This window comes from Moschus berezovskii, chromosome 5 (genome assembly GCF_049115385.1).
Source record: "Moschus berezovskii isolate FMDL1 chromosome 5, NW_MosBer_1.0, whole genome shotgun sequence".
Classification (NCBI taxonomy): domain Eukaryota; kingdom Metazoa; phylum Chordata; class Mammalia; order Artiodactyla; family Moschidae; genus Moschus; species Moschus berezovskii.
The window spans coordinates 79,140,214-79,212,133 of record NC_142464.1 but is presented as its reverse complement, the minus strand read 5'-3'; the positions used below and the strand labels follow the sequence as shown (position 1 = coordinate 79,212,133).

Here is a 71,920-nt window from a genome sequence, read left to right as displayed (position 1 = left end):
ATCTGACAGGGAAATGCAGCTTTTTGGTTTACCCTCTCTGCATACTGGACCATCTAAGTCAGTGTTCTAACTAATCCCTGATGGTCTCTGAGCTACTGTTCTACCAGACTCAGTAGTTACGTGCTTCAGGAATTTTTCGGTAGAATTGGTCCTATTAGGAGACTCTTGGTGTCACCTTTGTTATCTTAAAAGCTGGTCCCTTCGCTGAGGTTCTTAATTTTTTGAAAACTTGATGCTATTTCAGCTGAAAAAAATTGGCAAGACTTTTAAAAATTGAGGGAAGCCATTTAAGAAATTGAAAAGTAATCGCAAACAACATTGGGTAGTTGTGACTTTCAGTTCTGTATCAGTTGAATTTTTGTGCTCTTTTCCCTGTGTACGTGGTGGTTCTATTTTTCTCCAATAAAACTTTTTATTTAAAAAAAATAAATAAATAAATAAAATAAATCTCGTGTATGGTATTTAAATAGAGAATAAAAGCATACTGCTTTTATTTATATAATAAAATGATTTGTACATAAAAAAAAACTTTCCATCAGATTCTTAATTAGTGTTGTTATAAACACAATTATTTGGCAACAGAAATGGAATAAATGATGTTTTGTGGGGAAAGGAAAGACAATCTGTTTGGAGGGAAAGAGGGAAATAGGAGGAAAATGCCCTTTTCCAGCAGAAAATAGTATTACTATTATTCCAAGAAACAGCAGTTTCCACAGAGAGCTCTCCACAGTTTCAAGATTCTAACAAAGAAACGCTTGTCCCAGACCAGAGACAATCAGAATCGAGAATGGTGACACTATTTAAAGGAAATTTCCTCAGCTTGAGGAAATTCTAGATTTCCTGGAGCATTTGATTCTGATTTCAGTAGCTTCAGAATAAGAATTGATTATAGTAGGATGACAAGGGCAAGCAAATGAGATGCTTAGGGTGCACACTTTAAGGAGGCACTTGGAATTCTCGGCACCCTTCAGGAAAAAGCATTTCCATTGTAGCATCATTCACATAGAGGATTTCCATCAAGTGGCTAGCCTTCATGGAGCATAATCATAATGTAGACTATTGTGTGTCATATTCCACGCTGAAACCTGCCTCTATGGATGGTCTGGGTTCTTTGCCAAGTAGTGGCCATTGAAACCTGACCAGAGTCCCGAACTTGAAGAGGAATTGAGAGCAAACAATGTTTGCTTATTCATACCAGAAGAGAAACAAATTCTCAATCCTCGTGAGGTAAAAGTCAGTGTTTCTGAGAAACTCACCTCAAGTTCTACAAATACACAAGTGTATTTCTTATGAAAATAGCCACCACCCAAGACCACCCACATACTTAACGCCAAAGTGCTTGGGATCAGAAATTCTTCTGTCTCTGGCTCTTCTTGCTTTTACTTCACTCCAGGGTTGAACAGGTTGTCAGCAAAACTCTGAGTTTTATTTAAAATATGAATGTAATTCTTCCCATTAATCTAAATAGGATATCATGGTGGTAAATGGCTCTCAGTGGAGGGTTTACGTTTTCCAGACTCAAGAGAAGCTCTGTTGGAAGTTTTTCAGGACTTTTCAGCTATGTCCCTGCTAAAAACCTCCCATACTTTCACTATCATGTTTGTTGTCCCTTTTTCACTAGAGAAGAACACAGTCCTTATGTCAAAGGCATTTTGGATTGATGCACATGGGCAGGTCAGCCAAAGGCCATAACAAGGGTATATCATTGTTGTGTCCTTGAAACAACAATGAGGCCAGTGAGGTTGGAAGGGAGTAAGCAAATGAGAGGATGGGAGAAGTTGGAGGGACAGCAGAGGCTAGATCTTAAAAGGCTTTGACAGTTATCTTAAACACTATGATTTTTCCAGGAGTCATGTATGGATGTGAGAGTTGGACTATAAAGAAAGCTGAGCGCCGAAGAACTGATGCTTTTGAACTGTGGTGTTGGAGAAGACTCTTGAGCGTCCCTTGGACTGTAAGGAGATCCAACCAGTCCATCCTAAAGGAAATCAGTCGTGAACATTCATTTGAAGGACTGATGCTGAAGCTGAAACTCCAATAGTTTGGCCACCTGATGTGAAGAACTGACTCATTGGAAAATACCCTGATGCTGGGAAAGATTGAAGGGGACGACAGAGGATGAGAAGGTTGGATGGCATCACCGGCTCGATGGACATGAGTTTGAGTAAGCTCCAGGAGTTAGTGATGGGCAGGGAAGATCCAGGAGTTGGTGATGGACAGGGAAGCCTGGCGTGCTGCAGGCCATGGGGTCACAAAGAGTCAGACACAGCTGAGTGACTGAACTGAACTAAACTTAAACACTTTATGTTTTACTTCAAGTAAAATGGAAAGTCACTATAGGATTTTGAGCAAAGGGGTGACCGTGATCCTACTTCATTTCAAAGGTTCACTCTGGACACTGTATTGAACAGTCTGGGACTTTCCAAGGGTTAAGAATCTGCCTGCCAGTCTGGATGGGAGCGGAGTATGGGGGAGAAGGGGTACATCTATACGTATGGCTGAATCCCTTTGCTGTCCACCTGAAATTATCACAGCACTATTAATCAGCTATAAAGTAAAGTGAAAAGTGAAGTCGCTCAGTTGTGGCCAACTCTTTGCAACCCCATGGGCTGTAGCCTTCCAGGCTCCTCCATCCATGGGATTTTCCAGGAAAGAATACTGGAGTGGATTGCCATTTCCTTTTCCAGGGGATCTTCCCAACCCAGGGATTGAACCCAGGTCTTCTGCACTGCAGGCAGACTCTTTACTGTCTGAGTCACCAGGGAAGCCCCATTAATCAGCTATACTCCAATATAAAATAAAAAGTTAAAAAAAATAAAATAAAAGAATCCTCCTGCCAATGCAAGGGGACATAGGTTCGATCCCTAGTCCAGGAAGATTCCACATGCCCTGGGGCAACTAAACCTGTACAACAGAACTACTAAGCCCAGGAGGAGCCCATGCTCCACAAGAAGAGAAACCACCACAATGAGAAGCCTGCACACCACAAATACAGGCACCCCAGCCACCCCCCACTTCCTACTCATCGCAATTAGAGAAAGTCCACACACAGCCACAAAGACCCAAAACAGCCAAAAATAGATAAGCAGATTTTTTAGAAGATTTAAAAAAAAAAAAAACAACTTGAAAAAAATGTCTGTTGTAGAGGGGAGAGAGCAAAGCAAGGTACACGTTTTAGGAAGTTATTGCAGCAGTCTGGGTGAAAAGTGATGGTGGCTTGGCCCAAGGTTATAGCCATGAAAGTAGTAAGAAATGGTCAGATCCTAAGTGTATCTTGAATATACTTAAGTTAGAACCAAAGTCTTGACAGATTAGAGGCAGAGTGTGAGAAAGAAAAGAATTGTCAATGATGACTCTGAGATTCAAGGGTATAAGCCACTAGAAGATTATCAAGTTGCCATCAACTGAAATGAGGGAGCTTGCAGGTGGATCAGCTAGAGGGAAGAAGTAGGAGTCAGGTTCTGAAGTTCAGAGGTCAACTCTGATATACAAATGAAGATGTTGAGCAGGTAGTTGGACATATGAATCTGTAGTTCGGAAGAGAGGACTCGGTTGGAAACATACATTTAGGATTTGCTAGCATATAGATCCTATTTGAAGCCATGAGGATAGATGAGACCAAAAAAATGAACTCAAGGATTTAGCCTTAAGCCACTCCAACAGACTTAGGCCACTCCAACATACATAGAAGCCAGGAGAAGAAAAGAATCAGCCAAGAGATTGACAAAAAGCCACCAGTAGTGTGGGAGGAAAACCAAGAGACACTGATGTCTTAGAATTCTGCCCAGTGAAGAAAGTATATCAAAGATTGGAATTACAAACATGTGTATACAATATTTTCATTTGTTGCAAAAAGATTGCATGACTTAAGAAAGCATTTGTTGCAAGTGATGGAAAACATCAAACTGGTCATTTAAACGTGTGTTTTTCTCATGCACAAAAGGAATCTGGAAGTAAGTAGGTCAGAGTTAATGTACCCGAACAAGAATGTTATTGAGGAGCCTGGCTTTGTCTCCTGGACTGCCATTTTTTACTGTGTGGCTTTTAATTTCATGGTCCAAAAAATGGCTGCTGCAACTCCAGTCAGTGCCCTCAAGTTCCAGGCAGGAAGATATGGGAAGGACTAAAGAGTCGGTCACGACTGAGCGACTGAACTGAACTGAACTGAAGTGAGAAAGATGAAAAGTTTTTTTCTGAAGTCTTCCCTTTTTTAATGCAATATGGAAGACCTCCTCAGAAATGACACCTACATCTTATGAACCAGAATCTTGTCACATGGCCAAATCCTAACTGCAAAAAGAATTTGAATATTTTTGCTTTCCAATTTTGTATTAGAAAAAAGCAATAAAAATAATGTATAGAAAAAAAAACTTGAGTGAACCAGTTTATACCTGCTGCACAGGATAAGAAATTGTACAGAGATAAAGATCTCATAGCTGTAGAAGTTGGAGCTTCCAAAATAATGTCTCTCTGATAAATGAATGCATCTTAATGACTCTGTATTCATAAATAAAGTGCTGCAAACAGATTGCTCTATTGCTTCCATTTGTACCGCTTTTTACCTTTATTCTCAGCACTGCCCAAGAACATCACACATGACAGCCCTTTTCTTGACCCTGTATTGGACCAATACCATTCTCATTTAAAATGGTATCAACTAAGATGACTTCAAGAGCCAAACATTCAGTCCCTTGATCACTTTTGATTTATGGAAATGCCAGGATCTGTCCCTCCCTCAAAGACATGTTCTATCTATAGACTACAGTTATTAAATATTCATGAGCACACTTTATAAAGGAAAGGTCAGGACTTCCCTGGCAGTCCAGTGGTTAAGACTCCATGCTTTCAATGTAGGGGGCATAGGCTTGACCCCTGATCCGGGAACTAAGATCCCTCATTCCAGTGAGGCCAAAAAAAGGAAAGATCAATTCATAAATTCTGATGGACTGTTATTTTGGCTTAGAATGCTCATATTTTCTCTGCCTGGTGAAAAAAAAAATCTAGCTCAAATGCTTCTTTCTCTGCAGCATTCCCTAGTTTGATTAAAGGCTCTTTTCTCTGTATTCTGATAATATTTTGAATTATATATCACACTGCATTTTATAAAAATTTGCAGAATGCATCTAAAATAATGATTACAGGGAAACCTATAGCATTAAATTCCTTATGTTAGTAAATATTAAGATCTCAAATAAATTATATAAGCTTCTACCTTCAGTTCAGTTCAGTTCAGTAGCTCAGTCGTGTCCGACTCTCCGCGACCCCATGAATCACAGCACGCCAGGCCTCCCTGTCCATCACCAACTCCCAGAGTACACTCAAACTCATGTCCACAGAGTCGGTGATGCCATCCAGCCATCTCATTCTCGGTTGTCCCCTTCTCCTCCCACCCCCAACCTTTCCCAGCATCAGACTCTTTTCCAGTGAGTCAACTCGTCGCATGAGGTGGCCAAAGTATTGCAGTTTCAGCTTCAGCATCAGTCCCTCCAATGAACATCCAGGATTGATCTCCTTTAGAATGGGCTGGTTGGATCTCCTTGCAGTATAAGGGACTCTCAAGAGTCTTCTCCAACACCACAGTTCAAAAGCATCGATTCTTCGGCGATCAGCTTTCTTCACAGTCCAACTCTCACATCCATACATGACCACGGGAAAAACCATTGCCTTGACTAGACAGACCTTGGTTGGCAAAGTAATGTCTCTGTTTTTTAATATACTATCAAGGTTGGTCATAACTTTCCTTCCAAGGAGCAAGCGTCTTTTAATTTCATGGCTGCAATCACCATCTGCAGTGATTTTGGAGCCCCCCAAAATAAAGTCTGACACTGTTTCCACTGTTTTTCCATCCATTTGCCATGAAGTGATGGGACCAGATGCCATGATCTTTGTTTTTTGAATGTTGAGCTTCAGGCCAACCTTTTCACTCTCCTCTTTCACTTTCATCAAGAGGCTTTTGAGTTCCTCTTCACTTTCTGCCATAAGGGTAGTGTCATCTGCATATCTGAGGTTATTGATATTTCTCCCAGCAATCTTGATTCCAGCTTGTGCTTCTTCCAGCCCAGCGTTCCTCATGATGTACTCTGCACATAAGTTAAATAAGCAAGGTGACAATATACAACCTTGACGTACACCTTTTCCTATTTGGAACCAGTCTGTTGTTCCATGTCCAGTTCTGACTGTTGCTTCCTGACCTGCATACAGGTTTCTCAAGAGGCAGGTCAGGTGGTCTGGGATTCCCATCTCTTTCAGAATGTTCCACAGTTGATTGTGATCGACACAGTCAAAGGCTTTGGCATAGTCAATGAAGCAGAAATAGATGTTTTTCTGAAACTCTCTTGCTTTCTCCATGATCCAGCGGATGTTGGCAATTTGATCTCTGGTGCCTCTGCCTTTTCTAAAACCTGCTTGAACATCTGGGAGTTCGCGGTTTATATACTGCTGAAGCCTGGCTTGGAGAATTTTGAGCATGACTTTACTAGCATGTGAGATGAGTGCAATTGTGCGGTAGTTTGAGCATTCTTTGCCATTGCCTTTCTTTGGGCTTGGAATGAAGACTGACCTCTTCCAGTCCTGTGGCCACTGCTGAGTTTTCCAAATTTGCTGGCATACTGAGTGCAGCACTTTCACAGCATCATCTTTCAAGACTTGAAATAGCTCCACTGGAATTCCATCACCTCCACTAGCTTTGTTAGTAGTGATGCTTTCTAAGGCCCACTTGACTTCACATTCCAAGATGTCTGGCTCTAGGTCAGTGATCACATTATCGTGATTATCTTGGTTGTGAAGATCTTTTTTGTACAGTTCTTCTGTGTATTCCTGCCACCTCTTCTTAATATCTTCTGCTTCTGTTAGGACCATACCATTTCTGTCCTTTATCGAGCCCATCTTTGCATGAAATGTTCCCTTGGAATCTCTAATTTTCTTGAAGAGGTCTCTTGTTTTTCCTATTCTGTTGTTTTCCTCTATTTCTTTGCATTGATCACTGAGGAAGGCTTTCTTATCTCTCCTTGCTATTCTTTGGAACTCTGCACTCAGATGCTTATATCTTTCCTTTTCTCCTTTGCTTTTTGCCTCTCTTCTTTTCACAGCTATTTGTAAGGCCTCCTCAGACAGCCATTTCGCTCTTTTGCATTTCTTTTCCATGGGGATGGTCTTGGTCCCTATCTCCTGTACAATGTCATGAACCTCTGTCCAGAGTTCATCAGGCACTCTATCAATCAGATCTAGTCCCTTAAATCTATTTCTCACTTCCACTGTATAATCATAAGGGATTTGATTGAGGTCATATCTGAATGGTCTAGTGGTTTTCCCTACTTTCTTCAATTCAAGTCTGAATTTCGCAATAAGGAGTTCATGATCTGAGCCATAGTCAGCTCCTGGTCTTGTTTTCGCTAACCGTATACAGCTTCTCCATCTTTGGTTGCAAAGAATATAATCAATCAAATAAATATATTTCTTCTACTTTAAGAAATGAGAAAGGAACAAATTAAACCTAAAGTAAGCAGAAGGAAAAAGCAATAAAGATGAGTGAAAATAAAATCAATGAAACAGAAATGTAGAAATAAGACAGAGAATAGACAATGAAAGCAAAAGTGAATTCTTTGAAAAAGTGTGTTAGTCACTCAGTCATGTCCGACTCTTGCGACCCCCTAGACTGTAGCCCGCCAGGCTCCTCTGTCCATGGAATTCTCCAGGCAAGAGTACTGGAGTGGGTAACCATTCCCTTCTTCAGTGGACCTTCCTGACCCAGAGATTAAACCCTTGTCTCCTGCATTGTAGGCAGAGTCTTTGCAACCTGAGCCACCAGGGAAGCTTTGAAACTATCACTAAAATTGATAGACCTCTAGTCAACATCATCAATAAAAAGAGAACACACAGATCATCATTATCATGAACGAATGAGGAGACTTTTAACCCAGAGATGCAACATTGTTTGGCTTTTGGTAATCAGTCAATATAATTCACGATATCAATAAATGAAAAAAGAATGATAATAAAAATATGATAATCTCAACAAATGCAGAAAAATGATCAGCTCTCACCATTTCCATTCAACTTTGTACTAAGTCTCTTAATTATGAATAGTTATTAGTTATCCAAACTGGAAAGGAAGAGGTAAAATCATCTTTACTTACAGATAACATCATTGTCTATGTTAAAAAAAAAAATCCTTAGGACTCTACAAGGTTGCAGAATATGAAGTCAATTACATTTCTACATAATAGCTATAAATAGCAATAGAAAAACTGCCATTTATAATAGCATCAAAAATGAAATATTTAGAAATAATAAAATATATATAAGTACACAAAAACTACAAAATATAACTGAGATAAAATAAAGCAAGCCTAAATAAATGCAGAGATAGAACATGATAACAGATTGGAAGGCTAATAGTGTTGAGATATCAAGAGCAAAGTCCCTCGACACAAGCAAACTTCAGGTATCTACTGTATGATGTCTGTTAACATCCTGTTAGTCTAAGATGATCTCAAGTCCAACATCAATGAAGTGAGAATATCTACTCCTATGAGGATGACGGGGAGGAATATAGTTCCAAAGTATAATTTGATTTACCACAGTGTTGACTGAACATTAGTGATATTAGTATCCCTAGGACTTAATTTAATACTTGGAAAATGGCTTTTGAATGATCACCAAATAATGTCCTTTTAGAAAAAGTGTGCCAAAATATTGCTTTATGTTTCAACTTAAAAGGCTCTGCTTTTCCAGAATCATAACTACAGCGTCATAGCCTCACCAGACAGGGATGACCCTACTTCATCCACATCTCTTAAACTCTACCATCACTATAGTCTCACTCTGGTTGCAAAAGGAGTTACAGTAGCAGCTGAATGACAGCACCAGAATACAATTGTTCTTGCTAGGAGTGGGAAATTGCCATTAGTTTCTTTCTGTTTTCTATAGAGTTGAGGTATGATGGTTGGGTTGAACATGTATAAGAATAGAAAATAACCTTAATTTATTAATGTCCCATAGTGAAGTGAAGTGAAGTGAAGTCGCTCAGTCGTGTCCGACTCTTTGCGACCCCATGGACTGTAGCCCACCAGGCTCCTCCATCCATGGGATTCTCCAGGCAAGAATACTGGAGTGGGTTGCCATTTCCTTCTCCAATAACTCCCCCTAAATACCTATTCTGTAGAGTTCCTTCTTTCTGTCCCTTCAGATTTAGTCAACTCATTGATACTCCTTGTCATGTTTAGATAATAAAATATTCTCTACTTCCACCTGTACAGTAACTATAAACTCTGAACTTCATGTGCGGCTTTAATTTCTACTTCTCCACCTTCAACCTCCTGAAGAAGTAAAGGCTATGGTAGTAAAGAGATGAATATGATCAATTTCTTCTCTATTTTCCTCAACTAGAGCTTTTTTATTCCTCCTCTACTCACTTTATTGCCTCTGGACTCTCCAGGGTTGGATGAAGGGTGTCATCTGGGGAAGAAATAAAGATGAGAGAGATCTTAACATGACTGGTACTATGTTGAGTTAGTGTCAGGACTATAAAGGGTCTGACAGTTTATTCTATTTGCAAGGTCAGCTCCCCCAACCAGTTTCATGGATGCTGCCAGAAGACACAAGACTCTTGTGTCAGAAACAAAGGACTTTGTGGGAGTTTCCTGAAGGCCCAGTGGTTAGGATTCTGGGCTTTTATTGCCATGGCCTGAGTTTAATCCCTGGACAGGGAACTGAGATCCTACAAGCTTCATGGTGCAGCAAAAGAAAAAAAAAAAAAAAAGGCTTTCCTAGCCATAGTACAGTAAACAGCATGAACCTTATATTTATGTCAGCTCTCCCTGTCCCCCAAGCCCTATGGGGGCAATGCAAAGTGGCCTGGATGGGCAACAGGCTTGTGTCACAGCTGAAGAAACCTAAGTTTAGGTAATACCTGTCTCTTAAAATGGACTGCAAGCAAATCTGACCAACCTTTGTCCCAGAAAGAGACATAGTACTAGCCATCCAAAAATCTGCCCTCTTCTCTAGTGGAGTTATGGGATATTAATAAATTTGGGTTATTTTCTATTCTTATACATGTTCAAACCAACCATTACACCTTAACTCTATAGGAAACAGTAAGAAAATAATGGCAATTTCCTACTCCTAGCAAGAATGATTGTAGTTTTACTAATACAACATTGTAAATCAACTATACTCTGTCTTCCAAGATACAGAGATCTCATCACTTGTATCAATTTTTAGATCTCAGGGCTTAAAACAGAGTCTAGCTAAATAGCATCAAAGAATAGAAGGATGGAGTTTGGAAGGATGGGTGCGAAGGTGGCCATGGTGTCTGGAATTAGGCAAAGACAAGAATTGCAGGTAGCAAGGCCACCAGGTCTGGCTAACCCTGCCCAGGTTCCCATTTTTAAATGTTCCAAAAACAACTGTGTCCTCTGGTTGCAGAGAAGCTTTTGTTTTGTCAGAATGCTCCATCTATATCCTACTCCTCTGACTTTTGTTACTCCCAGGTAAGGACTGTGGCCTCCACCTACCAGTTTTCTGCTCTGTGCTGCTGTACCATCACGCAACGTTCCCCTTGGGTAAATGAGCTGGTTGGAATCAAGTCTGCCAGCTGCCTCATTTAGGTGTAAGCATTCTAGAGATCTCTTGGACAGCAAGAAGATCAAACCAGTCAATCCTAAAGGAGGTGAGTCCTGAATATTCACTGGAAGGATTGATGCTGAAGCTGAAGCTCCAATACTTTGGCCATCTGATGCAAAGAACTGATTCATTGGAAAAGACCCTGATGTTGGGAAAGATCGAAGGCAGAAGGAGAAGGGGACAACAGAGGATACGATGGTTGGATAGCATTACCAACTTGATGGACATGAGTTTGAGCAAGCTCTGGGAGATGGTGATGGACAGGGAAGCCTGGTGTGCTATACTGCATGGGGTCACAAAGAGTCAGACACGACTGAGTGAATGAAATAAACTGAACTGAACTGATTCTAGAGATCAACAAAACACAGAAAAGGCTGTCCTCTAATATATATTTGTTAAAGGAATTAGTCAAAAAGTGACTTTCTGGAACCGTATCATTTGCATCATGTTCTCATGCATTTTCTCCACCTAGGAAATCAAACCTCAACCTTTCTGCAAAGAAAGGATGTCTAACTATCTCAGGCTAATGAAAGACGCATCCACTCTGGCACTATCTTCATATACACCAGATATCACACACCATCCAGTAGGAGAGCAAGCTCAACAAAATAAGAAATGTGATGCAGCATTCAGGACAGAGAAGGAAAAGGTTTTGTTTCATTTCAAAGAGTTACTTAATTCCTAATCAAGTCTAAAACTTTGACCATCCGAACAATTGGCAGCTTAAGCACCGCACAGAAAATACTGGATCTGATTCTGTTTGGAGCAGTCAGCATGAAATGTAATGAAATTCAAAATAGACAGGATACACATGCTCCAGAGGGAAGTCATTAATACCCATGAATAATGATAAAGCAAAATACCATCTGCCAGGATAATGTGGCAAATCTTTTTAAAATTCCAATTAGCCTATAAACCAGAAACAGGGTACAAATATGCTCCCCTGGCCATGTGAGATCATGTGTCCTTGACGTCTCCATCGCTTTATATGTAGACAAGAATGTGAGTGATGAAAACATTACCCATATATTAATACATTTTGAAGGATATGTGCATTATTCTTTAGGGCACAGATGCTATTTATGTAACTGGGTGGAACAGAATGTTGTAATCTGCTAAGTAAAGCCACATACATATTTTCACATATATTTTAATGATGAGGGCAAAAAATTGTTATAAACACAGTACATTAATTTTGCTGTAATGGTGGCTGGACTTAATCCTTATATGTATTTGGAGTCAGAGATAATGAAGCATTTCTATCGCCTTGTTATCCCAGGGAAAATTGCGTAGTTTATGATGGCTTCAGATATTCGAAGCCATTTTCCTGAGCTGTATTTCATGAAGCACATAGCTATTAAAATCATAATGTCCATTATTAGAACTGTAGTACAGCCTGAAAGAAACTTTTATATAAATGCACAGAAGAGTTCTATAGGCCAGCTTAGTTCACCACTTGTCTTTTGAAACATTTCAAGAAGCAAAGCAACCTACTTCTGAATACTGACATTTTTTGGTAACTGTTTCTTTTCCACGGTTCATTGCAAACAACACTGGAATTAGTATATTTGGAATTCCTAATCCCAGTGTTCTCATTACTGAGTTGTATGATTTTTAGAAATCACGTGGTTTCCTTGGCTATAAGCCTTTCCTGCCTCAAAGCACTACTGTAAGATTCAACGTAAGTAAAGGTGACAAGGATCTCTGAAAAGTTTTAAAACCTTCCAACAGTAAAACTCATTTTTATTATCATGACTGTATAAAGTAGACAGAATTGCCTGCATTAAATTAAGAGACAGAATTATACCTTGAAAAGGAGAACAAAAAGATCTCTGGGCAGGCTTGGAGCACTGATTTGATGCTAGATTAGTCAGCTATTGTTTAATCAGCGGAATTATTGTTCCTGAAGATCTGTTTCCCTCCTGGGGCTGAAACCAGAGGCTGAGCCAACACCTAACCTACACCCAAGCTCCGTTCAGCTTTAACTCCAAGGAGGTGGGCTTTAGTCTGCAGGCTACCTGAATGTGGGCAATAAGGACTTATGTTGGAATAAGAAGTATATTTCAATTAACAACATAATCAATTTCCATTATCCATGAGTCGAAAATACGGTGAGTTGCACCTTTTTTTAATCCCTAGTCTTTTGTTTCCATGTGCTTCAGATACAAAACCCACATCTTCCCACACGTATCACATCACAGCGAGCCATGTGAGGCAGAGGAAACCCGAGCAAACTGCAGGTAATCAGTAAAGCAGGTGATTCACACGCAGACATTCAAGAATTTACTGTGACAATCATATGAAGGCTTGGGCTCAACATCAATTTATTTCTGCACTCTTTCACATAGCCATTTGTTTTCAGGAATCTATTCTATGAAACACTACTATATGTCCACAAGGATGTATGTGCAAGGATGACTGTGAAGTCATTTAAATAGCACAGGATTAGAAACTATAAATCTATCTACAGAAAATGATTACATAAATTATGGTACATGTACACCATGGGATACTATGCAGTTGATAAAGAATGAGGAAGGCCTATCTATATATACTTCTGACAGAGCTCTCTAAAAGATGGCACTTAAAGAAAAAACACTGGGACTTCCCTGGTGCTCCAGTGGGTAAGACTCTGAGCTCCCAATGCAGGGAGCCCGGGTTTGTTCCCTGGTCAGGGAACTAGATCCCATACTTGCAACTAAGAAGTTCACATGCCACAGCTAAGATCCAGTGTAGCCAAAATAAATAAATATTAAAAAATAAAAAAACGCCATGGACTCTGGTGATAAAGATGTGTCAGTGTAGGTTCATCGATTGTAACAAAGGTGCCACTCTGTGGGGGAGGATAATGATGGGGGAAGCTAAGTTAAGCATGTGGCGGGGAGGGGGTATGAAGGAAATCTGTACTCCTGCTCAATTGTGCTGTGAATTTTAAAATGCTGTTTTAAAAAATGAAATGTATTTTTAAAAAAAAGAAGGAAAAAGAATAAAGCACATTACAAAGCATTATGTAAAGTACAATCCCATTTAGGTAAAATATAAAGCAGATGGGTACATGTGTATGTATATAAGCAGATGCACAAAAGGGGAACTGAAAGGATAAAAAAAACCACAAAAATATAATTCTGCCTTTGAGAAATAGGAAAGGGACAGGGAAGTAGATACGGTCAAAAAAGACTTTAATCGTTTATTTTATGCACGTCTGCAGTGTTTGAATGGTGTCCGGAGTCAATGCAGTCCTGTATCCCATGTACAGGCAAAAATGCACAAAATGCTGCTAAAACAAACAAAAGACAAGGTCAATGAGCCAAGTGCCATCAACTTTAAGTTAAACGCTGGGTCTGAGAACTAACTCAAATAATGTTTAAATCTACAATTCTCCACTAATTTCACTAAAACCATAATACAGAGTCCTATTGGGATGTCACTGAGCAAGTAAATTAAACAGGATTGCTTTCATTTATACTGTTAAAGACAAAAATGCTAAAACCTTAGCATAACTTTAAATTATATATATCTCATTTATTGAAATATAAAGATCTTCATTTACATGTTTTAAAACAAAAACAATGAACAGGGGCATTTGTAATACAATTGTATTGGTAGACCCTTCCTACCAAGTTAGTTCTTGAACATTCACCACACCACTGTTTTGGAAACGTTTAGGTATTTTTCTCTTTATTATTTCTAAAATATAAATTTTGGACATTCAAAAGTGCAACAGTTAATGTGCCTGTGGGGAATATCACAGTTAAAAAAATATAAACAAAGGCAGTGATACAGCTTGTCATAAATGTTTTGGCAGTATTCTCCAAGTCTATATAGAAATACATATATACATATTGATGTATAACATCACTTTATCTCACGTCCCTCTTCACAAAAATAGGACCATTTTGTACAGATTGGCAGACCACATTTTAAGGACATCATCAATCATTTTTTTAAAAATCACAAATTGTGTTTCTCAGGCCAACTTTGATTGTCTTCATAAAAATAGAAAGCAGGAAGGATTGACAAATTTTCATCTGGGGTCTTTGCAGGAGGCCAAAAAGGAAACAAATCTGTGATACACTGAAAACATTACTTAAGAAAAAAAAAAATGCTGCCATATAAAAACTAAGGTGAGATCATTCATTAGGACTAGAACCTGCTGGTCTGAGAATTTTCATCCAGCCCCATGATATCATGCAAGATTCAAAGGACATCAAAATGCAAAGCACCAATAAAAGGAGGCTGTATGAGGAAGAGGGAAAGGGAGTGATCAGCAGAGTGCTTGAGCTGTGATTCTAGAAACACAAATGTATTTCAAGTCTAAGTGGCTCTACAGAACCTCATCAGGTTTTCTTTCTTCATCGGCCAATCTGGCTCAGCCTTCACACTTACCATGAAGAAGGTGGGGCTTGCATTGAGATTACACCAGTAGGTAGTCAAGCACCTTGTTATTGCTTCTACATCTCCCAAAGCATCACCTGCCAGGAGCATACACAGTGATTGCAGTAATCACAGTCTATGTTGCATTCATAGGGTGTCAGCAATTAAGTGGTATCGCAAAGAATGCCGATGAACCCACAATGACCAGTTTGACAGTTTGGATGGATGTGACAATTTGTCCTCCCATCTAACCCCAAAATATCAGTAAAACTTAAAAAAAAAAATTTCACCAAAATATTGACTTGATCATACAGAGACTTGGTACACTGACTTGCATCATTTTTGTACATGCCTTTTGAGGGGAAGTTGGTGGGGAGAGAGCTCAGTTCCCCCTAAGCAGGGAGAAGATCTGCCAAACCAAGATTTGGCTTGCTCCGTCTCAGCCAGGATTGGAAAGTAAAATTAAGGGTTCAGTTCAGTTCAGTTCAGTTCGGTCGCTCAGTCGTGTCCGACTCTTTGCGACCCCATGAATCAGAGCACGCCAGGCCTCCCTGTCCAAAATTAAGGGTAGCAATTACTAGATATATGGCATTAAATGTCACTGACCCAAAGCCAAATATTTAGATAGTAGGCTTCTTATATGGTTGATCTCTAGCCTAGTTCCTAATTTCAAATTATTTCTTCCCATGGCAACTTCCTGTCATCTATGCCAGTGTTCCCCAAATCTGGCTGACCAGAACAGCCAGGATGTTTATAAAAACACAGGTCTCTGCTCCCCTAGAACTGATAATTCAGAATCTCTGGGATGGGGATGTAGAATCTGGTAATTCTGGTTGCCAGTTACATACGGTGACAAAGGGTCCGGGCTAAGGCACACAGCACCTTCTCTGAACAATGCCTTTATTGTTTCAAACTGTTTCTCCTGAGGGTAAGAGACAAAGGAAGGGAGCTCCAGTTCAGGGCATCCTTCTGAATTTTTCAGGGTTCACAAAATTAAAAATATATACATGTGTTGAGATGCACCAGAGTTATCACGAGGCATGAACAAACCTCTGCAAATCCAGTCTTTTTGCTGATAAACACCTTTCCACTGGGCAATAACATGAGAAGTCATGTTAGGCACAGACCCCTGCCTTAATATTGAGGACCTTTAGGATCTAGGGGTTTTGTTTATTTATTTCCAATGTCATTACTTTAAAGGGCAGTTAATTTTTTTTTAGTACAATGGATTAGGGAACCTACTCAGTACAGTTAAAAACTCTGACTTCCTGGAAGACACTACTTTTATTTTCTTTTCTATGTTCAACTAAATTTCATCCACTAAAGCTATAACCATATTTTATAGAGAAACGAGTTATTTAATAGAATGTCAAAAACTGTCAGACTTGTCACCTATTTAGTAAGGATTTTTTTTAAATTGTGCTTTTTCTGTAGGGAAAACATGTTACATATTACACATTTAGAATTACTGATAACAGTAGTATTATTATAAACGTAGATTACAATATGAGTTGTTGGGTTTATAAATGACCCAAATCTAATAAACAAAGTTGGTTAATTATCCTTTATCTCCTCAACACTAAAAAAAAAAAAACAGCAAAATGCTATAGTACCAGTACCTTTTAAGGTTTAAAAGTGGTTTTGCATGTACTTCGTAAGAAAGTTCAACAGCAGCTGATACCAGGTTTCAAGCAGGAAGTACATGGATGGACTGAGTGGTCTCTCCAGAAGTCCAGAGAAGTTAATACAAATCAAAACACATCCTTGGTTAGAGTTATTTACATAATTACAATTCTGGAGTTTTGTTGCAGTAAAAGTTGTGTCTGTTGGAATCTCACCAATGCCCTTGAAACACAAAGTCCATCTTCCATGGCCCATGATTTCCTTGTCCATCTACCTCCAAACTTCACATGCCAATGAGATGCTACTGAAACACTGCCAGAGGCAATGCCAAAAATGTTCATTTCAAAATATCCCAATCATTCATCTTTAGAAGGCTCCCAAGGCCATTGGCTGGGAACTTCTCTTTATACACCATCCAAGTCCTCCTCTCAAACTTTGCATTGCAATAAAGTGGTTTTCTTAAAAGGATCCAAGGTGGGTCCAGGAGTGGAAGTCCCGCCCCCTCCCCGAATCTGCCAGTTACAGGAAGCTGTCCTCCACCAGATCCGAGGAGTCTATGCCAATGTCGTCCATCATGTCGATGTCCTCGATGGTCTCGTCCTCTCTCTTGATGAAGGTAGAACTGCTGGAACCTGTCTCAATGGCACTCTCTTCAGAGGTCTGTGAGCTGGAAGAGGGAAAGAATAGGAAAAATCACGATCAGACTAACTAGAATACGGTGGTGTTTCCAAGGTGGCCTCCCAAAGGCAAAGGAGCTCTTCCTGTGACATCCTTTGGCTTTTGAATCCAGGCTGCTCAGCCAGGCATGATTCTTCCACCAAGCCAGAAGCAGCCCCCACCACTGCAGTGGGCCACATGGTCATCTCCACATTTCAATTTCCCTTTTCTTCTGCCAAATCTTCCAGAGTTGCTAACAAGCTGTGACCATTTCTACTCTCCCTACTCAACTCCAGTGGAAGAGAAAACAAGCAGTGCCAGATCAAAAGGTCTGGGGAAGAAAAGCAGAGGGATGAAATCAGGGGCAAAGTTTAGCTGAGTCAGTCACTTACTAGCCCTGCAACCTCCTGAATGCCCAAACTGTGATCTCAGGATCTCACCCCATGACCCAGGAATGTCCTCCTCATACATCCAATCCCCTTGAGTCCTGGAAGTCCAGGTGAAGGCTCTTTACTTACTAGAGGAGCATCTGAGAGGGGAGTTTTAGAGTCAGAAAGCATGAGTCGGACACGACTTAGCAACTGAATACACACACACACACATATGCAACCCCATGGACTGCAGTCCACCAGGCTCCTCTGTCCATGGGATCTCCCAGGCAAGAACACTGGAGCAGATTGTCATTTCTTTCTCCAGGAGATCTTCCCGACTCAAGAACTGAACCCAGGGGCTTCCCTGGTGGTCTAGTGGTTGAGAACCTACCTTGCAAGGCAGGAGACACTTTCTCGATCCCTCGTCCAGGAGAATCCCATATGCCATGGGGCAGCTGAGCCCGTGTGCCTCAACTACCAAAGCCCGAGCACCCTAGAGCCTGTGCTCCGCCACAAGGAAAGGCCACTGCAGTGAGAAGCCTATGCACCGCAACTAGAAAGTGGCCCCCGCTCCCTGCAACTGGAGAAAGCCTGCATGCAGCAGTGAAGACTCAGCACAGCCGTAAAAAAAATAAATAAATATTAAAAAAAAAACTGAACCTGCATTTCTTGTGTCTCCTGCAATTCAGGATTCTTTACCATTGAGCCACTGAGGGAGCCCACATGTATGTATACATATCATATTTATGTAAAGCAAATGTGATAAAATGTTCAGTTCAGTTCAGTTCAGTTCAGTCGCTCAGTCGTGTCCGACTCTCCGCAACCCCAACAGCTAAATCTAAGTGGTAGATGTAATCTTTCCATTTTTCTGGATATTTAAAATTTTTCACAAACATCTTTTAGAAGATATTCTTTAGGGCCTCCAGACTGTCACTGTCACCTGGTGCCTTGCCTTCTCTGAACTCTTACTATCTTATCGGTATCCTGCCTTGTATTGCTAAATTTTTTGTATCTCTTTTAGCTTCAAGTGGGCTTTCCTGGTGGCTCAGGAGGTAAAGAATCTGCCTGCAATTCAGGAGACCTGGGTTCAATCCCTGGGTCAGGAAGATACCCTAGAGAAGGGAACGGCAACTCACTCCAGTATTCTTGCCTGGAAAATCCCATGAACAGGGATTTTCCATGAACAGGGAAAATCCCATGAACCTGGCAGGCTGCAGTCCACGGGGTCACAAAGAGTTGGACACAACTGAGCAACTAACACTTTCACTTAGCTCTAGCAGATTTTCATCTGCTGACAGGCCGGACTGTGGCTTCCCCTCCTCATGGTGGGGCTAAATAGCACCACACTCCACACATGGTACAAAAGCCCTACCACTGGCTGGGCAGCCACACCACAGGACGGAGTCTCCCACACGCACGCCAAACAGGGGTTCTCGACCCTTTCCGCTGTTTCCTGCCCAACAGGCCAGGCTGGACCCTCATTCTCTCTCCCTCCTTTTCATGTCAGTTTCCAAGCAGAGAACTAAGACTGGCCAACAGAAGCCTACAGGAAACGGTCTGCCGCCCTCTACCACCAGGCCCCTGTGGCCCAGAGAGTTCTTAGAACCGACGGCACTACTGGACTGAGGTTCCCCTTCACAAACCCCAACATGGGCAAAGCTCAAGACTGAGCTTTTGCTCAATTCCCAGTCTGCACTTCATCCTCCCCACGCCCACTTCCACCTTGGTTCTAGAGCCTCACTGTGAACCCCAGTCCACTTGGGGGGTCTTAATAACTATCCAGTCCTGGCAGCCTCTCTCCCCAGGAAGCCAGACCCAGTTCCTGGGACCTCGGCCAGTGGCTGGAGTGTGGGCACAGTCTTCTACTGAGACTCAGCACCACATCATCCTTGCTGCTCACCGGGCTTCAAGGTGGTCCTGATGCTGATGACTGCATTTATTTCTGATTCCTGAGTCACAGTATCCACCGTGTAGGGCCTGGCTCCAGACAGGCTCTGACCTAACACCCCAAGTCCTCTGAAGCAAGGCCCTGTCTTCCTCAGGCTCACTCACCATCCAAGGCCAAGCCTCCTGTGCCTGGGGAAGGACTTCCACAAGACCACCATGCTCACTCCAGCCTGCCTACACAGAGCATCCCAGCTTTTACAGGTTGAGTTGTATCCTGCCAAATTCCTATGTTGAAGTCTCAACCCTCAAATGTGACCAAATGAGGAGACAAAGCCTTTATGGAGATACTTAGAGTTAAATGAAGTCATGAGGATGGGACCCTACCCCAGTAGGATTGGTGTCTTAAGAAGAGGAAGAGACACCAGAGATGCACACACAGGAAAAGCCTGTGTGAAGACAGTGATCAGGTGGCCATGTGCAAGCCAAGGAGAGAGGCTTCAGGAGAAACCAAACCCACCAACACCTTGATTTTGAAATTCTAGCCTCCAAGAGTGGGAGAAATAGATTCCTGTTGTTCAAGCCCCTTTGTCTGTGGTACTGTGTTACGGCAGCCCAAGTGAACACACTCACCATCTCAGCCCACCTGTCAGGACTGTTCTCAATGACCCAGTGCAGTCATCTGGGACATACTTTGTGTGATTCAAAGAAAACCAAATGTATCACCCTTACAGAAGTTCCAGCTACCTACCAACCAGAATTGTTCTCTCTGTGGAATAGGTGCTAAATTCTTAAGTTCAGCTTTGTGCATCCCCCCAGGACAATTCCTTGGCATCTTTCTAATGTTATTTATTCCAATACAATTTTCTAACTTTGTTTAGAAGCAGAACCCTTTTTTATAGTTGAACTACTCAGATCCCTCAAACTCAGTGTAACCAAATAGATGACAGATCTGGGGTAAAGTGCTCCAAGGCCCTCCTTTCTATCCCCATGAAATTCTACAAAAACTACCCAAAATTTGGAGAAGCACTGCTTGCTAAAGGAACACAAACACATTTAAAAATTGTTCTAAGCAGAGGATAAATAGAGAGGTAAGTCCAACAGGCCACTTTCCCCCCATCTCCAAATCTCATGTGTCAAAAACAAAAATAATTTTATACTTTTTAAAATTACCTGGTGCATACAAATAAACAAGGTTGTCTATATCTTACAACTAAATTGGTTAAGAAATCACAACTATAAGCTTCCAAAATAATAATGCTATGTGCTTCTGCCTAAGTATTTATATGTAGTTAGCTGAATGTAGAAGAGACAGAACTAACCTGAATAAAGAAGGGAACAGAGAGAAAGAAGCTCATAAGCAACTTGGACCTTGATCCAAGGGCCACTATCACCACCTTCTCCTGCCTCTGTCCCAGGGTTATGGAAAGAGAGAAAGGATTAGAGCGTGGCCCCTCCATCTGGACCATGTGAACCAATGGTTCTGGTCATGGCTGTGCATTCGTATCACTTTGGTAATGAATTAATAGGTCTAGGGACAATCACCAATGGCTGTTATTGTCACAAAAATAGAGACAACCATACAGTATGCACCTCCTAAACACAGCATCATCTTTCAGGACACTTGGCAAAAATCCACTGAGTCAGATCAAGCCTCTAGACTACTACCAAATTACAACAAATATAGGAGACAGAAGCATATGATAAAACACACAACAGTAAAGCAAGCAGAAAAATTCTGAACGTGGGAGTGGGAACTCTACAGGCAAATGCTCTGTTTTTACAGAAATAATGTTCAAAGGGGCAAAAAGAGGCAGGACAAATGTATATGGCTCTATCAACCAATGGCAATGTGTCGTGTGACTCTTACTTGGGTCTTGAATAGGACAAGCCAAATGTAAAATAGTATTTGTGAGAATCAAGGGAATGTGGACACAGACTGAATATCTGATGCTCCTCACTATTTACTGACAATTGGGGGCATGAAATAATGGTACTGGAGCTGTTTCTAGTAACTATAGTTATTTTAAAAAACAGAGCCCTTATTTTTTTGAGATATATGCTGAAATATTATGGATGGAATGATATGATGTCTAGGATCTGCTTTAAAACAATCTAGAGGGAAGTGAAATCCACTCCAGTGTTCTTGCCCGGAGAATCCCAGGGACGGGGGAGCCTGGTGGGCTGCCATCTATGGGGCTGCACAGAGTCGGACACGACTGAAGTGACTTAGCAGCAGAGGGAAGTGATGGAGTAGATACGGTTATGCAAGTTATACAACAGACTGGTCATGAGTTCAAAAATGCTGAAGTTGAGTGATGGGCACCTGACAGTTCACGATTTTACTTGAACCATGCATGTTAGAAGTCTTCCATGATACAAAGTTAAACAGGAAAACAACACAAATCAGCCAAAGAGTACTTGGGCCTCACTGAGATTATAATATGTTGGTCCAGGTGAGGCTTGTACAGCAGCAGGTTTCAAATCTCCCCAGGTGGTCCCAGTGTGCAACTAGGATTAAGAACCACTGACGTAGCATCAGATAGCCCAGTACAACCAGTCTCTCAACTTGTTCCTCAGTCCCAGTGACTAATTAAGAAGCCAGCAAGAGAGGCTTATATTACTTCAATAATTCACAACTGCTGTGTCAGTTTGATCAAATTACCTGAGGATTTAGGTCAAAGGTTCTCCATCAGGGAAGCATGTTCCTCCCTGTCCTATGCCTCCACCAGCTTAAAGGGGCAAATAAAGGCAGACATTGGTCTTAACAATATTTTTTTGGATCTGTCGCCTCAGCCAAGAGCAACAAAAACAAAAATAAAAAAATGGGACTTGATCAAACTAAAAAGCTTTTGCAGAGCAAAGGAAACCATCAATAAAATAAAAAGTGAACCTGCTGAATGAAAGAAGACATTTGCAAAACATATGTCTGATGAGGGATTAATAACCAAAATAAATAAAGACCTCATACAACTCAACATCAAAAAAAACAGTACAATTAAAAAAATAGACACAGGACCTGAATAGGGATCTTTTCAAAGGCATACAGATGGTCACAAGCACATGAAAAGGTGGTCCACATCACTAATCATCAGAGACATGCACATCAAAACCATGAGCTCTCCCCTCATGCCTGTCAGAATGGTTATCATCAAAAAGACAAAAAATAATAAGCGTGGCAAGGATAAGGGAAAAAGAGAACCCTAGTACATTGTTTGGAGAAGGAAATGGCAACCCACTCCAGTGTTCTTGCCTGGAGAATCCCAGGGACAGGGGAGCCTGGTGGGCTGCCGTCTATGGGGTCGCACAGAGTTGGAAAAGACTGAAGCGACTTAGCAGCAGCAGCAGCAGCAGCACATTGTTGGTGGGAATGTAAATTAATGCAGTCACTATGGAAAACATTATGGAGGTTCCTCAAAAAATTAAAAATAGAACTATCATGTGTGTGCTAAGTCGTTCCAGTTGTGTCTGACTCTGCAACCCTATGGACTGTAGCCCACCAGACTCTTCTGTTCATGGGATTCTCCAGGCAAGAATACTAGAGTGGGTTGCCATGCCCTCCTCCAGGGGATCTTCCTGACCCAGGGATCAAACTCATGTCCCTTATGTCTCCTGCATTGGCAGGTGGATTCTTTACCACTTGCGCCACCAGGGAAGCCCCCCTAGAACTACCATATAGTCCAGCAATTCCACTTCTGGGTATTTATCCAAAGAAAATGAAAACACTAATTCAAAAAGACATGCATCTCAACGTTCATAAGGGCATTATTTATGATAGTCATGATATGAAAGTAAGCTAAGTGCCCATCAACAGATGAAAGGATAAAGAAGATACAGTACATACATATACACACAATGAGACATGACTCAGCCATAAGAGTGAAATCGTGCCATATGCAGCAAAACAAATAGGCCTGGAAGGTATTTTGCTTAATGAAATAAATCAGACAAATACCATGTATTTTCACTTGTATACAGAATCTAAAAAACAGAACAAATAAAACAGAAACAGACTCACAGATACAGAGAACAAACTGGAGGCTACCAGAGGGGGGAGGGGTGGAGGTAGGGACAAAGTAGGTGAATAGGATTAGGAGGTACAAACTACCAGTTATAAAATAAATAAGTCACAGGGATACAAAGTACAGCACAGGAACATAGTCAATATTTTTAGTAACTTCACATAGCATGTAATCTATAAAAATATTGAATCACCATGTTGTACACCTGACATAATAAATATTGTAAGTCAACTACACTAGAGTAAATTTCAAAGAACAAAAATTTTCTCAAGAATCATCTGGGAAGCATTTTCAAAACTCACAGACCCCTTGAGGTTCTGCCACTGGCTCCCCCAAAACAGACTGACCAGACCACTGGGAGGGCCTCATGGGGGCAATGGCTCCTTCCCTTCAGGTGTCGGCGGAAGCTGGCATTGGGAGCTCCTACCTGTGTCTGTTCCTCTTGCCCAGGTCTTCCTCCTCAGGAACAGGGTCGATGTCGGGCAGAGGGATGATGTAGCCGCTATCTGCACTCAGCCTCTGCTCGTCGAGGCCACCCTCCCAGTCCTTCAGCTTGTCTTCCTCATTTTTGTAGGTGACGCCAATGTAGGCGTTGTCGGAGTCCACGCGCATGCGTGCCACAGCGGGATGGTCACTCTTCAGAAAATCCAGGTGGATCTTTTCATAACTCTGCAAACATTGATTTCACACAGTTACTCAAGGGTTATTGACAGAACTGCAAAAAAGAATGCAGACGCTCAGAACTTACTATTGTTTAACTGTCTGTCTTTCCAAACAACCTCACAGATGTGGGGTTTGGACCACTGAAGGAGAATCAGATGTCAACTGTCCCCAGAGATGTGGAACATGAAGAAAGGGCCACCATTGGCAGAGATCTCCTGCTGGTAGGTCTTGAGATACCAAGAAGCCATTCTGCAAGTCAGTAGCTACTACTGTGTCCCCATACACATTCCCTTCTCTGGAATTACCATCAGATGGTCTCTCTGAGGCTTTGATGGGTTCCCATAAGAGGTGACTAGGGCTTCCCCTGGGAGCAACATACCCGAAACTTTCTTGATCCCTATACACTGGAGAAATCTAATTAAAAACTTAGGGACCATTGATCTAAACAGGCTCCATAAACAAGAGCTCCAGTTTGTTCCCATCAATACATCTTCACCAACCAGAGTGTCTTTGACTTTCCTATGGTTAATCTCCTTCCTTCTGCCTTCCTGCTGCCTCACTTAACGGCAATTGTAATGGGCAGTGAGATAATCAATAAACAAAAGTATTTAACTTCCAGTTCAGCTAACACTGCTCTTCCTTGAGAAGAAGGAAGAGAAGCATTAAGTATGTAAAGCCTACATGGCAACTAATCTGAATCTAAGAAATTGTGCCTGGGTTTCCTTCTCAGCATCTCAGCAGAAAGTTGCTTCATTCATTACCATATCCTGCTTGGTTCCATGAAATTACATTTGTTCCTTTGAACAATGCTTCCTATTCCACAAAAAATCAGCTGGAACCACAGATAACAGCTGAGGTTGTTCCTTCCAGTCAGCTGGCAAAAGCCAATTTTGCATGGATTTAAGTGCATTCAAATTAGCGATTTAATGGCTGTGGATGCCCTGAGACTAACTGCACAGTAGCTTTAGATACTCAAACATCTGGAGAATAAAGTGCTTACAGGTGTTGCACTTAGGATGAATGAGAGCCGTGCAGGAAGGGGAGGGTTTCCATTCATCACTGCTACCAAGGGCCTGGGGAGCACTGCATGAAGCCCCAGCCACTGGATCACACAATCTTTTTCCTCCTTTGAAAATGTTCCATTAAAATAGTGTTGAACAGTACTGCTCGCTCACATAACCAGCTGTTGTCTCCTCCCCTTGCCCATCCCTTGCCACCCACCCATCTAAAGAGGCCCAGACAAACCTTTTTATATTGTCCAGGCAGCAGATTCTCCACAATTTCACTCAGGTGGTAAAAGGAGGGTCTCTTCTCTGGCTCACTGTTCCAGCACTTCACCATGATCTCGTAGCTGGAGAAGCACAGAACTCAGAGTGGGCACGGAGAGGATGATCAGGGCACCCCCACCCCCACAGACCCATCAGGCATGAACACAGGCCCACAGGATGGGGAGAGGCTCACACTTCACTGGTGGCATGGTCAGGCTTGGCCATCCGGTACCCACTCTTGATTTTATTGTAGAATGTAGAATCCACCATCATGCCAGGGTAGGGTGTGCCACCTGAGAGGCCAAGAAGAAAACAACCAGGGTTGACAAGTGTGTGGCACACTGCTGAAACACCTGGGGTGACACAGCACCTTTAGGAAACGTCTGGGGATCCCCACTTTCAAGTATCGGTTCTTTCAAGGAAATCAAATGCTACCATCTGCTTGATTTCACAGCCCTGCCCAAATCTTAAATTTAACCAAAAGGGAAAGTCCAAACAAACACAGAGGGACACACCAAAGCCTTACTTGCATCACACCACTTAATAGTCCACCCTCCAAAACAAACCACAACGTTGAGCTACTTTAAGGAAATGTTGTAAGCAATTCAGGGCTATCTATGGAGCCAAAATGAACTGCTATTACTCAAAGGAATTCTATGCAAAATCTTTTTAAAAGTTAGCAGCAACTGAAAGAGAATGCCTACTTTCTTCTTTGCTGTGATTAGAGATAAGCATTCATGTATTCACCGATTCATTTACCAATTCTTTAAGTTACTGCTTATTATTACATTTATAATCCTATTTCTAAATTAAATGTAACCTATAAATCAATAAAAAAAAATTTAACCAAGACATCTAAGTGGATCAAGTCTATAAATCATTTAAAAAAAATTTAACCAAGACGTCTAAGTGGATCAAGTCCAGAACCCTAGCAAAAATTCTGCTGCTGCTGCTAAGTCACTTCAGTCGTGTCCGACTCTGTGTGACCCCATAGACGGAAGCCCACCAGGCTCCCCCTTCCCTGGGATTCTCCAGGCAAGAACACTGGAGTGGGTTGCCATTTCCTTCTCCAATGTGTGAAAGTGAAGTCGCTCAGTCGTGTCCGAGCCTTAGCGACCCCATGGACTGCAGCCTACCAGGCTCCTGCATCCATACTAGGCTCCTCCATCCATGGGATTTTCTAGGCAATAGTACTGGAGTGGCTTGCCATTGCCTTTTCCGAGGTCAAGTTTAATCTCCTTCTAAAACTACTCCAGGACTCCTTTCTCTTTTCCCTGGGCTTCTATTTCAACTTAAAATCAGGACCACATAGATTATCACTAAATGTGTAAGTTTTATCTCCCCAGCTGAACTGTCCGAGGTCAGGGTCATCGGTCATCCCCTTATAAGGCCCTTAACTGGTAGCACGGAAGACCTGTGTGTTCAGTACCTGGTGCCTGGCTGACTGGGAGGTCTCTCCCCTCCAGAATGACGGCCAGGAAGGGAGTTCCCATCCCCTTTCCCTCATGCACATGTATCGCCAGGAGTGATGCGACTCAGGGAGGGGGATCTCCCCTGGTGAACCCACTTCACCCGAAGTCCAAGGTGAAGAAGCGGCTGGAGTGGACGTCATCAGGTGCATCTCCAGTGGGAGAAAGTTCCTCTGATGTAGCCCAAAGGAAAGAGGGAGGCAAAGGCCGGGGGCAAGGGCTCAACCCCCAAGACCCCTTCTCAGACCGCTGGGACACACACTAGCCATCTTAAGTGCACAACGTGTTAATCAGCTACATGCCACTTGACTAACACCAGGTATTTTAACATTATTTACATCCCAAAGCTTGAAAAACACATTGTCTCCCTTCCAGTGTTGTTCCAGAACAACCCAAACAAGCGGAGCTATTAGGACCATACCAAGGGAAAAGATCTCCCAGAGCAGGATGCCATAGGACCAGACGTCACTCAGCGTGGTGTAGAGGTTGTCAAAGATGCTCTCAGGAGCCATCCACTTCACAGGGAGAAAGGTCTGCAGGCAAAGGGAAGGACATTAAACCCAGCATGTGCGTCAATAATCTACAGCAGCAAAAACAGAAAGGGCTTCTCTTGGAGCTAATAACTTGGGCCAGGGACTTCACTCTGCCTGAGTATCTGTACTCTCAGCACTAGAAGAGTGCCTGGCACCTTCCAGAGTACTGGGTGCTCTATATACATATCTTATGAATGATGGGTGCTCACTCTTGTCACTTATGCCCTCCCAAGGAGTGACATCCAAAGATACTTAATCCTGAATTTTTATCCCAAAGGTATGAGCCTTAAATGGACCTGTCCCCTATTCCCAGGTGTTCGTAGGAACAAAATTAAGAACAGACCCAGTGAACTGAGAGCCAATTACATTTTTGAACTGCAAGAAACAATGGGAAGAAGGTTCAAATGTAGAACAGAATGATGATCTTTAAGGAAATTGTGCCTCTAAGATGTATTAACTCAAATGGCTTTAACATTTCAGGGTCACAGACACCATCTGAAAATTTGATAATCGCCAAGGGTGCGCTCCTTGGAAATGAATGCACAATTTACATATTCATAGCTAATACTTTGCTGCTTTGTAAGTGCCAGGCACTGTCCTCAGCATTTTATACAAATCTGCTGATGTAATGCCCCACGGCAACTCAGAAGATAGGTACTGATAACACTTCCCCGGTACAGTTAGGGAAACCAAGGTACAGAATGGCCAAGTCACTTGCCCCGAGGCCCTGCACTAGTAGGTGCTGAGCCGGTGTCACACCCAGGCAGTCTGTCTGCAGAGCTTGTGGTTTGCCTACTGACCCCTGGAACCCATTCATGAATGTCATGGACTTCATGTTAAAAGCCTGGGCTGTGAATGGCTAGAAGCAACATCTGCTTTCAGAGATTCAAGTAAGGGAGGGCAAGCACGCCAAATGAGGCAGGGGCACGTACACTGCCTTTGGACACATAGTTCGAATCATGCATGATGTCTCTGGCCAGGCCAAAGTCACAGATCTTCACGATTTTCCCTTGCGCCAGGAGGACGTTGCGAGCCGCCAGGTCCCGGTGGACACACTGCACAGAAAGGGAAGACGGGACGGGGGTCAATCCACCTGCCGCTGGATAGCACGCCCCCTGCAAGCCTGGCCACTTAACGGGGACACTTGGAGGTGTCTGAACACCTCAGGAAGACTGTCCTGGCCCACAGAGCTCACCTCGCCCGGGCTTTCAACCCAGTGCCTCCCAAGAGGGAGAAAGCTCTGGAGAAAAGTAGATTCCTGATCCTGCCGGAGGGCCCACTCACCTTCCGGGAAGGGGTATCGAGAAGCAACGTGGCAACTGGCTCCTCCAGAACTCTCCTTCCACGCTCACCTCACTCAGAGCGAGGCCTGGGTCTAAAGAGGTCTCTGTTGTCTGAACACACTTACATTTTTTGAAGCCAAAAACTCCATTCCTCGGGCAACTTGATAGGTAAAGCTCAACAAATCCAACAAAGTCAGGCCTTCTGAGTTATCATCTGAAAGGAGGTTTTTGACTTCTGAGTCTGCAGGAAAAAAATTAAGTGTGTTGGCGCTAGTGGACAGCATGAAACATCAGCCACCTTGACACTCTCAAGGCTGGGCCACTCATTAGGCTGCAGAGGCTTGTCCAGAGAACACACCTACGATCATGTTCTCATAGTGTCTAGACCTCACAGGTCAGTGTAAACTATCCAGAAATGTCCTCTTTAAAAAGAAATGTGGACTTCCCTGGTGGCTCAGTGGTAAAGAATCCACCTGCCAATGCAGGAGACACAGGTTCCATCTCTGGTCCAGAAAGATTCCACATGCCATGGAACAACTAAGCCCATGGGCCGCAACTACTGAGTTCTTGCTCTAGAGCCCTAGACCCACAACTACTGAAGCCCATGTGCTGTACAGCCCATGCTCCACCACAAGACAGAAGCCACCGCAATGAGAAGCCCAAGCACCACGAAGAAGAGGAGGCCCCACTCGCTGCAACTTGAGAAAGCCAGTGCAGCCATAGGTAAATAATGTTTTTAATTTCAAAAATAAATAAAAAGAAATATATCCATAAATACATACACTTGGTTTAAATATATATCTCCATAATGACTAGTCTAATAGGTTCTCACACATATTTTAGTTCTTGTTTGGCTCCCAAATTTTCCTTTAGCAAATCCCAAGAGCCACCTTTAAAACACATACCCACACCCACACCCATACCCACGTATCTTCTATGATGAATGTACATGAAGCCTCTACGAAAAAGCAGCTTCTAGGAATTGCTTTTTTTTTTCTTTTTAAAGCCACCTTCATAGTACTTGGCTTACTTTATGAATGAATTTAGCCACCAATCAGGCTAGAGTAGCAATCTTAAAGCTCAGTGCCAAAGATTTTGCGTGTAGTTCCTTTCTCTGTAACTTGCCCGCTTTCCCCAGTTGGTCCCGCCTGGAAGGGTCCCAGGGTTTTCGAGGAAGGAGGCAATCTAGGCCAGCAGCTCTCAGCACTTTTTGAAAAAGCTCAGGCAAGTACAGAGTAGCTGCAGCCATTCACATTTTTCCAGCCAGAAAGCAATGGTCTGCCTGCCAACCGGGCCAGGGCTAAGCATGAATCAGGTTCTCCTGACATCTGGAGCCAGGTCCGTCCTGGGAAGCAATGTAAACTATTTTTAACAATACAGGAGGGGAGCGGAAGTGTTGGTTCCGACAAGTCTCGTTGGCCAACCTTTTAAAAGGGCTTGGAAGTTTACCCAGTTGGCACTGAGAGGTGAATGGAACTTGGAGCTGCAGCAGTGGAAAATATTATTATGTACTACACTTTGCAAAACAAGCACATTCTTTTTTTTTTTTCTTTAATGATTGTACCTTTCATTCAAGAACCCTGAAAGCATCCAGAGTACATCAGTGACTTTCAAAACAATTTCCATGGCAGCACAACACCTTTTAGGCGGAACACAGGGGAGGTCTCAGACCCAGTAATACAAAATTATGTGACAAAGCATGGTCAGATCTCTCCCAAAGCCTCCTCCCAGCTCCAAGCCTGTGATTAGACTAGAACCCTGCAGGGGCCACCCCCCACCAGATGTGGGGTGGTCCATCTGGTATGGGCATCAGCTAGGCTCCCTGGAGTTCATAAATCAATCAACCCTGCCACATGCTCATCTGCTTTGAAAACAAACAGATCTTCCTTCAAACAACATTCAAAAGAAACACCCAACACCCTTGTCAGATAATATAACCTCAAACTGTCCACTTTTCAGTTTCTATCACAAATTGTGCATTAGCAAAGCTAACAGCTAGGGCTATTAAACACAGATATCAGAGATTTATATAATTGAATTTTTAAAAATAATATTAGGAATCAATAAAAGATTGCCAGATTTTAATGTTTCCAAGTAAGGGCACTGAGAAAAAATAATTACCACCATACCTTCATTTAAAACAAAAAAGATATGTTAAACCAAAAAATGAATACTATTATGTCAGAATAAATAATTCTTTAAAATGATGACATTTTAAAATGTACAATTCAGGGATGCAATGTACAACATTATTAATATAATTAATACTGCTACATTTTATATATGAAACTTAAGAGACTAAATCTTAAAAGTTCTCATCGCAAGGGAAAAAATTTTTCTTTTTCTTTTATTTTATATCTATGTGAGAAAATGGATGTTCACGAAATTTATTGTGGTAATCATTTACAATGTAAGTTCAATCATTACACTGTACACCTTAAATGCATACAGCCCTGTATGTCAGTCATATCTCAATAGCTCAATAAAGTCAGACAAAATAAAATAAAATTACACTTAAAATCTGAAAAATTCATTATATTAGTTCTGTCTTTATTCTTTTCCTTTTTTCAATTCACAAGCCAGGACTTCCCTGGTATTACAGTGATTAAGAGTCTGCCTGCAAATGCAGAGGACATAGGTCTAGGAAAATTCCACATTCCTTGCAGCAACTAAGCCCGTGTGCCGCAACTACAGAACCCTGGGCATCCAGAGACTGTACTCTGTAACAAGAGAAGCCAACACAATGAGTAGCACACCGCAAAAGAGTAGCCCTCAGTCACCATAACTAGAGAAAGCCCACACAGAGCAATGAAGACCCAGCACAGCCAAACACAGATAAATAAATAAAAAGAGTTTAACCAGTATGAGTTCTAGTTGAAAAAAATTACAGGCCAGACCTGCAAAAACATGTCACAGACCCAGTTGTGCAGATCTGCAGTTAGGGACCATGTGGCCTGACAGTCCTGCTTCCCAGGCCTGCTCACCACCTTCGGAGTATTCTAAGTATCATATTAAACCACTGGAAGATCTCAGCACCCCAAGCACAAGCAAAAACAACTTTACCTAACATGGATTTCTTCTTATACGAGGCTGGGCGATCATACAGCGCTCTCTGGATGTCTGAGTATTTAGAAACCTCTTTTCTTTCCAGCATGGGGACATACTGTGTAGTGTCAGCTTGCTTCATGTCCATGTAGTCACCATTGTTTTCAAAAGATAAGATAACATAACTGTAAAAACAGAAAAAGAAACCTTATCCAGGGTGTCCCTCTGGAGTGATCATCCATAACTCAGTAGATGAGGACCAGGTACCCACCATGTGTGACACAGTGGTGGGCACAGGGGTGGCAGGGAAAACAAAAGCACAGCCACCCGCATCCTTCACGAGGGTGGTCTTGTCGGGCAGATGAGCATTAATCAAGGATCACACAAACACACAGACCACCTCAGCTCAACTCTGTCTTTATTCTGTTTTTCAGTTCACAGGCCAGAAAGCTTCACCACGTGACCAAGTGGCTTGGACAGACGATTCCTTCTACTCAATAAATTTAACACCAATTTGGTAGCCATCGAGTAATTTAATATGAAGTGAATTCACATACATTTTGATCTTGCAGAACGTCATATCTACAGCAATCTTTTCGGTCACTTTAGATATCTACAGTGGCAATCATTTCATTGGCCTGACTGATATGCCTGGGTTCAGCAAGGACCAGTGTCTCAAACTTGTAAATGCTCAGATGGTTTCTCACAAGATATGAGCACTGAGGCTTCCCTGGCCAGAGATACATCTGGAAGTCTGAAGTGGACCACACATAAACACCAACTGGCTCCCAGGATGATTTCGACTCTTCCTCTCATTCAAACCTATCAGCAAAGCTTTCCCCAACATGATATCCTGTCTAAAACACCTACAGACATGGAGTATCTCTCAGCACCATGTCACGGGGTGATGGAGCAGGGTAGTTGACCTCAAGTCTTGGTACCTCCTGGCCCTGAATCTGTAGACACGACCTCCATCAGGACATGGGTTGTCTCCATTGGTGAGGCTCATAAGACATTTCCTCCCTGGAGGAAGAAATGGCAACCCACTCCAGTATCTTTGCCTGGAAAATCCCATGAACAGAGGATCCTCGTGGACTACAGTCCATGGGGTCCACAAGAGTCAGACATCACTGAAGCAATTGAGCATGCACGCATGCATAGGACAGTGATTCACAGCAGCGTCTGTCTCTGCACCTACCTTCTTGTGCTTTCGTCAGCCGGGTTCAATCCAAAAATGTCCAGCTCTTTCTTTGGCTTCTCTGGATGGTGGCTCAGGAAGCTGTCCCTATTCTTATGCAAATAGTTGACCAAATCCCCATAGAAGCAGTACTCAGTGATGATGTAAATGGGGCCTGTGGGGTCCAAAACCAGTTGGAGATGAACATGAAGAACAGAGAAACCATGAACTTACTGTATCTACAGTGGTAAAAGACTGCTCAAGAACAGGGAGCTTCCCTCAGTGGAACTCAGTCCACAACCTCATTCAACAGACTGACATTTGCTGGCATGTCGGGAGGTACAGCGTGGGGGATTAAAAAGCCTGGACAGTCTTCACAACGGTAGGTGTTCTAGGAAAATCCTCACTCTCAGGTGAGCAAGCCTACCTGACTTGGTGCAGGCACCTAGCAAGTTCACGATGTTTAAATGCGGCCCCAGGTGGGTCATTATCTTCAGTTCAGACATGAGAGCTTGCTTTTCACTGGATCTGGCTGTGGCTGTTGAAGAAATAAATCATACATCAGTTCGACTGAATTATTTATTTCCCAGAAAAAGCCAAAAGCATGGCTAACCCTACAACTAGGCATCATTTTATTTACCAACAGTCTCAAAGGGAAATGGCTAGTAACTCAGTCTACACACTAATAACTTATCCCAAGTCTGCAGGGTAAAAAGAAGCTACTAAAAATAACTTGATTTTCCAACATATAAGTGACCAGAATGCTCTAAATAAACCTCAGTGACAACAGTCTAAATATGCAAAAAACCTAGAGTTGAAAGAACCAAGATCTACTCCTAAATCTGACATTTACTAGCTGTGTGATTTTTGAGTTCAGTATCTCCATGTTTAAGAAATCTCCAGAAAAGGGGCACTTACGTTTTAGCATCTTCACTGCTACTTTCATGACAGGTTGAGACCGACTTAATCCATAGGCAGTTCCTTCAACCACTTTCCCAAATGCACCAGACCCCAGGATCCGACCTGTGGGCAACCAGAACCATCCACACACACAGAATCAGGCATCTCATCCGATTCATATACCACGCGCACAGCTGGGTGGTGTTTTTCCCATATGGAGAAAGCATAATAACTCCTCCAAGTCATCATGTCAAAACCAGAATTGAGCCCACAGGGAAGGAAATTAGTATAATTGCTTTTGTCGCATAACATTTGCAAAGGAAAGGAAAAACACAGACGGGAAGAAAGGAGGTGCAGCCCTCCCTAGTGTGAGCACTCATCTACCAGCTGGAGGGCTGAGCCAAAGCCTGGGCTCTGTGGCACGTGTTCTCTGTGGCTCTGGCCCAAACCTCCTGGCTCTCTACCCTTCTGTTTTCCCCACACAAACAGGGGCACCTTTTGCAGCAAAAAACCTTTCTCCACTGGAAGTGAAAGTGAACGTGAAGTTGCTCAGTCTTGTCTGACCCTTTGCGGCCCCATGGACTATAGCCTACCAGGCTCCTCCGTCCCTGGGATTTTCCAGACAAGGGTACTGGAGTGGGTTGCCATTTCCTTCTCCAGTGGATCTTGCCGACCCAGGGATCAAACCCAGGTCTCCCATATTGCAGGCAGACGCTTCACCATCTGAGCCACCAGGGAAGTTCTCCGCCTGAAATACCTCCCTATTCAGGACATTACTGATTCCAAGCAGTGATGAAGCAAACTTCAGGCTGGCCCTCTTGTTGTCTGTCTGTTAGGAAGACCAGGAAGAGAGAAGGCTAAACATGCCCAGGAGCACAACACTATGCCACGTGTTGGGAGATACAAAAGGAAATGGAGGCTCTTGTGCCCACTATTTTTTTAAAAACTTTTTATTTTGTATTGGGGTATAGCCAATTAACAATGTTATGAAAGTTTCAGGAGAACAGAGAAGGGACTCAGGCATACCTATACATGTATCCGTTTTCCCCCAAACTCTCCTCCCATCCAGGCTGCCACATAACACTGAGTAGAGTTCCCTATGCTATATAGTAGAGCCTTGGTGGTTATCCATTTTAAAATATCAGTGTGCACATGTCCATCCCAAACTCCCCAAGTATTCCTTCCCATGTCGTGCCCAGTCTTAAAGAGTCTGCAGTCTACAACAGATGTTTCCATCAAACCAGGGGAAGACTTGGCTCCTAAAGGGCACTGAGAGCCCATAGTGCCGCTGACTGCACATCTGCCTGGCTGGAACTTATTCCTGCAAGGTACCACTTCCCCAGCAGCTCAACAATGCACAGAAGCAGAGAGACACAGGAACACCTCTTAGCAACGAATGTTGCCCCTTTTTCTCCATATTTTATTACTTTTTAACTTCCCTAAGCTCCTCACCTTTTGTAAAACAAGGGAGAAAATATAATAAAGCAAGCTTAGTTCTCAGACATAGGTATTTGAATGAGAGAGGCTAGGGTGTCTTGTTTGATCTCAGTATAAGTAACTTTGTAGGAAGACCTAATTTGGCTGCTTTCTGGAATGAGACAAGTAGATAATTTAAAAATGCCTTTGGCGTCCTCCAAAGTACATACTATTAGAATATTCATGATGACACAACCTCTAGTTCTCACCTTCATTTGTCTTTGTCCTGATTTCATTCATTTAGAATGTAATTTAAAAAAAAAAAATCTCTTGACTAAAGTTTCCTGTACTTGGTCTCAACCCAAGACTGAAATAGTTGAACAGTTTTTCATGTTTTGCTTTAAAACGTAAAAACTTTTATTTTTACATTCTATTTTTAAAGAAGTATCTACTATATCCTCAGAAGGTACTGGGTCAAAACAAATTTTTGGATTGTCCTCATTCATTTTTCATCTGTTCCTTTTTTATCCCAGAAACTCATCTCGTTTCCAATGGGTATCATTTCCAAAACAAAGCCACTCTGATGGGTGTCTCCCTATAGTTGCTTCTTCCTTTGTAAAATTTTCTTAACCTGTAATTTGCTATGGAAGGAGGTTTAAAAAAAAAAAATCATCGCAGTGATCCGATTGACTCAATTTCAAAGGCAGAAAAATATTTCCAAAAAAGCCAATTTCTAACGCCTCACTCTTACTAAGCACAAGTTCAGATCCTTTCTTCCTCCACAGGCCTGTAAAGTTGTGGACAAAGCAGAAGGAGTCCTGGGAGATCACCCAGCAGGGCAGGAACTTACCAAGCACGAGTCCATCTCTTGGAAACTCCCATCTCGAGTCATAAGGCAGCTGCATCGGGTCCACATAAATGTATTCATGTCCATCAGGGCTGATTGATTCAATGACCCTCCAGCGGATTTCATACCTTGGTTTCTATGAATGACGAGGACAGGTAACTGGTGAATTACCAACGCCTGAAGATACCCAAGCTTAGCCACAGTGGCAAAGTGACTGACATGGAAGGATTCGACAGCGTTCACTCATCATCTAGTTACTGAGCTCCTTCTCTGTGCCAAGCACTGAGCTAGGTTGCTCTTCTTGCTCTGATCAGTAAGGATGTTTAGTTCTTTAAAAAGTATCTACCTGTTTCCAAATGACGACCAGGACAATGAGTGAGATGATCACAATCACCAGCAACACCAGGACTGCAGCCGCCACAGTGAGCTCCGAGTGCAGAGCTGGAGGACAAGAGATGGGGCACGGTGGAGAAACCGCATAAGGTCGCAGGAGGGCAGGGGGGCAGGGCGGCCATTTCTGGGCTGGAGACCTCTGTCTACTGCTGGAGAAGCGTAAGGGCTGCCTGGCTCATTTGGGGAATGGACAAGATCATCTCTCAATTATCTACATGCATGAAAATACTCCAGCTCTTCCCTTGGACAGCCAAGGGACAAAATTCGGTTGGGAACACAATTCTTTCTCCAAAGACGCTCCAGAATGTGAACTGGAATACAAAGACTGATAAACGAGGCTGAGGGATGCCATGAGTTCAGAAACTTAAGTGCAGTGTATTTTGAAAGGTTGCTGTATACTTACATTGCTTTTGGCTTCACTAATTTTTTTCTTTTTTAACAAGTCAACCTGTCTCAACTGTCATAAGAAGCAACAAGGCAGAAGATCCTCCTTCCCCTCCCTACATCACCATGCCAGACCAAAGAGACTATATGCTTATAGACAAACACAATGGCAAGGGGCCTCAGAAAGATGCAGTTTGAGATCTGAAAGTAAAAGACAAGGCTCCTACACAGATGCCCAGAGAAGGCCCTTTAAGAGCATCTGGACCTTCAGTCCTATAGGATCCCATCTGGGATTCAAAGTCCCACCGAAGGGAGGAAGGGCTCAGCTGAAGACTTAGTTGTCCCGACCCATGAGCTACTCACTGGGAGCCACCAGCTTCAGCTCTCGGCTTTCCACCCCGAGGAGGTTCTTGGCTAGACACCGGACTGCAATGGTCTCCTCCACTTTGGCAAACATCACCTGGCCTTCCACGGTGCTCCTGTCTCGGGGGTGGACCTCTGTGATGATGTTTGAAACGTTGTTGGCCAAAACTGTCCATGAAGTTTCATTGTTACATCTGGAGAGAGTAAAAGGCATAGATATAGAGCCCACTGTGGGGAGTCATGGGGGTGGAGCAGTGAGAATCACTTAAGCAAGCAGTGCTGACCCTGTCTGCATTTGCAAGGCTACAGATTGATATTTTAGGTGCAGATTAACCTTAAAACTTGTTCTCCTAGAGAGAATAACCGACATGTGGGTAATTAAAAGTTAACTGTTGGGACTTGCCTGCGGGACCAGTGGCTAAGACTCTGAGCTCCCAATGCAGGAGGCCTGGGTTTGATCCCTGGTTAGGGAACTAGATCCCACATGCCCCAACTAAAAGTTGGCATCTAAAGATCCTGCATGCTGCATGCACATGACCCAGCACAGCCAAATAAATTAAAAAAAAATTTTTTTAAGTTAACTGTTTATGAAGGCAAGGGAGAGATAAACAAATTCAATCCAACAGAACTACCTGTCACAAGCCTTGAACCCCTGAGCAAACTGGACTTCAGGAATGTTTTAAGTATCCCAATGTCCCACCCCTCCTAAAAAGGCCTGATGCCCTCCCTTTTGTCCACCCACGCTCGGGGACCCCCTCAGGTGTAACTAGGATTGGACCTAGAATCCAGCCCCAGTCTAGATCCAAGTCCAGTGCCTTTCGACCTCGGGTGTCAGAGGGGAGGAGTCTCAGCCTCCAAGTAAAGCTCAGAGGCTTCGGAGCACAGCAGGCACCCCGGGAAGGAGTGCAAACACACTGCACTCTGGAGATGCCCACTGGAGAAGGTCAAGGAATGAGTAGTGAAGGAGGAACTGGCTAGTTACCTCCCACCAGAAGCCCCCTGGGCAGTATCTTCATGTATGTTCACACTCCAGTCTAGCCACCAAATAAAGTTCAACAAAGACAAAATGTGAGATGAAAATGTGGGTCAGGGTAAGAAAGATCCTCTTAGAGCAGGTCTTTAAATTTATGCTCTTTTCAGATTAGAGACCCTTTGAGAATATGCTGAAGGCTGTAGACCTTCTTCTTACAGCTATTCATGAACACAAAAGCACACGCACATACCTACACATGCACACATACACACAAGGTCCACGTTTAGAACCCTATCTTGTAGTTTATGAGACCTCGGCCAAATAAAGAATCACAAATTCCAAAAGCAGAGCCAGCCAAAGAAATAAAATGCATTTGAGGGTCTTTGTGCTAAGGCAGAAACATCCTGACCACAAAAGAGAAAGGAATGTGTTCCATACTTCTTAATATCCTTGCAAACCATCCACTCGATATCAGGAAGAGGGGTGCCTTCGGCTGTGCATCTCACAGTCTGGCCCCCATTAGAGCCATGGTGGTCGTCAACCAAGTCCAGTATGGAGGACGGAACTGCAGGAGATGAAAAGAAATCAGAAGTGGATGGTTGGCATACCAGAACTTTGGGAAACTACCAAGTGGAATATGAGTTCAAAACTTGTCCACATAACATTTGAACCTATAAATCAACCAACCACCCATCAGGGAGCTGAGACCAGTCATGTGCATAATAACACTCCAGTTTGCACAGATCCAACTGGTTAAGAGCATGCTTAAGGGATCTGTGCCCTGTGGTGTTTTAAACCTGGTGTAAAGAAAGCAAAAAGCACCGTGTTTATTTGACTTGAAAGACGAAGAGGCTCTTACGATTATATTATAGCTTGGGAATCAGCTTCTAGATTCATCTAAATGGTAGGATCTAAAGCAGCATTTACCAAAGTGCAATATTATTACATTTTAAAGATTCTTTTTTGTAACCGGTGATCAAATAAATTAGAAATATGCTAATACCTGTATCACAGATCGACTGTGAGGGTAAAATGAGCCTACCTAGGACAGTACATGACCCATGGTAGGCACTCAGTGAATAGGTGCTAAACTGGAAATATAAACAGACTTGGGCACTCCGTTCTGGAAGGGGCTTCTATAGAGATCTATAAGGAAAGCTAGGCACAAAAAGCCAAAACACTCTGGAACAACCTAATGTCATCTGGACCAAAACATATCATTTCACTCTTTCCAGAACTGGAGGTATCTAATTGAGAAACAGATGGTAAGGAAGCGATTGGAGCCTAGGAATTCCAAGTCAGACAGTGCCCGATTAGCCTGGGACCTCCCAGAATTATGTGAATTCATAAGTCCAACAGAGCTACACCTGACACCCACACCCCCTGCTTCTCCCCTGAAAAGGTTGCTTTTCCCTCCATGTCCTATGGGGACAGGGCCAGGCTCTCCTCGGAAGACTCAGTCACCTACCAACCGAGATGGAGTTATCTTTATCTGGCTCTTACAAACCTTGAGTCAAGAGTTCAAAAGTATAGCTCTTCACATCATCTTCATTTTGAACTACAATAGTATAATGGCCGCTGTCTTCTTCCTTTGCTCGGATCAGCTTTAATTTGCTTCGATAACTTAAAAGAAAAGGACTGTGTTCAGCAAGGAGCAGCCCAATAAATTCCAATCGTTAAGCAATTACCATATTCAATTCAAATGTTGTTAAACATCTTGTCCATATGATCGCTTTCCTGGGATTTTCCTTATACTATCTATGCATTGAAGGTCTGAGTTGTAGACATTTCATTCTTAAACAGAAGACCAGAGATGAGCAATGGCTTATGTGGCTACAAGAGCAGTCAGCTCTGTTAAGTCCTGACTTCTAGGGAAAAAACAAATCCTACCAGCTTTCCTTTTATTTGAATCCTGGATTTTTATGTTTAAGAAAAAAATACTTGCCAACACTGTTAAGCAACTATACTCCAATACAAAATAAAAGTAAATACTTGATTCCCCTTAACATCCATCATATGAGTGATTCAGCCAAATACTGGAACATCCTTGGAAGAAACAATAAAGACACTATCTCTGTATTGATACGGAGAGGTCACTGGGGTATAAAACTCCTGCTTGCTTGTATTTGCTTAAAAAATGCTCGAAGGTTTCATAAGAAACCTTCCTAACAAAACTAATAAAAGTATTCCTTGTGGGTGGGGAGGAGGGGGTATCAATGCATACGAGGACAGGACAGGAGTGAGGCTTCTTACAATGCACTGTCTTTAGGTGTGAATGTTTTTAAAGTACAAGATGCATCTTAAAAAAAAATAGAGAAACATATGGTTTCATACCTCATTAAAGAGAAGTTTCTCCAAAAGATTGCTTACACGTGTAATAAATGATATTTTGTCGAGTGTGTGTGTGTGTGCATCCATAAAGTATTTGCCCATCTGTCCTATATAACAGTGTGGGAGAGCAAGCGGAGTGAGAGGAAGAGCGCTGGTCATGGAAGGAGGAGACCTGGGGCATTACTGAACTCTCCAAGCCTCAGGTCCCTTATGGGTACACCATGGGATAACAGTATGCAAGGCGGAGTATCATTTTGAGAATTAACTACATGAAATAATCTATATGAAAGCATTTCAGAGGCTCCAAAATAGCCTGCAAACATCGAGTCTTCTAGCCAAGATGCTGGACACTGGGAGATGTGATGAGCACGCTGGGCTGGACTTCCCTCTGCCGCAACAAACTGAACACCTCTGGAATGGATTTCTTTAAAGCTCCCTAAGCACCCCTGGCTGCCAGGGACCAGACAGTCTGCCATCATTCACTTTTTGCACTTGTCCAGCCAAGGAAGGAGTGTTCTTGCCTGGAGAATCCCAAGGACGGTGGAGCCTGGTGGGCTGCCGTCTGTGGGGTCGCACAGAGTTGGACACGAAGCGACTTAGCAGCAGCAGCAGCAGCAGCAGCCAAGGAAACTGTGACTCCACTAGTCTTAGGGAAACCAGATATCCCTCCACCGTGCGCATCCTTACATTCCCTGGCCTGTCATGGGGACTCGAAGAAGACGTGTTGGAGGAAATCAAAAAACACCTTAAGAGACAGCTTTCCTGGACTGCTCTGCTGAAAACCACCGTCTGGCCATCGCTACTGATAGTAGCTTGCAGACAACCCTGGTGTCTCAAGCATTGGCTATGCTGGGATCACCTTATTTCTCTCTGGCCTCACAGCATAGTAGAAAGTTAGACACTGTCCACTTCTCTGTGTTCCTACATTTCATGTCTTAGAAAGCCTTTCAGATTCAGTATCCCACTTCTAGCTCTATCACTGTTCCACAGAGGTAGTCACATTCCATTTTCCCAGATGTTGCTTCTCAGTTATGCATGGAATTCAGTTCAGAAAGAAGGAAGCAAATCCTGAAATTAAGTGAACTAATGGAAGAGGTCCTATCTTCTCCTCTTTCCTAAAGGCTTGAAATAAAGGATTTTGTCTCCTTCGGAAGGTTTCTGACAAAGATGCAGGGCTGGATTAGCTGGGCCCTTCAAGAGGGATCTTCTGCTCTTGGATTCTAATCAGAGCTTAAAGGTGCAAGAGACCTCAAAATATCATCCAGTTCCTCATCTTGAAGGACATAAGGTATTATTAATCCTACATTATAGATGAGGAAACTGAGGCTGAATGGTGACGAACACAAAACTCCACCACTAGTTAAGAGATGACAACAGTCTACAGCTCCTCAGAGAGCAAGGATCCAAACTATCCATAGAATGTTCTTTCCTAACCAAATTTACTCAGACACTACTCTTATTTCCCATGAAAGCCTCACTGGGTCAAATATGTTTCAAATTAAGCCAATGATGTTGTGTTTCACGTAGGTTTATGTGATAACTGCCCTGGAACTCGAATCACCATACATGTCTACTTGCAATATGGGTGATAGATATCAAGGAATATATATGAAACCCAAGTGGGTCCAATTTTACTTTCTTTCCTCTACCCCTTGCTGAATCTAGGAATCTGTCTTTCATTGGGAGCAAAGATTTTTCAGTTCTTTCTTCTCATTTCATTGTTACATACTTACCAACATACTATTATTGCATTGCAACATTATCATGAAATGTACCTTATTTCCAGTATCTCCTTTTTCTGATTGCTAAATTTTTCTATACTGACTCTTGTTTGGGGTCATAAAACACATACAAACCTCAGTCTATCAAAGAATATACAATACAAAAAAAAGGCAAACTTGAGAAGGGTGTTTCTTTACCTTATTTCCTGAATCTTTTCTATGTCAGTGGTGATCTCCGTGAGATTCTCAATCAGAGTCAGGTTGTCCTTCAGCCAGGTTATCTTGGGAGGTGGATAGGCCTGCACATCCACCACAAAATGCTTGACTTCATGCAGGTTGACAGCTTCCAACAGGTTAAAGTTGGGTTTGATTTCAATAAATCCTTTCTCTGTACAGGGAAGAGTTTCCATTAAACAATGAGCACCTCATGGTGGATCCCGAGCAGCATGGCCGATGGGCATTTTAGGAAGCAGAGTGTACCGTGAACAGAAATGGTGACGTTCCTCATCTTTTTGACCTCCTTGGTGGCCTGGTGGGCAGCACATTCATAATCTCCACTGTCCTTCACCGTGGCCTCGGGAACCCTCAGAGTGTACACCAACTTGATGGACGGGAACTTGGTTTCCTCCAGCCTCGTGATGCCTTTGCCTTTCTACAGCAGAAGGGGAGGAAAACAGACTTTAACAAGCTGTTTCCTAAGAGTGAACCCCTGTGTAAGTGATGGACTCAGTGAAAATGATGTACCCACGTGGGTTCCTGGATTGTAATGAGTGTACCGCCCTGTGGGGACAGGGATGGGGGAGGCTGCTCGTGTGTTGAGCCCAAGGGGCAATCCAGGAAATCTCTGTACTTTTCACTCAGTTTTGCTGTTTATTTAAAACTGCTCTAAAGGGACTTCTCAGGTGGTCCAGTGGCTAAGACTCCATGCTTCCAATGCAGGGGCCTGGGTTCAATCCTTGGTCAGGGAACTAGATCTCACATGCTGCAATTAAAAATTCCACATGCCGCAACAAAGATCCAAAATCCTGTGTGCCGCAACTAAGATCCAGCACAGCCAAACGAATACTTTTTTAAAACTGGTCTAAGAAATAAAGTCTAACAAAAAATATTTTTAGGCATGTTCCTTTGAAAATCCTGTTTGGAAAGGATATTTAATGACATAGTAAGGTGTTTGTGCTATACTGCCACAAGAAAAAATATAAAGCACTATTTAAAGTATGTGTATTAATTATTATACTTACAAAGTATTTAAAGGACTTATCTCCTTAAAATTATAATGGGGGTATTCTGGGAAGTGGCTTTTCATCTGTTTCTCTAAATTTTAAAGTTATAATAAGCCTTTATTTTTTAAAAAATATCAAACAAAAAATATTATTTATAAACCAGTATTTACACTGTATATTGGGGGGCCAAACAGCACATAGTTCAGTTTTGAGGAGAAAAAATTATTTCCAATAAATGGAAAGAAGCATTTATGTTTTAAGGATTAAAGGCATCAAATATGGGTTTCCTTGGTGGCCCAGTGGTTAGGAATCCACCGGCTGGACTTGCCTGGTGATACAGTGGATGAGAATCCGGCTGCCAAATCAGGGGAAACAGGTTTGATCCCTAGTCCAGGAAGATTCCACATGCCATGGAGCAACTAAGCCCATGTACCACACTACTGAGCCCAGGCTCTACACCCCATGCACTGCAACTACTGAAGCCCTCGAGCCTTAGAGCCTGTACTTGGAAACAAAAGCCACCACAATGAAAAGCCCATATGCTGCAACAAAGAGTAGCCCCTACTTGCAGCAACTAGAGAAAGCCTGTGCAAAGCAACGGAGACCCAGCACGGCCATAAAAATAAAAGTAATTAAAAAAAAAAAGAATCCACCTGCAATGCAGTAGACTTAGGTTTGATCCCTGGTCTGGGAAGATTCGACATGCCACAGGGCAACCAAGACCACAAGCTGCAGCTACTGCAGCCCTTGAGCCCATGCTCTGAAACAGGAGAAACCATTGCAGTGAGAAGCCCTCACAATGCAACTAAGAAAAACCCCTGCTCTGCCCAATTGGAGGAAGCTTGAGTGCAGCAACAAAGACTCAAAGCAGCCATAAATAAATAAATGAATCTTTTAAAAAAAAATTTCTGTAAAAAATAAAAATAAAGGCAATCAAGTAAGAAAAGAAAAATCAGATAGCTTCACATTTTGGGGAAGATGTATACCTATTGGTCTACAAATGTCTCCTCAGTACATAAGGTTATAAGGCAATATGTGAAAATGTCCAAGTTTCAATCAGACACCCCAGGGAGAAAGGAAAGGGGCAGCCAAAGCATGGGGGAGAGAAATGGAAAAAAGGAGAGACACTACCAAATGTTGAAAAAAGAGCAAGCAGCAGAAATTTGCAAACTAGGAGTGAAGGGGGAAAGACCATATATACATATATATGTGTGTGTATATATATATATATATTTTTTTTTACATAGATGGTTTTTGCTCTCCATAAGGGTACTGCATTAAACACTGTTAAATTGTTTCTGCATGGGACCATCATAGCCTTTTATACACAGTTCATACACACTTACCATGATGGGTTAGAATGAATGAGAACTGGACTTAACATACACACACCAAAACATATAAAATAGAAAAACAACAGGAAGCTGCTATATAACACAGGGAACTATACTCAATATTTTGCAATAATCTATAATAAAAAGAATCTGAAAAGAATATATGTATTTTATATATATTTATATAACTGAATTATTTTGCTGTACACCTGCAACTAACACAATTTTGTAAATTAACTATACTTCAGTAAAATAAAAAAAGAATGAATGATACCCTATGTGTACATTCCCAGGGACCAGAGATGACACAGTGGCTCCCCTTCCCCATCTCCACTCCTCCCTTCTTCTTCTTTCTGTGGATGGGCCAGCTTCCACCAGAGTGCTTGGGATTCAGCAAACATCACTAAATCTTTATTGAATGATTCAAGTTATGCCTGTTCACTGAAGGCAAGTTATGCATAGAAAGACCAGGCAGGGAATTCCCAGGCAGTCCAGTTAGGATTCTGTGCTTCCACTGCCAGGGGCCTGGATTCAATCCCTAGTGCAGCTGCAAGGTATAGCCAAAATAAAAAAACAAATGAATTTTTTTTATAAAGGAATTTCCCTGGTGGTCCAGTGGCTAAGACTCCCAATGCAGGGGGCCCAGGTTGGATCCTGGTCAGGGAACTAGATCCCACATGCTGCAACTAAGAGTTTGCATGCCACAACTAAAAGATTAAGACCTGGCTCATATTAAAACAAAGGCAAGACCAGGCAGGCAAGAAGCAGAGTATCATGGGTGTCCACAAGGCAGGGAGGCAGGCAAGCAACATTATCCAATGCCTCAAAACTCAAAGGCATGGGAGCCAAGAAAAGGAGAATTCATGACTTTCAGCAATCAGGAAGTTTTAAAATTCATTTGTGTTTTGCTTTGCTAATATTTTGGTCATTATCTTGTAGCCATAAAACCTGCCTATCTGATGAAAAGAGAGCACTCAGTGTGAAATCTCTATGCATTCTGAAGGGCCTGGTTCAGCTATCATCATCTCAGACTCTCCCACTGCTCTAAGAGCCACAACATCCTCTTGTCAGAGTGTGTATCAGAGACGGAAAGCTAAGGTCAAGAGGAGGTCAGTGTCGTGCCCCATGAGCGAAAGGTCTTTGAAGCCCTAATGTGACACTAGGGACCTTGAGGGTACTTACCATTTGTCCAGGGTAAGTCCATTGAAAGTCAACCACCTCGTTATTAAAGACGGTGCAGGTGATCACAATCGATTCGCCTGCCTTATATACAGTCTTAGGAGATTCCATTTCCAGATCAAGTTTTGATGTTGCTATTTAAAAAAAGAACAAACACAGGACCTAAATATCCAAAGTATAGTCAGGATCTTACAAGGTTTGAATTATTAAAGAAGATTCTGAAAAATAATTTGCAAACAACTTTGATCAAGACAAAATTTTGAAAATCTCAGAAGCCTTGATCTGCGCTGACATACATAATTTGGTATAAAGTACTGCATCCTAAAGGAGATGAGTCCTGGGTATTCATTGGAAGGACTGATGTTGAAGCTGAAGCTCCAATACTTTGGCCACCTCACGTGAAGAGTTGACTCACTGGAAAAGACCCTGATGCTGGGAAGGATTGGGGGCAGGAGGAGAAGGGGACGACAGAGGATGAGATGGATGAATGGCATCACTGACTCGATGGACATGAGTTTGGGTAAACTCCAGGAGTTGGTGATGGACAGGGAGGCCTGGCCTGCTGCGATTCATGGGGTCGCAAGGAGTCGGACATGACTGAGCGACTGAACTGAACTGAAAATACATACACATATATACATATACAGACATGCAAAACAATAACAATAGTAATAATAAATTCCAATTCGCCAGAAGACCACATTCACATCCCCAAGCATTTGGGTGTATTATGACTGCAATCACTTTTATTGAGAGATCAAGCCTTTACTGACTTCACTTTCCTAGCCACTAGCTCCTACCCCGGAGAAGGCAATGGCAAGCCACTCCAGTACTCTTGCCTGGAAAATCCCATGGATGGAGGAGCCTGGTAGGCTGCAGTCCATGGGGTCGCTAAGGATCGGACACGACTGAGCGACTTCACTTTCACACATTGGAGAAGGAAATGGCAACCCACTCCAGTGTTCTCGCCTGGAGAATCCCAGGGACGGGGGAGCCTGGTGGGCTTCCATCTGTGGGGTCACACAGAGTCGGACACGACTGAAGTGACTCAGCAGCAGCTCCTACCCCATCATTTATTTATTCTCCTCTCCCATTCTGCTCCCCAGTTATTTTCAGCATATCTAGAACCTAGCATGGAGTCTGGCATAAAATAAGCCCTTCACAAGAGTTAAATGGCATACTCTCGCTAACACATACCTGCATGTAAGTGCTCTATAAACGTGTTGGCCCAAGTGCGGTTTATACATTCCCATTTGCATTAACCACTCACATCAAAGCGATGAAGTCGACAGCTACCAGCTTTTCTCAAAATCACTTTTCTGAAGTTATTAAAATTAACCTGGAAGTCCAACCCCCACAGGTGTGTGTTTATAGTTAAGGCCTTTGTAGTCAGGAATGTGACTAAAACAGTAAGAGGCTTATGCAAGAAAAAAAATTCCTTACAGTATACTGAAGTTAACTGATGAAACACGAGATCGTACACGGATAGGAAAGATTTTGCCTTTGGTGATGCCAAGCTTACAGCCACAGAGATCAGCTTAACATTGTAGGTTCAAGGTGGGGTTAACCTACCTTTAGGAGGTTAATGCCAAGTCCCCATACCAGAATTTGGGGGCTCCATCACTAGGGACTAGGATTTTAAAAGAAAATTCTACATGCATCTGATGACTTTGCCTGTACCTCTTATTTAGAGACGATAAGAGAGGGCACGAGTACCTGTGTAAGCATAAACATTGAATGGAATGGTCTGGAACTTCTTCCCTCTGACCGTGGCCTCACAGATATAGAGCCCAACAGTGAAGGTTCCTTTAAAGCCTTGTCTGCTGTCATAGGAGGCATGCACTACCCCCTCACTGCTGAGTAAGGTCACCGGAGTCTCGGGATCAGTCGTGCGGCATGGGATGATGACCGAATCTTCATCCTCCACGATGACCAAGGAATCTGTCATTCCTAGAGGTACGAAGGCTACATCTGGGTCTGACATTTGGGGAAAAAAAAAAACACATTAAGGATTAATTTCACCTTCACACATATATGCAGAAAAATTACTTCTTTGGCATTAGTCATATTAGGTATGAATTTTACCTTTACTCATAAATCCAGAAGTGTCACCCCCACTGACATTTGTCATCCTAACAGCTAGAAGGTGATTTTTTAAAGTATGAACAATACCAAATTGCCTGTGCCTTCTTAAAAAATACTGAAAATAAATATAAATACTGTCAGAAATGGAGGTCAAAATTTAAACTACAAAACAGAAAACAAAGTGGACATTAAAATAATCAGGTCTGAAAAAAATTATCAGGTCTGCTCAAAACATGAGAAAATACTCATAATTTTTGAATTATGAAATGCTTTTTACAACGCCTATGACCTATATCTGTATTACTTGAAAAATAATACAGAAATCTACTAAAAAACTAACCTCTCAAATAATAAATAAAATGTATAATTCCACAACTTGAGAATTTTCTTTTCAAAAGAAAACCAGCTATTTAAACTACTTGGTAATAAGTACTGAGAATTTCCAGCATCAGTTTCACAAAGGATACACAACTCGAGATAATTGCAAACAAAATCTCTAGCAATGTAGAGCCTGGCCGGATGATGTTTGTGCTGGGGCAAGGGAGGAATAGCAGAAATCTCTGGACAATCTTAGGCAGATGAAGACTCAGTAATTTTAACAAATCCACCTTCCTACCACTGTCTTCAAAGTAGGGGGGCATTTATGTGAGAATGACAATGGGTGACATACTAAATATCTATCCCTTTTGAAACAATGTTTTTTTCAGTTGTTATGAAAGAAAGTTGATACAGGTGAGAATGGCAGAATAGAAGTGAAGAGGGTTTAGATCCATAGTTACAGACAGAGAAAGGTGCCAATTTTAAACTTTTTTTGGCTGTTCCATGCAGATAAGGGATTTAGTTCCCTGACCAAGGATCAAACCCAGGCCCCCACAAGTGGAAGCTCTCAGTATTAACCAATAGACCTCCAGGAAAGTCCCAAGGAGCCAATTTTTAAAACTTGAAAAACCAGAAAGGTAGGAAGATATACTTCTGAAACTCCCTTACTCAATGTCTGCCAAAACAACACAGATGGCAAGAGCTATAAATGTTTTATATGCTTGTTTATTGAAGCCAAGTACTCTAGTTTGGGGGCTTCCCATGTGACTCAGTGGTAAAGAATCCTCCTGCCAATGCAGGAGATGTGGGTTCGATCCCTGGGTCGGGAAAATCCCCTGGAGAAGGAAATGGCAATGCACTCTAGTATTCTTTCCTGGAAAATCCCATGGATAGAGCCTGGTGGGCTACCGTCCATAGGGCCGCAAAAGAGACACAACTTAGTGATTAAATAAGACAAAACCAAAATTCTAATTGTTCAGTTCAGTTCAGTCGCTCAGTCGTGTCCGACTCTGCGACCCCATGAATCACAGCACGCCAGGCCTCCCTGTTCATCACCAACTCCCGGAGTTCACTCAAACTCATGTCCATCGAGTCGGTGATGCCATTCAGCCATCTCATTCTCTGTCATCCCCATCTCCTCCCACCCCCAATCCCTCCTAGCATCAGGCTCTTTTCCAGTCAGTCAACTCGTTGCATGAGGTGGCCAAAGTATTGGAGTTTCAGCTTTAGCATCAGTCCTTCCAATGAACACCCAGGACTGATCTCCTTCAGAATGGACTGGTTGGATCTCCTTGCAGTCCAAGGGACTCTCAAGAGTCTTCTCCAGCACCACAGTTCAAAAGCATCAATTCTTCAGCGATCAGCTTTCTTCACAGTCCAACTCTCACATCCATACATGACCACGGGAAAAACCATAGCCTTGACTAGATGGACCTTGGTTGGCAAAGTAATGTCTCTGCTTTTTAATATGCTATCTAGGTTGGCCATAACTTTCCTTTTAATTCAACCATCTATATACTAAAATTGCCATGACTTGAATTTGTTTTTAGAGTTCCAAATTCCTGAACTCTATTAGCAAAGATTCCAAGGAACAAAGCCACAAAATAACTTCAGGTTAAAATATACAGTTTGATCTATAACACATCAGCCAGAGTTTCCTTTAAAGTTCAACTCTTCCCTACCATCAAGTACTACTTATGCAATGCAAGATCCAGGTTCTATCCCTGGGTTGGGAAGATCCTGAGGAGAAGGGAATGGCAACCCACTCCAGTATTCTTGCTTGGAGAATTCCATGGACAGAGGAGCCTGGAGGGCTACAGTCCATGGGGCCGCAAAGAGTCGGCCACGACTGAGCAACTTTCGCTTTTCACAGATATAGACACAGGTACAGCGAAAAACACAGACCATTACGAAGGAATGCCCAGAGAACGCTAGGTGGGTGGTAAACCAAATAGGATGCATGAGCTTGCATCTCCAGCTCATGGGTAGTCTAGTTGATTAGGGTGGCTGCTGCCAGAAAGCACCACATATTCTGCCTGATTCTGAAATCCATCCCAACCTTAAGCCGTGCCCTCCAGAGATGTTTCCAGACAAAGACTGTGTGGAACCAGGTCTCCTGAGGCTGGAGGACGCCCAGACCTTTTTTACACAGAGGTCTGGGACTCACTCACCCCACCTTCCTTCCCTCTCGCCTTCATTCAGGGTCACACTTTCACTGCAGACAGACAACTCCCCCAGCCTCTGCGGGATCCCTCCTCATTTTCTCTCATAACCAGTGAACCAGTGAAGTTGCTCAGGCGTGTCCAACTCTTTGCAACCCCATGGACTGTAGCCTACTAGGCTCCTCCATCCATGGAATTTTCCAGGCAAGAGTACTGGAGTGGGTTGCCATTTCCTTCTCCAGGGGATCTTCCCGACTCAGGGATCGAACCCAGGTCTCCCATGCTTTACCATTTGAGCCACCAGGGAAGCCCTTCTCTCATAAGCCTCTCCTTTAATATAACCCTTGCATATTTAACTCCACCTTACTCCTATGCTGGCATTTGCTTCTTGGAGGACAAAACACAACATTGACCAAAATTTTTATTAGAAAGAAAAAAATCCATTCCAACTCATCAAGGTTAAATACAGGCACACCTTGGTTTACTGCACTTGGCTATATTGTGCTTCACGGATACTGGATTTTTCACAAATTGAAAGTTTGTGAACGCTGCATCAAGAAAACCTACTGGTGCCATTTTTCCAACAGCATTTGCTCACTCTGTGTCAAATATGGGTAAATCTTGTAAGACTGAAAATGTCTTCACTATCATCACATTTGTCACAGTGATCTGTGATTGGTGATCCCTGATGCTACTACTGTGAAAAGATTACAACTCACTGAAGGCTCAGATGACGGTTAGTATTTTTAGCAATAAAATATTTTAAAATTAAGGTATGCACATTGCTTTTTAAGACATAATGCTATTGCACATGTAACAGGCTACAATGTGGGACTTCTCTGGTGGCCCAGTAGTTAAGTCTTTATGCTCCCAATCCAGGAGGCACAGGTTTGATACCTTGGTCAGGGAACTAAGATCCTGCATGCCACATGGTATGGCCAAAAAAGAAAAAAGACTACAGAAGTGTAAACATCCAATGCACTAGAAAACCAAAAATAAAAATTTGTATGACTCAATTTATTGTAATACTCACTTTACGCTGGGAGTCGAGAACCAAACCCACAATCTTTCCAAGGCATGCCTGTATATGTTTTCTCAAATTCGAAAAATATCAGTTATTTGGAAGCCATTATGATGAACTACAAGCCACTCCAAGGCCTATCTAACTAATTTTTGTGTCCCCAACATTTAGCAGTGCCTGATACCCAGTACATACAAGTATTTGCTGAACTTGATCAAAATTAATAGAAATGAGTACATTTCAGATTTTCCTCACAACGCCAATAAAAGATGCCACAATGAAATGGTTTTCAAAACTTAACACAGTTCTAAAATGTAAACAATGAATATTTCTGGATGATGACATGACAAATGATCTTGATTTAAGCTTGTGTGTTTGTAGCTTTCAAATTTTCTCTGATAAATATTTATTATTTTTATACTTCTAAAAACTTTCATACAATTAACAGGCAAGACAGGACAAGCCTGGTCTGGGGGTACCCAGGCAACTCACCTGGCACGTAGATGTAAATGTGTCTGCCCTCAATCTCGTTCTCGTCCATCTGCGTGTGGTTGTAATAGCAAGTGTACAGCCCAGTGTGGGCCGCCGAGGCGCTGACCACTTCCAGTACTGTCACAAAAAGGCCACTGTTGTTCTCCTCGTTTCTGATTTCCACGTCGGGATACTCTTCTTCAGACATGGGGTACTGCCAGCTCACTTCACTCTCCCCAAAGCATCTCAGAGAAAAGGATGAATTCAGCTGCACAACCCTCTCATTTTCATTGGGCAGGATGGAGGGTAATGAAAGCTGGCAGAGGATTAGGCTCGGCCCTGTAAAAGGAAACACGCTATGAATAGGATGCAGCCCGAAAGGACGGTCTCACCCAGAGCAGCTACTATGAACAATGACCATTTCTACGCAAAAATTCGTTAGCCTGGATGCCCATGAAAGGCCCCCTATTATGAACAGCACCGCATCTGCTGAGAGCAGCAAACGCTCCAAAGGCCTCAATAGCCCTGTCCAGCCCCTGCGGGGCTCACCCCTCCAAACACTCCAGTGGACAGAGGACTTCTCACTCCAGTTCCACATCTTAGACTCTTATGTGTGACCATGAAATAGTGCAAGATGGCATGAGCTCAAGCTCATATGGGCTCTTTACTGTCTGCATTCCCTATGGACAGAGAAATGGGCTGAACAAAGCACAAGGTAGATTTGTGCTCAAGAAGTACGCATCTTCCGTTTCTCACAATACTCTGCCGTGCCTCCTCTCTAATGACTTCCAGAAACCAAAGTAGGGGGATGTGGATTTCATTCAAAAAGAGTAAGTTCAGCCCAAGAGTGAAAACTCTTGAGTTCCTCTTAGAACCAAAAATGTCAGTTTAGCTTCCCCTGTCTATAAAACTGGTAGAAGAGATATTATGACTAAATTATGCACTCAAGATCTCTAATCCCCTTCTAAGCCTGGTGCGGGACTTCACCCAACTTCAGTATGTGTCCACTCTGACTGGTCAGCTTGTTAAGAGGGACGTGGAAAGTACACCTGAGTCCCTATTGTCCTGCAGGTAAGGAATACAGAGTGGACTTCAGAACTCCTAAGTCACTGATCATGCTTAATGTTGCCATATCCATCCAGGTAAGACCTAAAGAGACTAATAGGCTTAAGTTAACTCCTCAGACTAGAAAAACACTGGCGTCATGGTGAACATCTGCAATTCATGATTATCTGGATGAAAACTAAGAAAGTCCAATAAATATTTCAACACGTGGCCCCACTGGCATCCTCCTGGTGGAAAAGTTAGTAAACTTCCCCAAGCGTGAGATAGTGAGTAATTCAGTTTCAAGGCCAAAGGTGACTCAAAGATTTTGCAGCAATTAAAGCATCTTCCATTTAAAACAGGTATAACAAGACAGGTGTGATTTCCTGGATGAAAATTTCCTCTATTTGTTTTCCTTTGAGCATTCTTGAATTTATTTCTCTGACCCACCTCTCCTGGAATCCCATGACCCAGGAAATGGAAGAGCATGGCAGGCAACTTTAAACTATTATTGCCAACAGCATGTCAATGCCATGATGACATGCATACTAAAATGGTCACCAGAGAACATTCTTTTTGGCATTAGCGCAACACAGCAAGGGGAACTAAACATGTGCAGCCATTCTAGATAACATCTCATTTCTCTTTACTCTTTTGGACTGTTTGCAGGAATATAGGCAATATACCCCCAGAGCACAGAACTTAGGGGGAAAAAAAATAGATTTCCCCTACGACAACAAACTCAGAGAGGCTTGAGATCCATACCTGTGAAGAGACAGCCTAAGACCAGGAGTGCCCAATGGGAAGTCCCCATAGTTCTGGAAAACTGAAAAAGTCAAAAGTCAAACAGAAACAATGTTAGTCAATAAAACGACTAGTCACGAGCCTAGTTCGCTTTGTGCTTTGTGCTGTGGAAAATGTTAACGACGTCATTTCAGTCAACAACATCCTGGTATAAGTAAGATTCACAGTTAAAACAGTAAAATGCCTAAGAAGCAGGAATTAGATAGCCTTGTGTGGGCCCAAGACCGTGACAGAAGCCAGCTGAAGCAGAAACCCTTTTTGATTGCCTGCAGCTTTCAAATTCCAAAACGTCTCGCTTTATTGTCTTGGAATGTGTCCAAAAGTACAGAACGGTTCCTCTTAAAACATTTAAATTGATTGCGAAAAACAAATAAACATGTGTATTTACTCAACTTCTAAACTTGAGCTGTTTTCACTCAAAATGGGCTGTCATTTGCTTTGTGTTTTGCTAACAGAAAGTACGCGGTCACATCCTCAGCAACCTTTGGAAAAGATGCTTGGACTGCCAACGAATATCTTAATACTTGAGAGCCATTCTGTATAGAGGGTACCAGAAGCTGCACTCAGCCAGTGTCAGTCCAAGCTCTCCCAGGACCTGCTACACTTAGAGTCAGGCTAAACAAGGCATAGAAAACCCAGGCGTGGAAGGCAAAACAGAAAAAGAAGTGAAGAAGTGAGAGGAAATGAGAGAGAAAAGTATGGCTAAATTCCTGTTTCAGGGATACAGTAAAGCACAGGATAAAATTCAATGGACGATTCATTTTCACACAGGTCCCTGTACCTTCAGAAAGCAAGTTCTCCACTCTGATCTCCTGCAGCGAATTCAGGGGAACAGAAGAGCAGTGGGGAGAGACTGAAGCCGAATGTCCCTAAGACCCCAACAGGGAAAAGCAGTGGGCAAGAAAGAGGCTAAGGAAAAGGAGGGGAGGGGAAAATGAAGAGGGACCCGCGTCGCCCTGAAGGAGACCATGGAAGAATCTATTCTGGTCCACCCTCTGAAAAGGCCCCTTTATTCTTAGCTTTCCATGTACACCTCTCACAATTTATCATCCCCCCCTTCACTTCCCACACAAAGTAACTGAGAAAATGATCTTCCTAAGGTCGACCTGAAGGAGGTTGCAGGGGTTGGGGCCATTGAGAACCCCAGTTTCAAATAAAAGAAGCTCCACTGAGAGTCGTGGGCAGTGGCACAAGCTACGACATGATCCTTAAAAAATCACCCAAGTCTGGGCTTGGGATACACTGGGTCCCTGAGTTGCTCGAAACCCCAATTCAAGCAATGGAACGAGTTCATTGCACTTCAGTTCAGTTCAGTCGCTCAGTCGTGTCCGACTCTTTGCGACCCCATGAATCACAGCACGCCAGGCCTCCCTGTCCATCACCGACTCCCGGAGTTCACTCAAACTCATGTCCATCGAGTCGGTGATGCCATCCAGCCATCTCATGCTCTGTCGTCCGCGTCTCCTCCCGCCCCCAATCCCTCCCAGCATCAGACTCTTTTCCAGTGCGTCAACTTGTCGCATGAGGTGGCCAAAGTATTGGAGTTTCAGCTTTAGCATCAGTCCTTCCAATGAACACCTAGGACTGATCTCCTCTAGAATGGACTTAATCTGTTCCATAACTGACTTTGGAAACTAAGATGTGTGTGCATGATTCCTGAGTAAACTGTCTAAAAACAGAAGAATACAGTCAGTGTATGCCTGTGTTTAGCCCTTGGTTCCTCCCTTTTTTTTTTTTTTTTTTGGTTGCAGAGGATCCAGTAGATAACAGCCTAGTAATTTTTGGTAGAGCCTGATCATTTATTTTCGCTTGAAACTGGGAACTGGCCTACCTGCAGACATCAGGTTTCTGCCTCATTAAAGTCTACCAGTTAAATGGGGAGGAAGAAAGGGGAAAGATGGAATGCTGATAATGGGGAGGGAGGAGTGAGACAGGAAAAAAATGATAATTCTGATTTCTCCAAAGAAGAACAAGAAACCAGTATTTGCTCAAAGTGGTCATGTGTTTGCCATGCTTGTTAATAATAACCCTTTGAAATATCTGATGTTTTAAAGTGCCACTTGAGGCTCAGAGAGACTTAGCAAATGACCCAATATCACACAGCTGGTAGTAAAGCCAGGATTCTAACACCAAGTCTGTTGTGTAATGCAAAAACCAGGCTCTCTCCAAGCTACCATATGGTCTCTCTCAAGGGAAGGTCAGTGTTTCAGCCTTGTGGGCTCTCCCCACCCTCAACTGTTTTCTCATGCAAATTGGGGCCCTGCTTTCCTCCTCTGCTCACTGCCACAGCGAGAGAAGCACAAGGAGCTCTGAACCCGAGAGCAATCCTGACAACGCTGGCTGGATGAAGGCCTCCGAGGATCCTGGCATGTGCCGGGGATTCAGGGTTTCCTCACTGCTGCGGTGATGGGCACAGGGTCCCCAGAGCCAGGCTGGCCAACCTGATTTACCACATGGCCTGTGTGTTTGTACATATAAATATCAGCCTCCCACTGATAATCCACTTAGCGAACTTCAAAGGAGCCCTCCACAGCCAGCTTGATGTCTTGGGTTTTATCACATTTACATCCTGCATTTCTCTAGTGGGGCTTGCCAACGATGCACTTTTAAAGCATTCCCAAGCTTGACAGAGGGGCTCGCTGCTTTTACAGGGCAGGCTCTGAACGGCATTTTGCCCTGGCCAGGCCCCACCAGACTTCCTTCTGTGCATCCAGATAGGGGGGACCCAATGCCAGAGAGGATTACTTACTGACATACAAAGTGGGCAATGAAAACAGGACCTCCGAGCAAGCGATAATGGCGCAAATACTGAAAATCAACATGTGTTTGCTCACCATTTCAAACTCCCATCTCTGATAAGAGTGGTTCCCTGGCTAGAAACCCAGGCGTAGTTGTGAAGTTTCATGTCATTACTCATCTGTGACTCAGACAATTTACTCGTGAATAATTGCAGACTGTTAGCCCTACAGGGAGGTAATGGAAAACAACTGGGAAAAACGGAGCTTTTCCTGCCTCTTGGCCCTGGAGTGAGAATCTCTAGGAGTGGTATTGCTATTTCCACTGCTTTTCTACTCTGGGAATAAATGCGGCTCCTGAATCAATAACTCCTATCCCAGCGCTCATCCAAAAGTCAGATGTGCAAATACAACTGAAGTTGCAGATTCAGAGAAATATAGCATGTTATGAGTCAGCAAGAATAAATCACTTTGCAAGGTAGAATGATGGATTTCATCCAAAAAAATGTAATCATAATCATTTCTCATGCCAACTGTATGTTAACTTCAGTCACAATCCTCTATAATCACAGCTCATTGCCACTGGTTAGGGAAATAATCGGAGAAAAAAAGATCTCTGCTGCGTTCACTCTCAGGCAAGTAAGTGTGGCCTCCCCTTCCACCCCTCATTCTCATTTGTTTCTTCTCTCAATAGATGCTGATATGATAGAAATGGCATTGGACTAGGCTCTGATCCCACATCTGACACCTAGCCTACCTCTCTGAACCTCAGTCTCTCTCTGTAAATCAGCACTAAGAATACCTGACTTGCTGGTTTGCCTTAATGCATTATTATAAAGACTAAATTCCACACAGTTTAATTAAAAGGGCTTCAGAAACTGCAGCTGTTGGTTTTCATGCTGCCTCTTTTTCTGTAGGCTCCAAAGATGTCTTAGCCAAGAGGGACATCAGAGTGGCTACTTCAACGTCTATTTACTGAGTCAGGCCCCAGAGGCCACTTGACTGGCCCTGCACCACCAGTGTTAGTGGAGAACTGGGTCTGAACTCTGATACAGGAAAGCCTAATGTAGCTATCAAGACTGTTCCTAGCTGAACTGATATATATATACAGTCATGTAAACAGAGAAGAAAAAAATTGTTTGCAGACACTATTCATTCTCGTCCCTGCCATGCCCGTCCCTGCAAACAGAAGTGAAGAGCCATTAACTCTGACTCCACAATCAAAACCAACATGCTAACCTAGAGAGTAAACAGACAGCAAGCAATTCAAGGGCACTATTTCCAGAAGTGAGAGTATGGCATTCTCCTCACAAAGCCAGAGAACTGGCTTCCGGATCACCAACTGCTCAATGCAGCCTGCCGCAGAGCTGCTGAATATTGAATTTCACCCCACCCTGGCATGATTAGAGGCCACGGAAGACTCTCACAGTCCCAAAAGCCACTGACGACTTCAAGATTCAGATTTCCGAGGTTCAGTTAATTTCAGCTCTCCTTAGTTAATTCTAACTGTGAAAATTACATGTGCTGATTTTCTTCCCCGTGACAAACGTTCCTGTGACTTCAGTCCAGGCGGTCCAAATGCTGGTTCACCCTAGTGGCAACTTGAGCGAGGGAGTGTTTACTGGGATCTGCACCTCACCAGAACCTGTTTTGTTGTTTTTATCTTCTGGAGTTCCATTAGACATTCCAGTGCTGGGTGGGAGCTGCAGTATTTTTACATGGGAACATTTCATGGGACAATCTGAGCTCATAAACTTTTCTGCTCCCCTGTACCAGATATTTAACCAGGGGAGACGAAAATGTCACTTCCTGTTGATTGTCACCAAACTGGTGTGACACCCAGTGGGACAACCATAGGTGCAGCAGCTTGTAGTACACTTGAGGCTCACCAAATCCCCAACACTCGGGCTTCACTGTAAAAGGAAATGCAAAAACTGTGCTATCTTCTTCGCAGGTCTGCTCTGATAACCCGATGTGGTGGGCCAACACTTGGTTCATTAGGTAAATACAAAGGATTAACAACTATGGCGAAAGACTACCCCCAAAGTCCATAAAATAAGGGTTGTCAGTCCAGTGATTCTTGTAGCTTCACAGAAAAAGAAAACTTGGTCCTACCGGACCGAAAAATGCATCTCGCTGATGCCACGACTTGCTTAAAATCTCCGCGAAGCCGATGCCAGCAAAGGATCGTTGCAGTTCTCACACAAAACCAGAAGGTGGCAGTATTGATCCAAGAGACAGGCAGTCCTCGGGGTTCGCGGGGACGTAGATGCTGCTACAAGTTCTGTAACACGTCCCAAATCTTTCAATCTCCTACTTTATTAGCTTGCACGTTTAGGTTTCGTGGTACCCTCTGTTCAAAGCCCGCAGAACAGAAGCAGGGCAATTCGGTTGAAAAGGCTTAACGTTCCGCTGGGCCCCAAGAGAATTCGCCAGACATCATCACCCGCGCCGTCAGCATCACCCCTGCCCGCGGGTCGGCCGGGGCGACTGAGCTTCGGGAGCCAGGAAAATGGCGCTGCCATTCCAGGTCGCAAAGGTTTGGAAGGTTCAGCAGGAAAAGCCACTCGGGAGGAGCTCGAGTGGTTCAGGGTTTTGTTTAGCCAATGTTCTCCGCATCTCGCAGGCTCCACCCGTGGAGGGGAGACAGACCGCCTGGGCCGCGCTAGGTGGGGTCCCCGACGCCGCGGGCGGGCGCGAGCTGTCGGGTCTGTTCGCAAGCCACTGTCACCGCCTCGTAAACCCCGAGGCGGGGGCCGCGACGGCCACGCAGCCTGCGAATTGCGGCTGATTGGAAACGACTGTTCCCGTTGCACAATAACGCGGGGTCATAGAACAAACAGCAACAGGCCGCCTGCGCGGCAGGACTTCCGAAGGGCCAGAAAACAAAAGTCGCCCCATCCCTCCAAAGGACTGCCCAGGACCCTATATCCTCCGCTTCGCCCACATTTCACTATTCTGACACCCCCACCCTCATCACCAAACCCAGGAACCTCCGCCCCTCTCGCACGCCCAGCGCCTCCAGGGCAGACAAAGTGCTTGCGAGGCGTCACTCTGAGGCTCCAGGAGGGGCTAAGGTGACCGAGGTTGGTCGAGTGCTGGGTCCCAGCGCTGCGCTCCGACCCTGCAGCGGCGCCGACCTCCCGAGGCTGGCGGGGAGCCGGACAGCGCGCCGGACGCCCGCTAGAGGGCGCGGCAGCCGCGCGAATCTTACCCGGCTCGCTCCTCGCTCCCGCCGCTCGCTCCGGCTCTGGGTCCCCGACAGCGCAGCGGGGACCGCGGCTCGCCCACCTTGGCGGGGGACGATCTGCGCTGGCACGGTTCGGCCCCGCCACGCCCCCGCAAGCCCCGAGCTGGCTGCGGTCCACGCCCTCGGCCGCTCAGTCACCCTGAGGTTGGGGACAACGACCGCCCGCTCCCGGGTTTAGCGTCCGCAGCCGCCGCACTCCTAGCTTAGAGCTGCGGCGGCCGCTGGGCCCTAGACTCGACGCTCGGCGTTTGCATTGTTTTCGACTGAGACCTGAGACGGGGGCCGGACGGGGTGGAGGGAGAAGGACCGAGGGGTTTAGGGTTACAGTCGCACGCCAGCGCCTCCTACGGGCCTGAAAGCGCCACGGCCGCGGACAGCTGCGCGGAGAAGGCTGCTGGGAGCTGAGGCTGTGCTGCCTCCGCTTTAGAGAACCCAGCCTCCCCCACTGCGTCCCCCTCGCCCGACGCTCGCTTTGCCCGGGTTGCCCTGTGCACACACGCTCCGCCTGCGCCTCTCGCTCCTCCTTCGCGGGGAAGGGGTAGACTGCAATAGATGGGGAATTCCGAGGTCCTCTATCCCTTGCAATCTGTATTTCCAACGGATCCCTGGCTCACTGTTCAGCTGAAAACAAAAGGAAAATGCCATCGATCCACTTCAGCAAAATACAAGCTCCAGCAGAGCCCCAGAGCACTGTGGGGAAAAGCAACCTTCCCCAGCTCTGCATCCCGCGCGGAAGGCAAGATCGCAAGACCTTTCCCCTCTCCCCTCGTACCCCGACGGCTGACGCTGTGCACGGACCCCATTAGACTAGAGGCCAGGGAGATTGAGAGCCGCACCTTTCGGCCACTAAGCAGGCTTTTAGCTTTCCTCCCAGAATTGCCACTTCTCCACCAACAACATTTAACAGTCGCAGCTCCCTGGAGGCCAGAGGGAGTCCCACCCACCGGGGTCTGCAGGAAGGCGCCGGCCACCACGTCCCCAGGACGCGTCCCGGCACTGCGCACCGCCCACGGCCGGTCCCCAGGAGGCACAAAACCGGCCCGCCTCGGCGCCAGACGCGTTTGCAGCTGGAAAGCCTGGCCCCGGTGCCCCTCCCCCTACACCCCTCCCAGTCCGCGCCCCGGGAGGAAAGCGGACCTGGGGCCGGCAGCCGGGGCTCCGCTTCGAGCTCCTCTCTGTCTAAAGACTGGCGCTTCCCGGTGCCTTCTCCCACCTCGTCTTTCCGTCTCCCACCCTCCACCAGCCGTCGCTTTGGAGTCCAGCTACACTTGGGTCAAACCCAAAGCAAGACTGTCCAAGAGCCCGAAGCAGGGACTCACAAGGGTGTCAGCGAGCCTGTCGGGGAGTGGAGTATCCTCCCCCTTTACAGAGAGGATTGTGGAGAGGAGAAAACCAAGAGGGAAGGAAAAATGAGAGAAGGAAAAGAGCAAAGCAGCAGCACCAGGGCCCGGGTGGGTCAATGGAGGTGGGGCTTGGGGGTGGGAGGGAATGTTAGAACCAGAGCCAGCGCGTCACCGAATGAGGTGCGCACGTCCGGGGAGCCCCTTCCTCCCATCCAGGGGTCCCCAGGCTCGCCGGTGTCTGGGGTGGGAGTCCGGTGAGCTGAGCGGCTGATTGTCGCGCCCCGTTTGCCACGGATGTCTCTCCCCGCTCTAAAAAGCTGCCTAGTTCTGTCCGAGAGCGACAGTGCGGAGGCGAGTCGGTCCAAAACGTTGAGCAATTCGGTTGAGGAGCCAAAAAGCCATTTCCCACACAGCGCAGCCCGGGGCTTTTCTAGGCGGCCGGGCCCGGCGCGGGGCAGTCCGGACCTGATATAAGGGTCATTCGCGCTCCCTCTCCAGCCTCCGTTTGTCGCTCACCCTTGGAGATGGAGTAAGTGGCAAGTTCTTCTAAGCACTCTTTCTGCACGTCCTGGGGTCCTAGCAGGGCTGGGGGAAACAAAGTGTGGAGAGGGCGCTCTGGCTGCGGGAGAGCAAAGGCCGAGACGCTTGGCCAGGCTACTTCACACCTGGCCAGGAGGCCGAGGTTCCTGGTCCCTTTAGGCAGCGGTCGAGCCACACTCCCTCTCGCTCTGAGCTGACGGAGACCCTTTTCGAACTGAACCGCTGATCCCAGTTGTTTCCGAGCCAAGGGGAAGCTGCCCGCTCCCTTGGCGCTGTCTGGAGAAGTTAATCTCGTGTATAAAAGCCTATTTCCTTGCGGATAGACGATGGAAGAAGGTGTGGCGCGAGGAGACCGCTCCGGAGCGAACAGAGGCTGGCACAGGGAGTGAAATAGATACAGGGACACTGGAGAGGGTAAAGCAGCGCTGGGCACTGCAGGCGGCGAGGGACACCCCCGTGCGGAAAGGGGCACGGGTACCCCGAGGCAAGTAGTGAGGGCGGTTCACCTCCCATATATCTGTCTTACCTGGGAACCAAGTTTCTCCGTTCCGAGTTGTCCCTAACTTCCCCCACAAGAAAAGTTCTCCACTTTTTTTTGGCGATCTTCCTTCTTTCCTTCCTGCGGCCGGGACTGGGTAGCAGCAGAGCTCCGGGTGTGGCAAAAACGGTTCCACCGAGGAAGGGGGTGCGCAGAGATCGCTGGGGGTGGAGACCACCGCGCACAATGAGGACCCCTTGGAGTGCAGTTCGAAATTCCTCAAATCCCAGTTGCTGGAATGCGAGGCGACGACGACTTCTTCACTCGGGGCCAAATGTGTTTGTCATTACTCCATGGACCGCCTGCCTGCCCGCCAGCCCGCGCCGCCGTCGCCCCCGCGCTACAGCAAGCGACCCGACCAAGCTGCGGGGCTGGCGCCCTCTCTCCCTTGCGCTTCACTGATCCCGCAAACCACTGATCCCCAAACCCTCGACCAAATCGGCGCGCCCCTCTGCTCGTCTCGGAGCCCCCACGGTTGTACTGAGTCTGGCCTTTACCGAGCGCAGCACCGTCCTGTAATTACGCGCCCTGGGTCGGCGCCATGTGCACCCGGTGGGCACCCCAGGTCCGGCCCTCTCCGGCCGAGCCCTTCACGCCTCCCCTCCCCTCAACCCCTTCCGCTCCCCACCTCCCTCGGTCCACCAGTCGCGCTCCACTCCGCCGGCTACAGCGCTGTCCCGCCAAACCGCGGGCGAGGAATGAAAATACTCATTAAAAACCTGTAGCCTTCCAGGACTCCATGCCAAGAAGAGGGCAAACACCTCTGCCCCCACTCCCAGCACTGCTTGGTCCCAGTATACAGGAATATCACCCCCAACCCCCAAAAGAAACCTCAAAAATGTAAGCCTCAACAATTTCTTTGGGAGGCCGTAGAGTTGTTAGAAAAATACTGCTTTTAAAAATAGGTCTGGAAAATGTGTTTTTTTAAACCCCTAGACTTTCTAACTCTATGGTTATCTTCCCTCCAAGTGAAGTTTATTCAAAATAAATTACTCTCTGGACATACAACTAGAATTCGACTCCAATTTTTTTTTTTTCACCGCCCAAAGTTTGAAGTTACTTCACTTCTAGCCCAAAGAGCCTGATTAGGGATTTCTTTTAGAAACAAAAATCCTTTTTCTCCTCCCTTACCTTCTCCTCCAATGTCAATTCGCAATGAAAATCCTACATGAGGAGGAAAAAGTGTGTCCACCGTCTGCAGCCCTCTCCTGAAGTCCCCTCCTCTGTTTCTCTCCCTCTAGCTCCAACTGTAATGGGCTCAAAAACCGCGTTTTGTAATTGATTCAATGTTATAGTCCATCCTTCTAAAACTAATCATTTGCTCTAAGTAAATAGCTGTCAGGAAATGAAGCCCCCCCTCCCCTTGGCCTCTTCAAAATAAGAGTTTCCCTCGAACTCCGTGCGCTGAGTCTTCCAGCCTCCAGATTGCGCCTTCGCTTTTCGCTCTTACGCAATCAGGGGGTCCAGCCCCAACCCCCAGACTTCGACAACAACTGGGGGGCGGAGAGAAGCCGACCAGATGGGGTGGGGGGGGAGGTGTTGATGCTCTGCCGGGAAAGAGGTTCGTGAAAATACAAACTGCCCATCATTTCCAAAATGAGTTTGCCTCTTGATTTCAGGGGACAATTTCCTACACTGCTATGTTGCTTTGTATTTTCTTTGAAAGGAAGGAACACGTAAAACTGCAGTCAATGCGCAGAGAGAATATAAATCTGGAGTCGAGAAGTGTCCCTTGTGTAGAAACTCCTAGCCCACCTAGAATCCGGGCCGTCGGGAGAGGTCTCCGAGCCGTTGCGTCGTTTTGAACCTGGGGTCTTTTAGGGAAAGTGCCCTATAGTCGCTAATCCTTTAATGGGATTAGGCAAGCTGTTGAGTCTAATATAAAGATGATGGGTGGTTTTTTCTTGGGCGGGGAGGGGGTTTGCTTTGGTTTGGTTTGATTTTGTCTAAAGACAGATTTGAAGTAGGGTACAAAGAGTCGAGGGTCTGCCGTAGGTTTGGAACTTTCTCCGACAGAACGACCTTTACTCTCTTAAAACACTTATCTTGTCTTGCCTTTGTTTTCATGGTTATCTGGGCGAGGTTGTCCTGGCTTCTATCACGCACACAAAAAGGCTCAGACTTGATCGTCTGGGGAATCTTCTACAACCAGCCTGCCACCTCCGCCTTCAGGGGGGAGGGTGCAATTTGACTCTCTCCGAAACCCCTCCCGCCGCGTGGGTCGGGCCGTATGGGTACCCTAGGTATAAGAGGGGAGCCCCCAACCCTAGCCCTGGGGCGCCAGGCAGGAGACTAAGCCGGGAGAGGGCGATTCTGCTCGCGAAGGAAAGGGGGCGCTGCCGCTCCAGGAACCAGACCTGGGCAGAGTGGGGCTTCCCAGCCAGGGCGGGGGAGGGGAGTGCGTTTACCTTCCCCACCGTCTCTAATTTCGAATTCTCTTGTTGGGTGGAGGGCTCATCCTTTAACCACCACCCCCGATTCTCCCCCCCTCCACACACACACTTGACACAACTTGACAGTGGCCAGGGCGGCCTGGTTTAGGCCGGAATGTGGGACAGCCATCGCCTTCTCCCTTACTTAGAGAGTGGACACGGAGCAGCCTGCAGGGGATGTTCACAGAGAAGTACTCGAAGGGGTGCTGTATGGAACTGCTCCCGGCTCCTGGGGTGTCAGGTCGGTGAAGACGCCTGAGGCTGGGCTAGGGGCCTCATTCCCCCAGGCCTTCTGCGCAGCCGCCTCCCGTGCATCTTCAGTTCGGGTGACTGCACTGCTCACTATTACTTCCACATGTTCCTTCAGGAAATCATTGAAGGCAAATATATGAACAGCCCCTTGTTCGGAATGCTAACAGGATACCGTAATGTTTGTAGATAAAGAACGGGCACTAAAGAACCCCCCAAAACCGGAGTGCGGAATAATAGGGAGAAAGCGGGTGCTGGTTTTCATGCTAATAATAAAATCCAGCTGAGATACAAATCTTTATACCAAGGACTCAAGAGGGTAGGAGGCGAGGCAGGGCGCAGGGCCTGCCCAGGAAGGCCTGCTTGGCTGCTACGATATTGCCAGCCCGGTCAAGCCGGGATCTCCAGGACGCAGGCCTCTGCTCTCCCCGCCTACAAATGGTAACTTCACAGTTCCTTTCGGAGACGCTTAAAGGGACCCGAAAAGCGGACTGGGCGGGGGTGTCTTCGGGTCATAACGCCTCGCGAGTTTAAAGCAGAGAGAACGGATGAGCAAGTAAGCCCTCAGTTGTCCTTCTGGTAGTAATTACCTGCCTAATTTGAATGATGCCTTTGTTATGATCATTAACAAACATTTGCTAAAGGTTTCCATGTGTGACATTCCAGAAGGTTTAAAGGCCTGGGGAGCTGACTCCGGGGATGGAACACCGGTGGGGGGTGGCGCAAGGGAAGCAAATGGTTGGGAGATCTCCCCGAGCCTGGGCCAAGCAGATAGAGGGAGGTCAACATCTGCCTCCCCAGCAAAAGCAAAATAAACCCACTGGTCGGGAGCAACCTCGGGGCTGGAGGCCCACGGAAAGAGGCGGTTAGTTCCTTAAAACGAGTTCTGCCCACCCGCCCCTCCCACTGCTCATAGGCGGGTTTGAATCTTGCCGTCCGCCCTCCACTGAGGTTCTGCGGATTGCCTGAGCGCGTCTATCAGCAGGGGCGTCACGGAGAGGTGGGGCGAGCCGTTTCCCTCTCCCAGTGTTGTTCTAAGATCCTTCCAGATTGCTCCCCCGATGCCCGGGGTCCTGGGTGGTCCAGGAGCCGCCGCAGCGGGCAAGAAATGCCTCCTGGCTGAGGCGAACTGAGGGGTCTCTTCTCTGTCTGCTTCTGCCCGGGGCGTTGCGGGGGTCCCATCACGAGTTGGGACCCGGAGGAGTGACCCACGCCGGCTTGGGTAGTTGAGCGAATGTCCCAGCCTCAACCCAGATTTTGATTTTCACCTCTTGTGTTTTTCCCTTGAGAGATCATCATGGAATTACGAATGAGGGTTTTTTTCCCCAAACCCGCAGTCGGGGCGGCTGCGACCCTCTGGGAAGGAAGCCCAACTCGAGAGATGAGCCACGTGGGGAAGTTAGGGGAGCGCGGTGTTCTGGCGTGGCCTTGCGCATCTAGGCCCTCAAGCGACAATGAAATTGGAAGCAAGAGATGGAGCAGAGCCAGCCATCAAAAAGAGCCCCCCACCCAAAGTTTTTAAAACCAAATCCAAATGATCCCTGAAAACAAAACCCAAATCTCTCCCTGCTCTGCCTCCCCGGCTCGCGCTTTCGGCCCCCACCCCACTCTGTGGCGACCGCGGCCGGCCTCAGCCCCGGGTCACACCTTTGAGTTTCGTGGGCGTTTCCCCGCTGAGTTGGCTTTCTGTTTCTCTTCTCCTCCTTCCCGGCGCTCCAGTTCCACCCCCTATTCTGCTTTCCTCGGAGAATTCAGAAGGTACTTGGGCTTTGGAAGACCTCTGATTACAGCAGCTATCAAAGCTGATAGTAGCAAAAATCACCTTCAAACCAAGTCGCAGTTGGTTTTTTCAAATGAAGTTGGGGGTGTGTGGTGAGGGGGAACGCACTTCTAGCTTTTTTTCTCTTCTTGTAGCTTTCTGAATTGAAAATAAAGGGCCATTTGGTGGTTGGGGGGGGGGGGCGGGGGGAGGCGCTGTCCCTTTTCCCACCCTCTTTCAATTCTTGTCTGAGCCTGGAAGAGATGCCTCCCTGGGCCGGCGAAGGGACCTTAGTGAGGAAGTCTCCGAGGAGGCTTGCGGGTGGTGGGGTCCCCGCCCTTGGCTCTCGGGTCTGCCCCAGCTGAGGTTTGGAAGCTTGCTCTAGTCTCTGCAGCTCAGAATACAGAGGCCCAAGTCTTATTAAAAGAGGAGAAAGAGGGTCCAGACAGGCTTGTGTAACTTGGGGCGACAGTTCTCTCCGGGACCCCCTACACACCTCGTCTTTTTGCGGGTGGCTGACTAAGGGCGCAGCGTCTTTTCTGGGTTCCTAGAGGCTTTCTCTTCAAAGATGTGTCTCCAAAGAGAAGTCCAAAGCCGTTCTCCGTGGCTGGAGACCAGCTGCGCCCCTGCTAGGGCTAGGGTTCCTAACCCTTCGGCCTGCTTGGGGACCCGAGGACCATAGACTGTGAGCTCTGTTTCCCACCCTGACAAGGAAGGGCTAGGGAAACAGCCAGGGAAGGGCTAAGCTCCTCGGAGCTGAGAAAGACATGGTGGGACTAGACCCCTCTGGGTCTGGATCTTGGATACCCTCTTCCTAGGGAGAGAGCTGGGCTTTCTCAGTATGGAGTGGTTTTTGTGCCACCGACTCCCCTCTCCTTCTGTTAGACCTTAGCTTTTAGTTACTTTTAATTTGAAAACTGTGAGGAGAAGGGGAGGGATCGAGGAGATTGGGAGGTCTGCTCTTTATTAGGGGCCTCAGCATCCAGCTTTCCAGCTCACAGCTGTGGCTTGGGAGGGGCAGGAGGGCTGGCTCTGTTTAGGTCAGCTTGACTGAAGAAAGGGCCTTGTCCTCAGGAAGTCCCAGGAGTAAGGCAAGGGCTAATGATGTTTAAAAAAAAAAAAAGCGAAAAGCTTCCAGCAGAAACTGCAGTGCAAAGTCAGAGGAACCTGGGATCCACAACTACATTAATTATAGTACAGAAGTTTGAGTGTAAGCCACATTATTTAAACAGGGTATTATTTTATTTAATCCCCCGAACAGCCCTGTGGGTTGTGCATGATTACCCCCAATTAACAGTTGAGCAAACAAAGTCAGAGGGGTTAAGCAGTTAGTGCACAGCAGTGCCAGTTTCTGCCTAACCATGTCCTGGGTTCCAGTTCCAGTGTGATCTAGTCAAGACAGGTCACATCTCTGAGCCTCAGTTTCCTCATCTATGAATGGGCATGTCTGCACTTTGTCCCCAGATTGTTGAAAAGGTTAAATAATATGAGGCAGAAGAAGCCCAGGAAGGCACTGGATAAAGTTTCTCTTTCTCTCCTTTCTTCAGGCTTTTTCACGGGCACGGTCACTGACATACTCCTCTCCAGGTCCCTGCTTCCCCTGGATTGGCCTCAAGAACTGGATGAATGCCAGTCTAGTTTTCTAGTTCATGGTCTCAATTAAAGGTGGGGCAGGGGCATCTTGATTCCTAGCTCCGTTCCGTTCCGTCGCTCAGTCGTGTCTGACTCTTTGCAACCCCGTGGACTGTAGCCTACCAGGCTTCTCCGTCCATGGGATTCTCCAGGCAAGAATACTGGAGTGGGTTACCGTTTCCTTCTCCAGGGGATCTTCCCGACCCAGGGATCGAACCCGGGTCTCCCGCATTGGAGGCAGATGCTTTAACCTCTGAGCCACCAGGGAAGCCCTGATTCCTAGCTATTACCCATCAATGTCTCAGGCCCTCTCAAAAACTGGGTCCTAGGCCAGAAGTCAGCAGGGAGCCAGGAAGGACCAGAAAAAGCAGCCAGAATGAGAAGAGAGGCCTGACACCTCCAAGAGAGGATCTGTAAGAAAGTCAGGAAGAAGGGATGCTGAGGCCTCAGTCTCAGGGAACCTGCAGTGAGGATCCATGGGGGAGCCTCTGGGGTGTCTTGTAAGGTTGTGTACCAGGCACCCAGACTTCGAGAGGATGCACTTGGTAGGTCAAGGTGTGCCATGCCTGCACCTGACACGCAGTCACCTTCCTCCACCAGACATCCTCCAACCTTGATTTTGGAAGTTTCTCTTCCAGTTTTTAAATTCATTAAAGCTTACGGCACATTTAAAACTAACACAACATTGTAAATAAGCTATATATTTTTAAAAATTTAAGTAAGTTAAAAAAAAACAATGGCATGTGCCAGTCAGAGTTTGCTCTCCACTTGAGAGAGTTGATTCAGGGAATTCCCTGGTTTGCCTTCCTGGGTGGCACTAGTGGTAAAGAACCCACCTGTCATTGCAGGAGACATAAGAGACATGGGTTTGATCCCTGGGTCGGGACAATCCCCTGGAGGAGGGCGGGGGAACCCACTCCAGTATTATTCTTGCCTGGAGAATCCGCATGGACAGAGAAGCCTGGCTAGCTGCAGTCCATAGGGTCACAAAGAGTTGGAAATGACTGAGCAACTTATCATGCACAGTGGTGGTCCAATGGTTAGGACTCAGCACTTCCACTGCTGTGGGACCAGTTTCAATTCTTGGTCAGGGAACTACGATCCAAGCCATGTGACCCCTCCCAAAAAAAAAAAAAGTGAGTGAGAGTGAAAGAGTTGATTCATTGATTGAAGAAACATTTAATGAGCATATGCCTTGTGTCTGGCTCTCTATTAGGCATTAGGGTTGCAGCAGTAAACAGAATGGATATGGTCTTTGCCATGAGGGAATTTGCTACAATACTCTTGTCTAGCTACCAGTGCTCCCCACCCCAACCGCTGCAGCCTCACTGCTGGGTATTGAGAGGGGCCCCATTAGAATAACACTCATTATTTTCATGAGACTGTTATGAAGAAGAAAGTTAAAGAAGGCAGACCTCTTGAGTCAGGGTCACAGAACCCCACCCCACCCCACCCCACCCCCGAACTCTCCAGAATGTGTACAACTGGGATCTCCAGCCTGGCCTGAGGAGCTTGTGTGTGTGTGATAGTCACTTAGTTGTCGTGTCTGAGTCTTTGAGACCCCATGGACTATAGCCCACCAGGCTCCTCTGTCCATGGGATTCTCCAGGCAAGAATACTGGAGTGGGGTTGTTGTTTCCTTCTCCAGGGGATCTTCCTGACCCAGGGCTGGAACACAGGTCTCCTGCATTGCAGGCAGATTTTTTACCATTTCAGCTACCAGATAAGAGAGGAACTTATCTTTGTCCAATTCAAGATAAAAAGTATGTTCAGTTCAATTCAGTCACTCAGTCGTGTCCGACTCTCCGCGACCCCATGAATCACAGCATGCCAGGCCTCTCTGTCCATCACCAACTCCCGGAGTTCACTCAAACTCATGTCCACAGAGTCGGTGATGCCATCCAGCCATCTCATTCTCTGTCGTCCCCTTCTCCTCCCACCCCCAACCTTTCCCAGCATCAGAGTCTTTCCCAGTGAGTCAACTCGTCGCATGAGGTGGCCAAAGTATTGCAGTTTCAGCTTTAGCATCAGTCCTTCCAATGAATACCCAGGATTGATCTCCCTTAGAATGGACCAGTTGGATCTCCTTGCAGTACAAGGGACTCTCAAGGGTCTTCTCCAACACCACAGTTCAAAAGCGTCAATTCTTCAGCAATCAGCTTTCTTCACAGTCCAACTCTCACATCCATACATGACCACAGGAAAAACCATAGCCTTGACTAGACGGACCTTTGAAAGGGCAAAATGAAAGGATACTGAATAAGGAATTCCCCAGGTCGGTAGGTGCCCAGTATGCTACTGGAGATCAGTGGAGAAATAACTCTAGAAGGAATAAAGGGATGGAGCAAAAGCAAAACCAATACCCAGTTGTGGATGTGACCGGTAATAGAAGCAAGGTCCAGTGCTGTAAAGAGCAATATTGCATAAGAACCTGGAATGTTAGGTCCATAAATCAAGGCAAATTGGAAGTGGTCAAACAGGAGATGGCAAGAGTGAACATAGACATTCTAGGAATCAGTGAATTAAAATGGACTGGAATGGGTGAATTTAACTCAGATGACCATTATATCTACTACTGTGGGCAGGAATCCCTTAGAAGAAATGGAGTAGCCATCATGGTCAACAAAAGAGTCCGAAATGCAGTACTTGGATGCAATCTTAAAAACAACAGAATGATTTCTGTTCGTTTCCAAGGCAAACCATTCAATATTACAGTAATCCAGGCCTATGCCCCAACCAATAACGCTGAATAAGCCGAAGTTGAACGGTTCTATGAAGACCTGCAAGACCTTTTAGAACTAACACCCAAAAAAGATGTCCTTTTCATTATAGGAGACTGGAATGCAAAAGTAGGAAGTCAAGAAACACCTGGAGTAACAGGCAAATTTGGTCTTGGAGCACGGAATGAAGCAGGGCAAAGGCTAATAGAGTTTTGTCAAGAGAATGCACTGGTCATAGCAAACACCCTCTTCCAACAACACAAGAGAAGACTCTACACATGGACATCACCAGATGGTCAACACCGAAATCAGATTGATTATATTCTTTGCAACCAAAGATGGAGAGGCTGTATCCAGTTAGCAAAAACAAGACCAGGAGCTGACTGTGGCTCAGATCATGAACTCCTTATTGCCAAATTCAGACTGAAATTGAAGAAAGTAGGGAAAACCACTAGACCATTCAGATATGACCTAAATCAAATCCTTTATGATTATACAGTGGAAGTGAGAAACAGATTTAAGGGACTAGATCTGATAGATAGAGTGCCTGATGAACTCTGGACGGAGGTTCGTGACATTGTACAGGAGACAGGGACCAAGACCATCCCCATGGAAAAGAAATGCAAAAAGCAAAATGGCTGTCTGAGGAGGCCTTACAAATAGCTGTGAAAAGAAGAGAAGCGAAAAGCAAAGGAGAAAAGGAAACATATAAGCATCTGAATGCAGAGTTCCAAAGAATATCAAGGAGAGATAAGAAAGCC

The 71,920-nt window shown here is 44.9% G+C and overlaps 1 protein-coding gene across 4 annotated transcripts; it reads right to left on the bottom strand.

Annotated features, from left to right (window-relative positions):
* Nucleotides 1-13,378: 13,378 nt before the first annotated feature.
* Nucleotides 13,379-63,690, bottom strand: PDGFRA (platelet derived growth factor receptor alpha). 4 transcript variants are annotated; one of them, XM_055435040.2, is made up of 24 exons: nt 63,499-63,690; nt 62,356-62,528; nt 53,923-53,983; nt 52,135-52,452; nt 47,773-48,033; nt 46,060-46,190; nt 42,801-42,972; nt 42,519-42,708; nt 39,776-39,891; nt 38,707-38,833; nt 37,296-37,489; nt 36,502-36,596; nt 36,159-36,291; nt 33,911-34,015; nt 33,420-33,530; nt 33,014-33,167; nt 31,834-32,000; nt 28,896-29,011; nt 28,420-28,542; nt 27,376-27,487; nt 25,679-25,778; nt 25,463-25,568; nt 23,982-24,223; nt 13,379-17,287 (listed from the first exon to the last, which is right to left on the bottom strand). In XM_055435040.2, the coding sequence occupies exons 3-24, from the start codon at nt 53,969-53,971 to the stop codon at nt 17,140-17,142; spliced, it is 3,270 nt and encodes a 1,089-aa protein (XP_055291015.1). In that variant the 5' UTR covers nt 53,972-53,983; nt 62,356-62,528; nt 63,499-63,690; the 3' UTR covers nt 13,379-17,139. The 4 variants fall into 4 exon arrangements, with proteins under 4 accessions (XP_055291015.1, XP_055291014.1, XP_055291017.1 ...); XM_055435039.2 differs by lacking the exon at nt 62,356-62,528 and having other exon boundaries at nt 63,499-63,689; XM_055435042.2 differs by lacking the exons at nt 62,356-62,528; nt 63,499-63,690 and adding an exon at nt 61,084-61,105.
* Between the last annotated feature and the right edge of the window lie 8,230 nt (nt 63,691-71,920).

What these genes read in the sequence shown, in the direction of transcription:
- PDGFRA (XM_055435040.2), bottom strand. Translation starts at nt 53,971, where the DNA reads ATGGGGACTTCCCATTGGGCACTCCTGGTCTTAGGCTGTCTCTTCACA. An exon ending in GTTTGCAAGGATATTAAGAA is followed by an intron (nt 37,490 to 38,706) that starts GTATGGAACACA and finishes TACTCTCTCCAG; the next exon opens with ATGTAACAATGAAACTTCAT. An exon ending in CTGGGAGATCTTTTCCCTTG is followed by an intron (nt 25,779 to 27,375) that starts GTATGGTCCTAA and finishes TTGGCCTCTCAG; the next exon opens with GTGGCACACCCTACCCTGGC.